This window comes from Phalacrocorax carbo, chromosome 8 (genome assembly GCF_963921805.1).
Source record: "Phalacrocorax carbo chromosome 8, bPhaCar2.1, whole genome shotgun sequence".
In the NCBI taxonomy this organism is placed as follows: domain Eukaryota; kingdom Metazoa; phylum Chordata; class Aves; order Suliformes; family Phalacrocoracidae; genus Phalacrocorax; species Phalacrocorax carbo.
In genome coordinates this window covers 23,576,352-23,634,307 of record NC_087520.1, presented here as the reverse complement: position 1 = coordinate 23,634,307, position 57,956 = coordinate 23,576,352, and the positions used below count along the sequence as shown (strand labels likewise).

The following is a 57,956-nucleotide window of genomic DNA, read 5'->3' as shown; positions in this document are numbered from 1 at the left end:
TATTCCAGCCTCAAGGCAGCTCTCAAGGACACTGTGTCCAGCACAAAGTACCCCCAAGAAGCCTGCAGCAAAGACACCATGCTTTGGGTGGAAGCATGGCAGAGACCAGGCACATTCAGCAGCCAGGGAAGACAGCAGGGCTTTAGGCTGGTTACATGTCCCCTGGGACCTTCCTCTGGCACAGAGCAGCCAAAGGCAAGGCAGGCAGACTGCAATAATGCCAGGTTATTTTTTGCAGGGGCCGGCTCCAGGCCAGGGCAGAGACAGTCTCAGTGGAACATTGCAGCTGGGAGAAGGCACATGTACTAATTAACTTTATTTATTAGCAACGTGAAGGCAGGGATGACAGGCTGCCCTGCACACCCAGTGGTGGAGTCCCAAGTAGATCCCTTGCAGACTAGAGAGGGCTGAGCATCCTGGTGCTCCAGGGCACCCGTAGAGTCTCCTGGCACTGTGGGGTACCTTGCAGGGACAGAGCTGTCACCAAGGAATAGCTTTACCTTCCCAGTTGAGCAGGGTCCCATTGTGTTTCTCAGAGAGGATTGGCAGTACAGACAGCAGCCCCCGCACGCTTGTGTCCACCGTCAGGTCAGCCTGCAATGGGCACAAGTGAGAATCAGGACTGAGACCCCACCATCATTTCCAGCCGTCCACCAGCACCTGATCCACTCATGTGCATCAGCAGAAAGGGTGCTTCCGCCCACACTGAGAAGCAAGACACAGGAGGTGGGATGGGTCTATTACATGGGAAGATGGTTGGGTATCTGCATGCTCACTGATGCCTTGGTGGAGGTGGCTTGGGCTGGGAAGCCAGCTACAGGCTTAAACCAATAGGACATGTAAAAGATCCCTGCTGCAATCAGGATGCTATGTGCAGCCTTCTCAAAAATCCAGGGTTGCAGGGACCACCCCAAAACAGGGATCCTGCAGGATGAGTGGAGACCTCATGGACCTGCAGCTTTTTGAGGAAGGAGGCACAGGATGGGATGGTGCTGCTCCTCTCCTCCCTGCTCTGCTGGATTCAGGTTCTCTGCACATCTCCAGGCTGCCCAAAGCCTTTCTCCCCCTGAACAGGCCTCCTGCTCACCATGGAAATGTGCTGATGCTATTTCCTGGGCAGCACCCACGTGTTCTGCAGTGGCCCAGAGCAGATGCAGGCAACTTGCAGCCTGAGAGGCAACTCATTCTCACACGGATCCCTCCTCCCAAGAGCCATCCTGGCCCCCCCAGGCACCTCCTGTGCCACTGCAAGTTTGCAGGCCTGGGTCCCACCCTTGACCTGCTCAGCCAAAACCCACCTCCTGGCTGCCCATGTCGGTTTTCACCCAGCCGGGGTGAAGTGCCACGCAGAGGATCCCAGCTTCCCCATAAGTCAGAGCCTGGCATTTGGTAAGCATGTTGAGGGCAGCCTGGGGGAGGAAGGAAGCATCAGCTGTGGGCACTAGAAAGCTCCATGCACCAGACTCCCCCACCCTAGCTGCCTCATGGCAAGGGAGAAAAAACAATGCCAGGTCTTCAAGAGATAATGTGTGTCCCCCCTAGATGGGCAGCAGCTGGGCATGGAGATGCCCAGGGAGCTCGGGCAGATCCTTAGTCTCCATACCTTGCTGCAGCGGTAGGAGATGACAGGCTTGAAGAAGGACTCAGGAGTTTTCTCAATGGACCCCATGACGGTGGAGATGTTGATGATGGCTGCCTTGTTGCAACTCAGTCCCTTTTCTGTGCTCTCCCGGGCAGCCTTCTTCAACAGGGGAAAGAATGCCTGGGGAGAAGCAACCGTGTGGGACTCCTGTGCCTCGAGCCAGCCCCACTTATGGCAACTGCAACCCAGCCTGCCGACCAGCAGAGAGGATGAGGAGGAACAGCAGGAAGCCAAGAGAGCCCAGGTGTTCTGCTGCAGTGACCCTGCCTGCTCCCAGTTGCGGGGCTACAGAGGGCTTGGGCTGGGAGCAGCCCCAGAAAACCTGGCAAAGCACTCAGAGATCTCTACTGTGACCACAAGCAGCCCGAGCTACCCTCAAGCTGGGCTAAATTGTCGCTCCATGGTGAGATCCATCCCCAGAGCTTCATCCATACCTGGGCCATCAGCATTGGCCCCACCGCATTCGTCTTGTATGTTCTTATCATCTCCTCAGCATCTACCGTCTCCAGCGATGCTGTCGGGGTATAGATGCCAGCATTGTTTATTAGCAGATTCAAGCCCATGCCATTCAGCTTCCCCTCCACGATCTTCGCTGCATCAGTAATAGCTGAGGGATTCGCAACATCTGCAGTGGAAAGGAACAGGGTTTGAGAGCCATGGGGTCCACCCGGGGAGCCTGGGAGAAGAGGGAGGTTAAGATGCTGAGGAACAGCTATACATCTCGACCTGTGTGGCCTTCCATCCGTGGGCACCAGATGGTGCTGTGCAACCAGCTCAGAGCACCCCGGCACCCACAAGCCCCAACCCATCCCAAAACTGCCTCCTCCACTATGCACAGGGTGCCCCACTACCAGAAGCTGAAGCACCCTGCCCTGGGGCAGCCCAAAGCCACTCTGGGGACAGCCCTATGGTGGCAAAGCTGCTGTGACTCTCATGCTGTGTCAGGCACCAGCAGCCACAGCCTCCTGTCAGTGGACAAAGTCTATGGCTGAGCAAGCTCTGGAGAACCCAGGGCAGTCTGGGGGGGGGGCACAGTCCCCATGGGGGCTCTGCTGGGACCTTCTGTGGGATGGTTCTGCAAGGTCCTACACCTCCTGCCCAGGCTCTGGGCCGACTGTACCACATTTCCACAGGAGCTGTCTTCCTCCCGGAGCCCTCCTTATCTCTTGCCTGGGACTTGGGATCAAGGCAGCTCAGCTGCATAGCAGAGCAAGGACACTGTTACACAGCTGTGGGAACTGAAGGCCACCCAGGATGGGTCTCAAGACCCTCCTGGTCCTGCGGCCATGGGGCAAGGAGGTTCCAGGGAATGGGGTACTGTAGCTGAGACAGGTCTGGAGAAGCTGGGCTTTTGGCAGCAGGACTTGAAGCAGCTCTGAAGAACTGGATCCCTATGTAGAGCCTGAAGGCAGGGAGGGAGAGAAGGCGAAACGGAGCAAGTGTGGCCAGCAGCTACAAATTTACCAGCTCAGAGGCAGAGCACACCTACCCAGCTTCACAAGAATGACATTTGGGTGTTTGGATGCCAGATCTCTCAGCTCCTACAAAAAGAGACATGGAAACAATCAGTGCAAGGCAGAGGCAATGCCAAGCATCATCCTGGGGCACCAGCGACGGTCCAACCTGAGGGAAACATCTTCCAGATGTTACTCAGCACTAGCAAATCACCAGACTGGGCACCTGCCTAGGTTCTCAGGCTTCTCCTAGGCTCCACAAAGCTATGTGCATGCGTTCAGAGCATGACACAGCCACAGCTGCAAGATACTATGGCCACTCTCCCAAAGGGTCTACGTGCACAACCCAGCCAGAGCCACCGCAAAGGATGAGTGCAAACTACTAAGGATCAGCTCACCCGGGAAAGAATGCAAACTGTCTGGGGATATGGCCAGAAATGTCTCCCAGAGACTGCTGGCAGTGAGATGGAGGAGGAATGGCTGTCAATGCCAACATCACACTTGACATTTGGGGAAGTCACATCTGGATCCAAACAGACCAATCCCAGGATCCACTCTACTCTGGACAGGATGTCTCACCCACTCAAGCGAAATGAAGCACTTTGCACATTTTTATTGATTATTTTCACCAAATGCAGAGGATTCAGAAGCCAAAAGGAATAAAAGCTACAACTCAACTTTACGGCCCCTAGCAGCTATTTGCCTTGAGCTTTCTTCAACTATAGCAGGTTTTAGATGACAGAAACCAAAACACCATACTCAATGCGTCCAAAACTATTACTTTTATAACTAAAAACCTCTTACAAAGCAGCCCACAGAGAATGCTACAGGGAAAACATGAATTGGTGGCTTCTTGTGAAGGGACACTTCCCCTGGGACTCATCCTACCAACACGGAGCAGGAGAACTGCTGACACTGGCTGTGGTCCACCCTCCGTTACCTCTGGGCTTCCCCACCAGGCCACATGTTCCCACATTCTCCCTGGGCACAGGAAATAATGGAAAACACACCTAAATGGTTTGTGATGGCCAAAAAATGTTTCTCCTCCCCTGTTTTGCCCAGCTGCTAGCCTCTACAGCCTCCCACAATCCCAGCGTTAAGTCCAGCCTCACCCACCCCAATGCCTGATCCAGGCACAAAGGAGCAGGAGGAACGATGTGGCTCCTGCAGTGGCACCAGCCTGATGGAGAATCACTCTGTCCAGTCTCCTGTGGTCAAGGACTTCAGCAACAGCACCATGAAGACACTGCCCTCACCCTACCACAGCTGGACAAGACTTAGAGAAGCATCTTATGTTCGAGAGCGATTTGTGTGGAACACCTGGGGGAAACTGGCTCCAGTCCAGACCTGCAAAAAGTCCTCTGAGCTCATCATTGCCCAAATCCAGCAGGTTGTGAGGGGAAGAACAGGGCAAAACTCAGAGACCTGAGCCAGCTTTGTCTCAGCCAGCAGCTGGGCACTTCAGGGCTAGCACCAGGGTGGATTCTCACTGTGCTGTGATTACTCCTGAACCAGAATAACACTGGCAACAAGTACATAAAGAGCATGTCAAGGACTTCCTAAGGTGCGATCTCTGCACACAGCCAAGCTGCAAGAAGATGCAGCAAATAAATCAGTTGGAGGCAGGATCTATTAGAGAGCAAATATCTCCCCACTGGTATTTCAGTGGGTCACAGTAAGCAGAGGAAAACCAAAGCTTAGCCTAAGGAAAGCTGCGAGCACAGTCACGCTTTGCCCCTGTGATTTCCTGCTGGAGCAGCACATGTGAGTCTCTCCCGTTTTAGTGAAGTGGAAAGCAGGGGAAGGAGAATCCCGCGGCAGCCTTCAGGCTCCACCTGAATGAACGCCCAGATTTTGCGGGGACCAGTAACACATCGCAGAACTGGCCAGAGCACCATCGCTGCAATTCACACCAGCTCAGCCAGCCGCAACCACCCAGTCCAACCCTGCTCAGCCCTCACTCTGTGCAACCTGGCGCCGTGCCCGCAGCGAATGGGCAAAGGTCTGGCATGGGAGGGCCGGCTGGGGCGCAGCCAAGGCAGCCTCAGATAACCCAGCGGCACGGTTTTAGGGGTGGCGCGGCTTATTCTTCACCCGCTGCACAGCGGACCTTCGGAGGACTTTAACGCCAGGCAGGGCACAGCACAAACACGAAGTCCCCCGCGACTGCAGTCGGTGAAGTTAACCCAATGGGGAACCAGTCTCATCTGCCTCCGCCAAAGGGTGCTGCCGACACCCCGCAGCCTCCCGCCCCGCACTGACCTGGGCCCGCGGCCCCTCGGGGTCCCGGCAGGTAGCGAAGATCCAGGCGGGAGGTCGCGGTGCCCCCAGGAGCTGCTTCACCAGCTCCAGCCCGATACCGCGGTTGGAGCCGGTGAGCAGCACCGCCCGCGCCCGCACCGCCGCCATCGCCGCCCGCCCCGCGGGGCGGGACCCGCCCGGTACCGCCTCCCGGCCCGGGCTGCCCGGGCCGAGCCGCTTCAGCCCCCGGGTGTCTCGGCCTGCGTCTCTCGGGCGTGCGCGGTTTTCTTTTTTTTTTTCTTCTTTCTTCTTCCCATCTAATATTCAGTACGAACACACTAACAGCATCCCCATCCCGGGGACCCCAGCATCCCTGGGGGGAGGAGCAACAACAGTGATGCTCTGGGTTGGCAGACACACACACGAGAGGGGACCCCCATTTCTTCCCAAGGCTGGGGTGCAGGGGAGAAAGCTTACAGTATTTCTGGGGTGGTGCCTTCAGCACCTTTGGGACAGCAATGTGAGCTATATATCATATCCCATCCCAGTCTTAACCCCATTTATCACGGAGGTACCAAATCCTTCACAGATGCTCTTTATTTCCTGCGCAGAAATAAATGCACCTGATTTGGCTCTCTCCATGATGATCAGATGTGATAGATTGGGTAAGTAGGCTGCAGTTTGGGGATGGAGGTGGTTGGGGGGATTTTTCCTGTTGTTTTTGTTCATGGATGTTGCGTACCTGATTCAACAGCTGGACCAAAGGTGTGGAAAGGAGTAAAGCAAGGAAAAGGTTTGGTGGTAGCAAGGTATGGGAAAATGGGTCATGAAGGGAAGGGAAACAGAAAGGAGACCGTCAGCATCAGCTGGAGGACTGCGCCTGGAGGGGACCCACAAGTACCAGCTCTGCTGCCAGCCCCGAGATGGGTGCTGATGTTTTATTTTCAATTATATGTGGAAAATCAGATACACAAAGAACATTAAAATCCCATTACGGTGAGCACACAACCAGGAGCTCAACAGTGAAGCAATGACTGAGCAGCTCTGATTTATATAAGCTTCATTATTTCTGTTGTTTATTTTCATCCTTTTTGATAAACAGTAGACAAAAATGCCTCTGATACTGATAAATCAGAAAATAAATAATGATACCATATCAATCTAGTGATAGCATCAGGTGATTTGTGCTAACTTTGTCCTGCTCTACTCCAGCTCAACTACTCGGCTGCACCTCTGCTCTCCAGTTTGCCTTGGTATATAAAAATGCTTTGAGAACTTTTTGGTTTTGAACAGTGATACAGAAATTGGATTTTACTAGGAATAAATCTTTGATTATGCCCATAAATACTAAGAAGCAGAAACCCTCCTTATAGCGTATATTTGAACTAAAGGTTCCATTCTCCTTTTCCTGCCTCATTCTGTGCTCAGGCCATTAATTAGGTGACCTGTCACCAGAAGTGCTGCTCCATCTGCTGCAAAGATTGGCCAATACATAACAAATGAGGACAGAGGGGTACAAACCAACAGTCACAGTGAACCAGACTGAGGAATTGGGTTTTTGGCCACCTATTCCACATGGATCCTGCACACTGCAGGCAAATTAGGTTAACCAACTCTTCTAGGTGCTCGCTTCAAAGAGCCCCAGAAATAGGGATCCACTTCCCTGGGATTCCTGAGATCCCGGGGGATCAACAGTGATATCGGCTGTGTAGAAAACAGTTAATGTTCAGCCACAGCTGAAGTCAGTAGGAGCCTGTTCTGAATGTAAATGTGAACTGTGAAAAAAGGCAAGCTCTAAGCATGTGTAATTGGATACTTCCCAATATGGACATTGCTTGACCTACTTTTATGCTTCAGTTCCCCATGTACAAAACAGGGGATTATAAAGTTTTTTGAAAACCTTGTTAGTCAAATTTTGTGAGTCTTCCAGAAGGTAATAAAGAGAAATGCAACAAAAAACCGAAAAGCTCACCCAGGTGCTTTAGTTTCTCTACAACAAACAGGCCTTGATAACTTCCTGCTGCCTGGTAAAGGCCCATTCTGACATTACCGAATTTTGGAGTGCTTGAGTGTAAAAATACGAGCATTTTCCACTTGTTTGCTGCCTAACCTTGGTGGGCACTGGGGTCCTGCAGACACAGCTTTGGTGTCTCTAAAAACTCCTTGCTGCGCACTGTGAGAGCCACCTTTCCATGCAGCAGCCCCTGGTATGGTCCTCCTGACCCTCTCAGCTAATGTCCCATCCTGCTGAATCCCTTAGAAACAGGACATGAAGCTGAGATGTTCCCTACAGAGGAACAAGTCTTAGGTGCAGCCATATGACTTTTTCCCATATCTCATATTAGTGTGTTCCGCAGGGTGTCTGTCAAATTTCTAGGTCCTACCAGCTGAGAGGCTGGGCTCTCATCACAGAGCAGCAGTTTTAGGAGGAGGGTCATATATTTTGGCTTTAGTAAAAAAGATGGACTTGAAAGAAGTTGTTTTTTTCCCAGCACTGTGTCCACCCATCAGGTGATAAAGTGCTCTTTTTAGCCTTGCCTCCTTCTCTCACTCCAACATGTGGATGTCAAACCAAACCACTCACAAGCTGGTCACTTAGCCTGTGCCTCAGTGTTTATGGGATGAGGCATATATCCATGTCATGCGAGAGCCCATTCTCAGGCATCCCCATTAGCAAATATAATAGCGGGAGAGCAAATTTGTCCTGCATGGTGGTTGTGAGGTGTCTCTTCAGGGCATCGTGACAAAGAAGGAAGGATAACCCAGCCAACTGTCCTCAGAGGGTGGCTGAAAAGAGGCCAGTGGTGATCTGCCATGTCCCTGTGGGCCCTGGCAATGGGGCTCAAGTGAGGTTGCATAGAGAGTTTGTGCATTTTAAATCCTCTTCTGGGAAAGATGTACTTGGAAAAAATCCCCTTTGCTGAGGTCTCTGCGAGGGTTCAAGGCTCTGCAGTTGCAGTGGGCTCTGCTGTTATCCTTGATACCACTCAATCCTGGGTGATAGACCAGATGTCAGTCATGCCCAAGAGCCTTCTCAGGTTGCGTGAGGGCAGTCCAGCAGGGAACATGGTTGTGTGGCATTTGCAAGCCAAGGGCAGAGTAAACAGCACCCAAACCACCCTTGCTTTTATTTCTCCTTCCTTGCAATGAGAAGTCAGTTCCTGTGAAACCAGTGTGCAGTGACCTAGCTGGAGCTTGTTGTACATCTCTCAGCATTAGAGCGATGCTAATAGACAAAGACTATGCAGGGTAGCCTCTGCGTCAGTGTTTTCTCCACGTACCTTTCCTGACAGTCCTAAACCAGGACCCGTACAGTCCAGTACCTTACAGAAATTCCATGGTCATTGAGCCACTGTCTGTCTTTGGGCAACTGAATCAAGCTCGTGGTCTCTGAAACTCAGTCCAAGTCAGTTGTGCTATGTCTATACTTGGACTGTGAAAAGCACATTGGCCAACATTTTTTAAACTGTCAGGTTGGAAGGGGAAGCAAGAGACTTGGTTGTTTTTCCTTCCCTCTCATCCCACTGTCTGATCAGCAGTGTAGTGGGGCCTGAACAGGCTTCCACCACCAGCTTAGCTGTGATGGGGATGGCTGTTCTGGGCAGGGGGCAGCTGTATCTCTCGGCCCTGCCCAAGTCCAGCAGCACTGAAGGAAAATTGGATCCTCTGTGCTCTCTTCCACAAGTAGAGAGTCCCCCCATCCTGTGCCACCCATTTGTTCATGGGTCTGGTGCATGAATGCGGGGAGTGGAGGTATTTTCTGCATTCTCTTGGCATTATGTTTCGCTCCCATCAGCACTAATCATCCAGCCCGCCTTCCATCTAAGCCTCTATGCCTGCTATTTCCAATAGGCTGGTTTAAGGCCTTCAGAAATGCTTTGCTTAGAAGAAACCCCTGGCTCAGGGGCCTTGGTGGTGTTGTCTGAAAAGCACATTTGTCGCCGGGTGTGCAATGAGTCAATAATCACACTCAGGAGACACGTTGATTATTTATTTCAGGGTTGCACAAGCCTGGGTGCTCGGTGGTTTCCCACAAATCAAGCTCGCCAGATCAAAATCGCAGCAGATACTTATGCAGTTAAATGTGTTAGTTACATGTAATATTCATGTCCACCAGCTGGTCATTGGGTAGTTTCTTTCTTGCTTCATCTTAAAGGTACAGCTCCTTTTAAATTTACTACTCACACTCAGAGGGCAAGGAGCTTTATTTAAGTAGTGGGCTTTCTTGCCTGTGGTCGTGGGTTTTAGTATTATAGTTCACCCAAAGGGCACTTAGTTCTTACCAAGTTGGCAATGTACATAAGACACCCTGATTAGTCATTCTCCTTAAAGTCTAATTGCCCAAGGATGTCTTTGGTTAAAGGATACTTACTTCACCTGAGGTGGGAGCTTTCCCTTTTGTCAGTCTCTCAGTCCTCCTCCCACAAAACTGAATGTCTGTTCTTCCAATTAAAGATAGTTTAGTGTCTTTTGGTTCTAACACATACAAAGAATATCTTGGCCAAATATAATGTTAGCTAAGTTTCTTCAACAGTGGGATTCTCTGGGATTTGGACCAGAGAACCAAACAACCATAAGCTTGGAAATGAAGGAATGACTTCACTCCCTGTGTGAGGTAGCCACAAGTGGCATATGGTTCCCCATAGGTTCATCTGGATCTTAAGAAACCCAGCAGTTCCTGTAGCTGTCCTTTGCACTGGGCAGAGGCTACTTGGAAACCTACCCCAACCTTGGTTTCTTCTCATGTTCAGACTATGCCAGGGTCCTGAGCACTTCTTTCCCTGGTGCCAGCAGTTTGAGTTCCTGGGCTCAAGGCCAGCTCTGATATAATGCAGGTGTAACCTGGATTGGTCCGTTGGGAAATGACAAAGCTATGAAAAAAGGCCATAAGAAGCCTTGCTGGGGGCATCCTCACTTTGCTTAGGAGCTGCATTTAAGTGCAGGCTCTCACCCTTATTTGCTGCATGATCTCTTCACAATGGGGTGTCACTAGTTTTCTTCAGCCAAGAAGAAAATGAATCAGGGAGGGTGGACATGACCTGCCCAGCTTCAGAGAGTTACAAGGTTGGGTAGGTCTCACCCCACCACTCAATTAGTGGTTCATTTAACACTATTGAGTCTTCAACGAGTTACTAATATGTGATTACATGGCACAAAACAGCTCTGAATACACCATGGAGCAAATAGGCTTGATAAATAGTAACAAGTTTATTCTCACTTACATGGTAGATTAAATGTACTGAAGATAATTGTGCCATGCACCCTTCCCCTGGCTAGCGAAGAAAAGCCTATTTCTCAATACTTCTGTAAGCAACACTGTCATTACCCTTTGTGCAAACATCTAGGTGAATGTGAGGACACCTGAGCTTTCAGCAACTGGTAGTGGAGGCGGTGTGTGACTGCGTCTTGGAAAACTGTCTCTTACTCTTTCTAACTTGGTGAGATGGAAAGCTCTGCAGGATAGTTTTGATGGACTCTCTCTAGCTTGGTGACATGGAAAGCATGTGAAACATGGTTGTCTGAGATTTTATGGGAGAGGGGCGTACAGAAAAACCTTAATGCTCATCTTAAGGTTTAGATCATGCAGAAAATTTCAGAGCGAATGAACCATTTGAATCCCTTCTTGGGAGCTGGTCTGAGGTCCCTTGGGAACAACAGCAGCACTTTTTGAGAGGCTGGGTGGTCAGCCAGGCAAGGCCGGTTGTTTTCTTCACTGCCTCTTCGCACCAGGTTGGACTCTGACTCCTGGAGAAGTGGCACTTGTTTAAACTCTAATGATCGGCAATGCAGCATGGGGCCCCAGAGCAAAGTCAACATTATAAAGTTATTACTCCAAAACAGTGGAAGGCTACAAAAATGTGATGGCTCAGCAAAAGCAGGAGATTTAAAGGTTAATTTTTTGTTTCTGATGCTGTCTGGTTCTGAAGCATTGTGGAGGTTTCTAACAGACTGTGGGTGATGGCCTCATCTTCCACCTAGAAGAAGAAAACCATGGAAGTCTGTTTGGAGGAGCAGAGCTCTCATGCAAATGGCATGTATCGGCAAGTATAGCTGTGGTCTGTGGACATTAAAAAGAGAAAATATAGAAAAGACCTATCAGAGCCAGAAAGCCAGTCCTGCACTCTGGGAGGTGTGCTGAGGTGGGGAGAATTTTCAGGGTCTTCAATGAGAGATCAGTCTGAGACAGCTGGAAGACCCAGGGTTTTGTACCATTGATATGCAGCAAGAATTTGTTAGACAAAACCAGTCTCAGCCCAATGTGGAGAATCAGAAATGCAGAAGAAGGTCTGACTGGCCTCAGGAAAGAAAACGGGGAAAAAGTTTTAAACAAGTGGAGCTTAAGGAGAGACTGAGACTTCATGGGGTTGAGGAAGGGTGAAGAGAGAAGATCTGTGGTCGGCTCCCAAATACAAGCTGCAGATGCATGAGAGGGCAGGAGCTGATTGCTGCTGTCATGTTCTTGCAGAGGAATATCTTACCTAGAAGCTGGACAGCACAGCACTAGATGGTCATCGAAGCAATAACAGTTCATGGAATGCTGGTGCAGAAAGAACCATCAGGCCACAAAAAGAGGCATTGCTATGAAAGAAAAGCTACAGGCCGTAGCAGAGAGAGGGGTAAAACTCCAGTCCAGGTTCTCATGAGGTTGTCTTACTAAGTGAATGAAATGTGTGAGTGCTTAACATGCTGATATTATACCTGCATGCAAAGTCTTATGAATAATAGCAGAGAAACTAAACAAATACATTAGCAGGGAACATTTTCCACAAGGTCCAGAAGGGGAAACACTGGCTATCACTTGCCAACAAAGACTATTTTTTTGTTTCCCATGCCAGAAAGCACAGTATGTTTGTGTGCATTTCTGTCACGTGCTCTGGGCTTTATCTCAGGATTTACACCAAGCAAACAAAATGGTAAATTTTACTCAGAGGATGTGAAAGCAAATGAACATCTTCTGACAAAAGTTGCTACGGAAGGAGAGAAAAGGCTGGGGCTGTCACCACTCTGCAGCTTCCAGGGTACAGGGGGAATTACAAAGCCCCTTAGAGCTGGAGAGAGACGTGCATGCCAGGCCCAGCTGGCAGAGCAGGCATATCAAAGGGATCAAAGATCTCACACTAAGATGCTGTGGTGGGATGTGCAAAATTCAATTCTCTCTCATACAGATGTATGGTGATGATATTTCAATGCTAGGAACCTAGCAAAAACAAATCAGAGAATTTTTCCCCTGTGATTTGTGGCATGCCTCTACTTGCAGAAAATCTCCTTGAAACACTGCCATTTGGTAAACAGGCTTTGGAAAAGGAGCGTGCTTTATATGCATGCAATTAATTTTTAACATATCTGGTAAAGAACTGATTGCTATTGATAAGAATACTCGAAAGTGTGATGTCCAGGTCTAGATGTGGTCTGTGCTGTTTTGATAAAAACCACTCACCTGTCTTGTGCTGGATTAATGTGTACTGTGACTGCCCGAGCCAGTGCCTGGGGGAGAGAAGGCAGGCTAGGGATGGAAGACTTGACCATGCCACCTCAGCCACAGAAGAGGCATGGTGGACACCGCCACCATAATGGGGCTTCATCCCTACTTTGGGTGGGGCTGGTGGCAGCATCCTCCCCTCCCCGTTGCACCTAGAGGGACCTGTGGGTCAGGCCCCTGATAGAGCCCTCGAGTCAGCTGCCCAAATATGAGATGGGGAGGTGAGTGAGGGCAGGACTGCCTGTTTTGGTGGCACCATAGTGACCATGCGACTAGCCTGAGGTGCAGAGGGTTCCCTGGGACCATACTTTGACACATCCATACTTTAAAGGAGTTTTGTTTGGGGGGAAGGTGAATGCAGCAGCAATAGGTGGGTGAGGATGCTGCAGACTCAGAGCAGGACCGAGTCAGAAACAAGTGTAGGACTGAGGATGCAGAGCTGGACCAGCAAATGGGCATCTTTACCCCAGGCTGCATTTCCCCTGGCTGGGTTTGAGGGGGGTGCCCTGGGCAGGATCGTCCCAGGGCTGCGGGGAGGACCTGTCTGCCCCACAGCATCTGCCAGCTGAGCCCCAGAAAGCAGACAGGAGTGGGGAGGAGGAAATCAGCTGCTGCTGGTGTACGAGGGTTCACTTGGCACTGCAACTGGGAGGAAGTGGCTCTGGTTAACGCTACTGCAAAGACATCCCAGGGGAGAAGGTGACATGTCAGCAGTGTCACTGTCTCCGTTGCTGACCAGCAGCCCATGCAATGGCTCTGGGACCCAGCACTTGAAAGCAAGGGGGTTACCAAGAGGTTTCTGGGGATGTCTTCATTTGCAGTGGAGTGGGAACACATGACGTGCACACGCACCTGTCACAACTCTGCAAATCTGTAATGCTTCACTTGAGGTACTGGGCAGCACTGGGCTTCACTGGTGCTAGTGCAGGACTGTCCATCACCTATGGCTGATGTGGACCATGAGGCTTTGACCAAGGCATTTCTCTTTGCAGGAGAATGTCCCAGGCACCTGAGTCATCCGTGCCTTCTGGGCAGAGTGACCACTCAACTTAGGACTGCACTCAGGTGTAACTGAGCTGTGGGGCATCCCACACCCCTCCCGCATGCTGATCCCTCCCTCCTCACCCACAACAGCTTCTCCTGGCCAGGCTGGCCAGAGCTTCTGGATTATGGGGTCAGGTTTCCCAAGGTCAGCTGAGTTTATCTGAAAAAGCGAAGTGATTTTTGCCCACTGGTAGCGAGGGCTGGTTCCCAGCCAGGAACTGTGTCCCAGAGAGTTCAATGAGCTGGAGAGGTTGTACCTGGAGCCAAGGGTGTGCGCAAACCCTGAGTGGGTGGGGTGGCTGTGGAACAGGCTGTATAGAAGCATTAGGGAGCTGAGCAAACAATGTAAGCTGGAGCAGAGGGAGGAGAAGTGATATGGGAAAGCTTCATGTCCGCTCCGTTCTGGTGACTGGGGCCAACCGGGGAATCGACATGGGGCTTGTCCAGCAGTTTCTGGGGATGCCAAATCCACTGAAGTGGGTCTTTGCAGTTTGTTGGGATCCCAAGGGACAGCGAGCACAGGTTAGGCTGGGATGGGACCTAATGGTTTTTGCTGGGGGATGGGAGCACTCGGTGCCAGGGCAGCAGGTTGGTGTAGGGAGAAGGTTTGCAAAGGGCTCAAGCTGCAGCTGAGCACCCATGGCGCAGGGCAGCTGGGTTGAGATGGCTGTGGGACCAGATGTCTGTGGGATGTGCCAGAGGGGACAGGGCTTCTTGGGGACAAAAGTGGCATCTTGCTGCTCCCCATCTCCTCAAGGGCTTGATGCAAAGTGCTTGTGTCTGCTACAGCAGGGTGGGGCATGAAGCAGTGGCATGTGGTGCGTGCGGGAGGCATGGAGCCACACTGATGGGAGCAGGGCAGTCAGAGCAGGATGCTGGCCGAGAGGTGCTGCAGGTACAGAGCCAGAGCAACATGGGCTTTGCCTGGGAAAGACAGAGTCTTTGCACAGCCTCTCTTGCCTCTCTGTGTCCACGCTGTCCCCTTTCTTGCAGGGGTTTGTCCCTGGGTACAGAGGGGCTCATCCCACAGCTCTCCTTCTGAATGTCCGCACAACTTTCTCATGCATCAATCGCTCCTCCCAATGAGGCGCCCCTGGTTTGTAAGTACGAGGTCCAGCAGAGCACTGCTCCTTGTTGGATCTTCAATCACATATGTTCTCAGGGTGTCCAACTGTTAGGAATCAGGACATTCTATGTTCTTAAAGACTACGTGTGCACTGTGAACAGCAAGGTTTCAATTGTTCGGAGACCCATGTTTCATACATCCAAGGTGGTTGCAGATGAATGCAACCTAAGCTATGCTGAAGAAGGTGTTCCTGGTAAGAAGGTGGATTAAAACCTTTGCACCACCCTTGAGGCATATGATAACCAATGTTAAGGCATGACTGGATGCCTAAAGATGTCAGGCTGAACAAGCCACAAAGGATCATTTCCTCAGAAAGGCCCCTTGGGTGTCCTTGTTTAATGATAGACCTTCAGCTAGAGGATTTCTTCTGTAATTGCTCTTGCATTTGGCTCCATACCGTTCACGATTATGCAATGTTAGGACTACTGCTTTTGGACTGTAATTATTGAAGCTGCTTTTTCTAGTGAAACTGAGTTAAAGCTAATACTCCACCTTCATGGCTCTCCCCACCTACCCATAAGGGCAAAGGCCAGAGTTCCTGCTGACCCTTACAGGCTCTTTCTAAAGCAAAGTGAGTACAAGTCACTTGTAGACATACCAGAACCAAAGATGAGGACAAGAGTTTGTGAAGGACTCATGGATGACCAGGTCTGCCATGATTTCTGGTCAGTGCAGCTGCAGTGTGATATTAATGATGCTGTGGGGCAGGAAGATCTTGTGCCTGTGTTTGGAGGGGTTCTTCCCTTTCACATAACCCCATCTTCCATGTGATTGAAACATCAGGTGTGTTTGTGAGGACACTTGCTGGGTGTGAAGGGCAGGGGGACAGAAGGATGCTATAGGCTCATATACACTCCTTTTGATTTTTGCTCCTTCATTGCTTCTGTGTGAGCCTGGTGTAGACTTAGCTGCAGCACACTGGGTGGGGCATGCTTGTGGCTGAGTACCATGGACCTTGTTGTGGGATCTGCACCCATGTCCCCTGCCCTCCCACACAGTGGTCATCCCCCAGGCACTCTTAGGAGCTGTTAGGATGGGATTCAACAGACTGCGCTGGAGCAACGTCCTGCCTAAATCTGCTGACATCTTCTTGGAGCCTATGCTGTCCTGCCGCAGAGTTGACTTTGTTCCTTTTTTTCTGTTCTTTAGCTGATGTAACAGTTGTCCCTCTGAGGTGTGAGGAGCTCTCTGTGTGTGCCCAACTACCTTTTACAACAGTGCAATGTTGTGTATATGAGGCTGTGACATCATTTTTTCGGGCCGCCTCTAAAAGACAGGACACAGACTTTGTCATCAAGGCCATTGGCATTCTTTCCATACGAAACAGGGAAGTCATTATGAGATTTTTTTATGACTTTCTCCTCACTGTGGATGGCACTGGAAAGCTGCTGGAAGCCCTTCTCAGTGTAAATTGATCCCTTCCCTGTGCTATACCTTGTCTTTCTGGGCACCTGTTAAAGGATGACTGAACTAATTTCTAGGGGCCTGTCAGAACCCCCATGGCCACTGGGGTGGCCATGTTCTACCACAATACCAACTCTGTACTGGCCCATGCTCCTACACAGTGGTCTAGTTGACACAGGAGAGTCCAGGAAGAGTCACCTGGAGTTAGATCAAGGTACTACCTAGCCCAGCATCCCACTCTCTGTCCTAGAAATTATAATGGTGGAGCTTTGATGGATTTAAAAGCAGACATGGTCAAGGGAAAGAGTCCAAGACATGGAGACATGCCCATTCCATGTCCCATCCTACCTCACATGTCACAGAAAGCCAAGGTTTAGTTCCTCTGTGTGTTAACAGCCATGGGGTGATCTTACGGCTTTTGAATCAACTTCTTGGACCACGTTTGGGGTGCTGGGGCAACAGGCACAGCAGCTTCAGTTCCCCATATTCCTGTAGTGAGCCTGAAAGATGGCAGTTTGCATAGGGCCATACATGGCAGTATTAGTGCTCCTTGTCAACTCTGAGTTATGCAGCTTCTTCCTGAAAATCTGAGGGTCTTGTATTAGCCAAAGAAAACTTTGTTTTAGGATGTCTGAGTGGCCATGTCTTCTCTGAACAAGGGAAAGACAAGGTAAACAATGTAAAAATGTTCCTGGAATGCTCTCAGATATCTCTGTCTCTGTTTCAGACCCCAGGCAGGAGACATCTGGTGGTACCAGGCACAGAACATCCTGATTTTCACATAGGTCCTGGAGGTGTCTTTGTGTTGCCACAGTGCGTTTGCTTCTCATTGGTTGAGGAACTCAGGCAATGTTTTCCATAAAGATTCCCATGATTCATCTCTTTCTCCTGGATGCAGTTTCAAATTGGAAAGATCCCAGAATTTCATGCAAATGGATTGTTCAGTGTCCCTGAGTAGGTACCAGATTCATATAAGTCCTGTGTTTGTGACATAGCCATGCCTTTGATGAGACTTGAGGGCCCCAAGTGCCCCGAAATGCCTGCTTCCCAAGTCCCTTGGGGACAGGAGGAGTGATTTCCCCTCCTGTGCTTGAGTGGGGTTCCTCAGAGCTCTGACCTGTGCTGGGGCTACTCAGTAGTGGCCTTAATGGCCATGGGGATGGTGGTTATGCATTACAAATCCCCCGACGTGAGCCTGAGCAGGTCTGCAAGAGAGCTGCAGGGCAGGGCTAGAATTTAAACCAACCTTGGCCATTTGGGTAAAGAGAGATTAGTCTGTTCTCCATGTCTATGAACAGGAAGAGGAGATGAGAGATGGTCTTCAGTGAGGGAGTCAACTTTTTCAGAGTTAGGACTGGCAAGCCCCAGACCAGACTGATGGGACCTCTCATGTGCTCCCAGGCCGAGGAGGCCTTGTGTCACTCCATTTCCTAACAAAACTCTCAAGGATGTTGCACATGGTGCTTTGGAAAGCAGCAGCCTTGAAAGACCTTCTCAAGCCTCTCTCTGACTGCACTGTTAATGGAAAACACAAAGACAATGTGGTGGCCCTTTCTTCAATCTGGTGTCCTCTCATTTCCAGGTTTGATTTTATACTTCCCCATGAGAAAGAAGCCATGGAATGCCCCTCTGTAGGACCTCTGAAAGCCACAGAAGACAGGGAGGAGGAGGAGGAGGAAGAGAAGGAGGAGAAGGAGGAGGAAGAGGGTCATAAGCAAATTGAGACTGATGGTAATGTCACATCTGGCTTGTGAGAGAGTAAGGGGTGTGTGTGGGCATGGATGCTTGTGTGTGGGTGTTCCTCTAGTCCTCAGCAGTAGGTGGTTGAAGACAAGGACAAGATGTGATGCCCTGGGAGGGAAGACTGCATCTCTTGTGTCTTGCTGCACACAACAAATCTCAGGTCACCTGCTATGGAAGAAGACCTCACGGCAGCCCAACACTGACAAATGCAGCTGGTACTGCTGAGGGACACTTTCCCCAAGGCTCTGTGCCCTGGTGTATAGTGCAGGCTGCTCCTTCATTTCAGTATGGAGCTTGAGCTGCCAAGTGAGGAGGGGTCTACTTCTCCCACAGATCCTGTGGGTGAATCACAAGGAATGTGGGGAGAAAAATTGCCCAGAGGTTACAGTTAAAAGGGTGGTAAGCTGTGGCAAAGACTTCCTAGAAAGCAAGAACTCTTTGAGATGATGGCATCAAGGGAATTGGATTGTTCTATTAGATGCTGGAGCAGATATGCCTGTCATTCTTGTTAAGTAGCCACAAAGATGCTTTCTGAAGAGTCTTTCCCTTGTATAGTTCCAGAGAGTCCTCCTACTGAACGTCTCCTTTCTCAAGGAAGGCAGGAAAGAAGCACAAAGGCAAAGGGTCACCTGGCAGGTAAGCCTCATGGAGAAATGGATGAGGATGCCCCTGTGCTCTTGGATTTCTTGAATAAGTTGTTCCCTTTGTACGCAGTGTAGGTATTGTCTCTGAAGAATTTTTCAGATTTGTCATGGTGACTGATGTTTGTGTGAAGAATTACTCCAGGAGCTGATGAAATCTTTCACCTTCCTTTTTGACATCTATGAACCTCCTCTGATTTCAGTCTAAATGATGCTGCTTTTCAAAGAAAAATGAAAATTCAGAACATCCCCCCCAGCAAGACAAAAGTGTCTCTCTTCACTGTTTTCTACCTTAGATTTAGTCAACTGGAAGACTCTGATTTAATTCCAAATCTGGTGTTCAGGGGAGGTTGTCTGGCACAGGAAAAGTGCCAGAGAGAGCTAATTGCCAGCATTGCTCTCCCTCAAACACTTCCTCCTTCTCCTGCACTGGGTGCCCCCAAAACACAGCCTTTATTGTGTGGCTGCCACAGTGCAGTTCACAGAGTGGGGGTCATGGTCCCTCCAGGCTCTGGTTATTGCAGAAGTCACTGTTGTTCTCTTTGTTCCCTCAAGACAGGGACCACATGCGGGTGTTATGGCCCATGAGAGTGCTACAACTCAAGGTTTACTTCCTCTGCTATTGACATGAAACCAAGTAGCCAAATACACCTAAATCTCCAGCAGAACTGCTGTCTGCTGCACAGGCTGGCACTAGACTATTCATGAGCACAAGGTGGAGAACAGCCTCATCCCATACTCATACCATATTTTCAGCTTCCTGCCACGAATTCAGGAGAGCTTCTTGGTGGTGAAGAAAGATGGCAAGCACAAGCAAACTCTCAGTGTCAGACCTCAGACCGCACTTCCCATTTTCAGAAACAAAAAGAGGACATCCCCGTCATGCTGGGAAACCAGTCCACAGGTCAGTGTCTGGATCAGTTCTGGCAGGGGCTGAAAAGGGATGTGGGTGGAGGTGCCAGGGGACACTGGACAGGTTCACTGAGTGCTCTTGGTGCCCTCAGGGCCTCCAGTTCCTCCAACCAAGCCATCTTTGTGGTCTGGTGACGTGCTCTGACCTGCTGGAGGGTTTAATCTCATGGTCTTGCTCTGAAAAATGGCCATTCTCTACCCTCATTTACCTCATTACAAGTGATGTCAGCATGAGAGTGGGGGGCCAGTGGGAAAATAATGTCACCCTGGTTCCTCTGCTATGGCTACAGGCCCCTGCCCAGGGCAGTTCATCTTGTAGGGGTTTCTGAGGATGGAGCAGAAAGTGCTGGAGGGCTGCACAGACCCTGTAGCTGCTGGCATCTCCACTGCTGAATATTTGAAGCACCTGAGGGAGGTGAGAAGCTGCCTAAAAATCATCCTCTGGTGCCAACGCAGGCTAGGTGGTCTCACAAAACATTGATGGAGATTTGGCCATGCTCACCACTGCCACCAGTTGGGAAAGAGGAGAGGACTGCTCCCTTGGTGCATAGAGCCTTGGTGAAGAGGAAGCTGGAAAGTCCACAGGGGCTACGCAAACCGAATGCATTCACCAACCTCAGCCCAGGAAACTTGAGCAGCAGTGGCTGTCCGAGGCATGAAGGACTCCAACTCCTGAGTTCTAGGGCTGAGTACGGCATCCTCCCCTTTACCATGACCTGGCTTAGACCCTGATGCCAGGCAGCTCCAAGCTGCCTCCAAGTTGAAGGCAAGGGGGAGGCAGGAGGGTCTCAGCCAGAAGGCGAGAGAGGCTTTTCCCTTGATGTTGCAGCCAGCTTTCCATGCGAGCAAACTACACTTTGCAGCTCTTGGAGAGTTACCACATGCATCAGGAAGACTGGAGCAGAAGACTAAAGCTGAACTGGCAGAGGAATTATGAAGAGAATAAGTTATTGTGGTAAATCTCTCCACCTATGCATGGTGTCTCCCCATCCCTTGCAGTGCCCTTGCCTCCACAACCAGGAGGACTGAGGGGAAGAGGGTTTCTTGCCGGTACCCTTCGTGGGAGGTCAGCCAGCTGGGGAGGTTGTCACCTGGGATGAGGCACCCTGCCATCCAAGGGCCAGCTGTTGGGCACTCCAGTAGGATTTCTAGGTGGGACCAGAAAGTTGTGGGTGGTCAAAGAGACGAGGATTCCTCCAGTGTTTTCTTACTAGACACTGAGATGCCTTACTCTGTGGGTTGATGCCTATTTGGTCCAAAGTCTCATCCATTGCCTGACCCACCCCCAGGCTGACTAAGCACATAGCATTTCTTTGCCTTCCTCCCTGCACAATAAAACCAAACTGTTCCTCCTTAATGCACAGCATTGGGCAGCAGAAGACTCTCAGAAATCCAAGGGAAAGGTATCTGGGCTTCTGGCAGAACAGAGGACACATGAATATGATGGGGAAGTCTGTAAACGTGGTCCTGAGCCCTCCCAGGGACGGGAGGCAGCCTCATGTCTGTCTCTTCTATATTCCAATTAAATCCTGCCTCCACCTCTCTTCTGGGTGGCTGTGCTCCCACTTCTGAGCTGGTGTGCGGAGCCAGGATGTGCTCTTGGTGCTGTGTACATTTCTGTGGGGCACATGTGACTTTAGGGGCTCCAAGCTGATCAGAGGTGCCCACAGGGGCTCTGGGACTCAGCAAGGGGCTGATGGAGTTGGGTGAGGGACCTGATGGGCACATGGGCTCCCTGGGGCCCATGCAGGGCTTGGGTGCGCCAGGGCTCACCTACTGCATATCCTGTGGTGTATAGAGGGATGGGGAGGGGGAAGGTGGTGGGATGGTACTCAGGGGCCTGTGGGCTGCCTGGGACATGAAGCAGGGACGTCTCACCCCACCGTGTCCTTCCTTCTCCACCAGTGCTGAGCCCAACCTGTGCCAGGGCCAGAAACAGCAAAAGCATCTCTGAATTCACCAGGGCACCCTCTCAAAGGTGTAAAACTGGGAGTAATGTGGAGGTGTTCCTTTCATTAGTAATGAATATAAAGGTTGTGTTTTAACATAGGGATGAAGAACACAGGACCCTCATCCATCCCCCACACCTTGGCAGGGTGGGATGTACACAGGCTGGTCCCAACACAGGGCACATAGGGCAATTTTTATGTCCCTGTTTGGGCACCTGGGGTGTTTTGGGGGCCTGCAAGCGTCAGCAGGGGAGAGAAAGACAGGGGCAGGATGGCTCTGGGAGAACAAACTCCTGGCCCTCCCCATCCTTACCAGATGTGAATCCATTTCGGCATGCCCAAGGGAAGAGAAAGCCCCAATGGGGAGGAAGGAAGAGGGGGTCAGGCTAGCATTGGATATATCTCTTTTGGCCAATCTCTACCCAGGGCCATCTTGTACCACCTGTTCATGCAATTGTGTCACAGACCCAGTCATAAAGGGGCTAAAAGCACAGAAAATTAAGTTTCCTCTCTGAACCAGGCAGGAGCAAAAAGCCAAGAGGAGGAAAGGGTAGGCAGCACAGACCAACACACCCCATTAACTGGGCCACCAGAGGGCAAAAATGGGATGGAGGGAGGATAAAAAGTGTCACAGAAGCAGTTGGAGGGGTGGTTTTGGGAGAAAACCAAGGGCTGAAAGGCAGACCTCAGTGTCAGCACAAACTCTGGAGACATGATCTTGGAGGGCAAGACTTCAAACCAAGGAACGCCTGCAAGACTGAGCCCAACCAAGAGGCTCAGCCCAGCCACACTGCCTGCCCTGGGCTTCCCTGTGCCTGGGTGATCCTGCCAGGGAAGGATTTCTCTGCAGGGACCAGGCAGCGAGGTGGCAGTGGGGACCTGGGAATGTCGGATATTGGATGAGGGACCCTGGGGATATCCCAGTTACCTGGACCAACCTGTCCAGGGCCTTCCTACAGCATCACTCAGATCTCCATGAAGATCATCGTGCCTTTTGTTGTATTTTAAAGTGAATTGCCACAAACTTGTGTCACACACTTACGATGCTATAAAGTTATTAATTAAGCACCTCTTGTATAACTTAGACTTAGCTGAAACTATTATAACTCTAAATTTGCTGTATTATAACGTGATGTCCCCACTGCATGATGCCCCCATGGCACGATACCCTCTCAACAGCACTGTCCTTTGCAGCCAGCCCAGTCCCCAGGTGCCATGCCAGCATCGCCAGCTTTTTGCACAGTTTAGGGTGCCATTCCAGATTGCTGAGACTCCAAGCAGAAGCATCCAAGTCCCTTTGTAACAGCTTTAATAAAACAGTGTGGTTTTGTTCACTGGGCTGTGCCAGGGGAGGGGACGGTGCAGGTGCTCTCCTCCCCGTGGTCCCAGCGTGTGGCAGGATTTCTGCTGTGATCGTATAGTGGTCAGTACTCTGCGTTGTGGCCGCAGCAACCTCGGTTCGAATCCGAGTCACAGCAATGGTTTTGCAGATTGCCTACTGCACAAAAAGGCCAGTTTGAAGATGCAAGGGAGGCATCTGGGAGGAGGTTAATTTGCAAAGATGCAAAGAAGCTGCAGTGACAGCTTCCCCATGTTCTGCAAAAGCACTCCAGCTTCTCCATTTTCCAAGCAAAGCTTGAGAATTTAGAGGAGATCATCCAGTTTTCCACTGTTCCCTCACCAGTTCTACAAAAAGGGGACCAGAAGATGTTGTGGCCACCCCGCAGAGCCAGAGGAGGTAGAAGGCAGCACTTTGCTGCCCCAGGCTCAGCTCCAGAAAGCCAAGAGAGCTCCCTCCTGACCTCCAAGGTAGGAAGGCTCTGCCACAGTGACCACCTGAAGAAGAAGGAATATCAAGCTGCTAAAGACCTGCTGCTGGCAATCCCATCTCCTGGGGAGTGGGATTTTGGCTGCAGCACCTCCAGGGATGCTTTCATGGCAGAGGCAAACCCAGCCAGTGCTGAGAGATGACTTTAACACACTGAGAGTCTGGGAACCAGAGGTCTCATGAGCACCAAGAGGGAGATGGAGATCTCTGGGGTGCACCAGAAGGTGCTTCAGCTTGAGGAAGTGTTTTAAACTGTTGCCTTTACTCTTCAGAAGCCTTCAGGCCATGAAGACACTCTGCTTGGTCTTGGTGCCCTCTCCTGACAGCTGTGCAGAACTCACTCCGGACAGCAGCTTTCAAAAATGAAATTACGACTGCCTGCATAAGGAATTGCACAGGTTGCACTCGGGGCTCAGCTGGTGAAGAACACTACCCAAACAGTGGGTCTCAATTTATTTGCCACTGCAGGGGTAACTGAAAGTAGCATATTGACTGAGGTGTCTGCAGGACTTGTGCATAGGAAGGAGTGAGGGAGGCTTTTTTATTGCATAAAATAGATTCTTTTTCTTTCATACCTCATCCATAGCAAGAAATGGAGAGCAAAATTCATTATGCATTTACCTCTAGGATTTGCAGTTTATATGGCACTACTTGCACAACTTCACACTCCTCCAACTTTCATTTATTCTTTTACTGTAAACACATATTTCTTTAGTCAGAGAAAGCTCAAAAAGTGTTTTCCCTTCTAAAGAAGGGAAGAGAAGACAAACATCTAGAGAAGTTGTCCTTTAGCAGCAGCAGTACCTGTCCCACTTCTACACAGCTGAGAAGCAGAAACACAAAGAATTACACAATTTCTTCACCCCTCCTTTGTTTTTGCCCCTGAAAGTCAGTTTTGGGGATAAGGCCATTAAGCTTATCTGAAGAATAATGTACTGTGCTTGAATACCTGACGTATGTTCAGGTTGAAAATGTCAAAATCCCAAAGAGGATGTTTTCATCTGAAATTACTTAACTTTCTGCTACAAGAGTTTCTGTTTTGCCAAAATAACCTGAAGCATATACACACGTATACAGTGCAGCTCAGGGCTTGGCTGAGGCAGTGTTGTGGCCCCATGGGTTGCTGCAGCCTCTGCATTCATATGAACCATCTTCCCTTAAACCGACGCAGGGCTCTGCTTTGGTGGAGTGAATTTAGGATGACAGGCAACAGAATGACAGGATGGTTGAGGTTTGAAGGGACCTCCATCATCTGGTCCAACCTGCTCAAGCAGGACTACCCAGAGCCAGCTGCCCAGGCCTGTGTCCAGACAGCTTCAGAACACCTCCACAGATGAACTCCACAACCTCCCTCAGCAACTCGTTCTAGTGCTTGATCACACTCACAGTGAAAAAGGGTATCCTGGTATTCAGACAGAACCTCCTGTGTTCCAGTTTGTGCCCATTGCCTCTGATCCTGGCACTGGGCACCACTGAGAAGAGCCTGGCTGCCCTCCTGGGAGGGATAGCCCAGTCCCTCTGACATCTTTGTGGAAGCCATCATGCAGAAAAAGGAGATGTCAGCAGGAACGCAACGCAACCTCTGAGGAAGCTGCTTGAAGGTGGTCAGTTTGCATACCTGAACACCTTTCAGTGAGCAAGGGAACAGGGGAGAGAGTCCCCCCCCAAGCTTCATTCCTATTGCAGCTGTCCCAGCAGGAAGCAGTGCTGCTTCTGCCCATGGGCATAAGCCTTCGCCTGAACAGGGGCTTGAACCCTGGACCCTCAGATTAAAAGTCTGATGCTCTCCCAACTGAGCTATCCAGGCTCCTGTTGGGGGTTTTGGGGGATGCTCAAGACAGGCAGCGAGGACCCCACTTCATGGCATCACTGGAGGGACAACGTGAGGGCTCACTTTGACCTCTTCCAGCCCTGCAGCGCCCCAGCGAGGCTGCCTGTGCATGCCGGGCTCAGCACCCGGCTTCTGGGCACGGGATGGACCCGCTTCCCGCCGGGGGACTGATCCTGATGTGGGGACACACCCCGGGAAAATGCCAGTGCTGAAGGGATGCGCCCGCGGGGAGGGCGAGCAGGGTGCTGTGGGGGCGGCTGTAAAACCCCCGCTGCCCCCCAGCGCTCAGTGAGGGAGGCCGGGGGCTCCGGCCGGAGGAGAGGAGCGGCGGTGCGGGGCTCAGTGGCTGTGATCGTATAGTGGTCAGTACTCTGCGTTGTGGCCGCAGCAACCTCGGTTCGAATCCGAGTCACAGCAAGGCTTTTGCCAACAGCCGCGTGCTCCGAAAGGCCGGGCTGAAGGTGCGAGGGAGGTCTCGGCTGCCAGGAGGGTGGTTTGCAGAGAGGCCGTGCCCTAGGAGGGGCTCCCAAAGGCCACCCTTCCTTTTCTCTCGCCCTTCCTCCCAGTTCTGCAGGAAGGGGCCCCTCTGCTCCACAGGGAACCACCCCCCGCCAGCCCAGCCCACCCACCAGTGCCCTCCAGCCCCACATAGACCCAACACAACTCACTCTTCCCTGGGAAGAAGACATCTCCCCTTTAATAGTATGATTTTTCTGAAGCCAGCCCACTCTGCTGTACCTCTTTATTCCCATCCTGGCCAAGGTGGATGGAAAGCCTCTCTGGAGCGGCTGCATGCCTTTCTCCCTTCCTTGCAGAGCAAGAGGAGGTGGAAGGCAGAAGATTTCTGCTCCAGAGCTCAGCTCCAGAGAAGATGCTAAGTAGGAAGCTTTTGCATCCAGTGAATCAAAAGGCCATGCTCCAGGTGAGCTTGAACTCCCCCCATAGCATCCCTCTGCTCTGCACTGCTGTGCACTGGCCCATTGCCCCACTGGAACACACTGTGGGGGAAGGTCCAGCTGGACATATGGCCACGCCATCCTGCTGACTTTCTGCTAACACATTTCAAAAATGAGAAAACCCCTTATTTCCCCCATCCCACAGCCCCTCCCTGGATGCACAGCCTTGCACACAACCCTCGAGGCAGACTGGAGCAGGGAGAACATCTCCTCTGCCCACAGTCCTGGCCCCACGCAGGCAGCACAACCAGGCTCAACATGCCAGGCTGGAAGCTAAGAGCAGTGATTTTAAGGAGAAAAGTTAAATCATGCTATAATAAGCCCTGGGGTAAGTAGACACCCCCCAAAGTGAGGGGCTGCCCAGTGAAGGGCTGCAGGGCAGAAAGCCTGACAAAGGCAGAGGATGGGGCAGGACTCTGGGTGAGCAGAGATTTCTTATTGCTCCTGGGGTGTCCCTAAGTTTCTGTCCACCAAGCAGAGCATGATGGAGATGCATCCCCAAATCCTTCTTCCCCTGAGCCCTGCATGCACATCTGGTCCAACCAAGCTCGGCCCAAGGGTGACACTGACCCCTGAGATGGGATGGGAAGCCCACGCACCCTGGATTAGACCTCCTCATCAAAACAGTCAGTTTGCTCAGCCCTCACCAGCCAGGCTAGTAAGGCCTTCCTTGAGCAGAGCAAGGCTTGGACACACAAGGAGACTGGCTGTGGCAGGGGAATGGAGCCTCCCAAGGGAGTAGGTGAGGGTTGTGTGGACATCCCTCTGCATCCTCACATAGATTTGTAACCCCTTCCTTCTGAAACACAGCACAGACGTGACTTCAGAGCAGGCACTGTGGCTGTACATTGCAAAAACAACAGGAAAAGCACACCCTTTTTCTTCCTCCCCCTGGGGACCTGCCAGCAGCTGCCTATTAGAGCCCAAGGCAGGGCTGAGCAGGGGGGATGCTGCATCCCCCTGGGACCAAGTGCCTGTCAGGGGGACGCTGCATGGGGCAACATGGGCAGGGGGACACTGGGCAGGGGGACACAGGGCAGGGGCAGCGGCTGGGGTGGCACTGGGGGACGTTCTGCTGCCATGTGGCACGAGGGGCTGCCCAGATGTGTCCTTGCTTGTGCTGGCCCCAATGTCTCCCAGAGATTTGAGGTCTGCCTGGCCATATCGACAGCACCAGCCCCCGCTGCCCCCCCCCCCAAGGGCAGGAGGAGAAGAAAGGTGCTGCATTCACGCAGACAGGAAGCGGGCAGGGAGCGGGCAGGGAGCGGGCAGGGAGCAGGCAGCCTTGGGCAGACCCGTGGGGTTACCCTGGGAGCATGGTGCAGGGGGAAATGGCGTGGCAGCCACAACCCCAGCACACAGTGGATGGACGCCAAGGCACCGAGAAGCTGCTAAAATTATGTGCCTGCTCCACTGGCCCCCTGAGCAGGATTCTTGGGGCACAGAGAGCCCCTCGGCACTGCTGGACTGCCTTGGCAGGACATGGCATGTCCGCAAGGCCAGTCCTTCGGCCCTCCCCGTCCCTCCTCCCCATCACGGCCAGCCCCTTGCAGCTCTCCCCTCCCCTGCAGCCCGGGTGCCTCTTGGCTGGACCTGCGTAAAAAATATAAAAGGCTGTTTTGCTTGGAGACGTCCAGAGGATCCCGCTGAGCTTGCCATGGGGACCAGCGGCGCCAGGGTTGTGCTGCTGACGCTGTCACTGCTCCTGCAGCCCACATCCCAGTTCTGGCTCTTCAACGTCCTCTTTCCACCCACCACGACCCCAGAAGCTCCCCCAACCAACAGCACGCCGCCTGTGGTACTCGGTAAGGTCACATCAGCACGGGCCCTACACAGGATATGGGTGGGCACCCCAGGGCTGCGCAGCCCCCTGGAACCAACGGTGAGATTGGGGTGCTGTGCTGCCGGCACCTTGGCAGCTTTTGGCTGCAGTGGCCCTCTGCAGTCTAGAGCTGGAGCCACCAAAGCGGGGTGACACATGGCTCCCAGGTGCCCTGCCATCTGCCAGGCAGGGGATCCAGGGCTAGCCATGCCTTGCTTCAGCTGCCTGGAGCTGCAGGGGGGCAGGCTGGGCACCTCAGAAAGCAAATGGGACTCTAAAATCTCACAGCTGGCCCAGAGGGTGTTTTAGGGCTTGCTCAGTTCTGGGGGGAGCTCTGCTGGCAGAGGGACAGGGGTTGCAGCACACCCTCATCTGCTGCTTCCCACAGCTGCTGCTGCCAGTGCAGGGGACCAGCATCCACCACCCCTTGGTCCCCCAAAGCCCACCCCATCCTGTGTCTTCTGCCAGTCCCTGGCAATTGTTAGGTCATCCTCTGCTGCTGCAGAAGGGCGTACATCTCGCATCCCACTTAACGTCCACCCTACCTGGAGGAGGGCATAGAGGAGAGCAAGCCTTTGTCAGAGGTGCTCAGGGAGGTGAAAGGAGAGGTTGGGGCATCACCTCGGGGAGGTGGAGGTAGGAGCAGCAGCCACCAGCTGGTACCTCCATCCTGCACTGCTCTGCCTTCCTTCGCCCCCATGCCATCACTGGGGTCTTGAGCTAGGGTTTTGCCATGAAACTTCTGCTAGGCAGAATTGGTTTTTTTTCTCCTTTTGCTTGAATCAAGATGAGTTTCCCCTTTAAAAAGAGAAGAGAGAAAGCAGAACATCCCTGCTGCAATGCCAAGGGCTGACCCCGCAAACTCCCTTCCCAGAGGCATCAGAGAGCAGCAGACAGTGTCTGGAGCCTCAGTGCCCTGGTGCAAGTTCTGCTTGGCCATGCAGGTGGCCAGGAAACGCGGGTGGCCATCACTGGGTCGCTCTTCTCAGGATGGCTTATGATGGTCGGAGCATCTCCCCGTACCCCCAGTACGAGCCTCAGTCCCTGTGTCCCACACCCAGCTGGGTCCAGCTGCCCCACGTGCCATTCAGCACCCGTGTGTAGCCCATCCCCCTGGGCCGGGCGTCCTGGAAACCCCCAGTGCCCTTGGGACCGCCGATAACCCCTCTGCCCCCACAGGAACTCCCTTAATAATTACCTAATATCCTCTGGAAGGGGAGGTAGAGCTCAGGGCTTCATGCCCAGGGTGGGTGTGCTGGCTGTGCACCCTCAGAAGCCATCACAGCCACTTGTGGTCCTGGTCTTCTTGCTGGTCAGGGAGGTCCTCTGCTCATTCCCTGCCTGGGCTCTCCTATGCCAGGGCCCACTGGGTGGCCTGATCCCAGGTGCTTTGAAGACAGGATTAGACCTTCCCTGTATCCCTGGGGAGATGCCACAGAGGTGAAGGAGCTGTGAAGCAGGTTGAGGGAGGCAACCACTATATCCCCTTCACCTTTTGCATAGGATGATGCTTTTGGAAGCTGCAGCTGTGCCCCTGCGCCCCTGCTACGCTGCAGGAGCTGGTGCCATGGTAGGTGGGATGGGGCTAGAGCATCTCCAGGCCAGGCTGCCCTCACACCCTGTGACAGGGACAGCACTGCAGCTCCCCAAAACACCTGCATCCATGGACCCCGAGGATGCAGGGACACCTGAGGCTGGTGGGGACCAGGGAAATGGGGGATATCTTTCTCAGGTCAAAGATGCTTCTTATCTGTATCCTTCAGCCCCCACACCAGGCAGTGTGGCTCCCAGCCTGCCATGCTTGTGGGGTCCTGCAACCACAACACAGCCCAGGTCCAGGTCCCAGACCATTGCAGAGCAGGCATCTATAGGGACTTTAGGCTACAAAGCAGCTCGTGATGTCCTTGGGGGAAGCAACTTACAGGGTGTACATAGCAGACAGTGCCTGCAACAGCATTGAAGGTCCATGCTGTCTCCAGCTGTGCATTGCAGGCCAGTCCACTGGTGCTGTGGGATTCGTCATCCAGTGCTTCCATCCCACCAGGCTCACAGCCACTGTCCCCTGCAGTCCCTTCACCCCTTGCCCTTGCCCCTGGGGTCAGTGCTGGCACCAGGAGCTGGCATTCAGGTCTTGCACGCCAGCTGGGAATGCTCTCCACAGCATGTGCCCATGGCACAGGCACACATACCAGGGTGACACTGGGATGGGTGTCCCATCCCTGCCAGGAATCTCAGAGGCAGACCAGGTGCCCCAGTGACGGTCACCCTTCATTAAGGGAGCCCAGGCTGCACATATCAGACTGTGAACTTGCTTAAAACCACGCTGTGTTTACTGCACATGCTATTTGCACTGAATTCCCACAGGGTATGGTTCTGCTCAGCACAGAACCATTTCAGAGACCTTGCTCAGCCTATGTGGAGGGTTTAGAGTTCAGGAAAACAGTGCATGGGCCTTGGGTGCCAGCACCAGGATGACTTTCACCTCCCTGTGGACTCTGTGCATCCCCAAGCTGCCAGGGGATGCGGTAGGGCAGGGCAGCCCCAAGTAGCACCAACTCCTTCCCCCAGGCTGCAGCGAGTAGAGAAGGATGGAAACCCAGCCAGGCAGGGGGGAATAATCCAGGATGCTTTGTGCTGGTAGGGATTGGCAGGTTTGGGCTGAGGGTGGCAGCTCTGGGGGTCACCCCATTAAAAAGGCAGCTCAGGGGGGTTCCTGAGGATGCATTTTTAGTGCCACTTCCATGCTCACCCACATCTTGGCTCTGAGCATCCTCGTTCTTGCGTGGAGCAGGCTTTTCTCCAGGGATGTGGCTCCAGCAGGTCCCCAGGTGTCCCTAGCTGAGGCAGCCCCAGGGGAGCCCTCCTTGGGGGGGCTGGAGAAAGCACTGGGCTGGGAGCCCCACAGAGCCAGTGGCACGGGGTCTGTAGCTCCTTCTGCTCTCCCTCTGCGGTGCCACCAGTGCCTGGGTGGCTCGGGAACCAGCTGGAAGCAAAGTTGGACAAGCCAGATGTGGTGAACTGGATGTGCTACCGCAAAACAGAGGACTACTTCACCATCTGGCTCAACCTCAACACCTTTCTGCCAGTGGGAGTTGACTGCTGGATCGATAACACCAGGTACCACTCACCCCCACCCCAGGGGCTCCCCGGGTAAATGACCTACCAGGGATCTCCCTGCCCTCTCCTCCCCCCAGCCACGACCTAGCACACATGGAAAACCACAGGACAACCACGGGACTGTTTGGGAACACAGCTGGCTGGCTCCCACTCCGAGTGCCTGTCCCTTTCCCATGTCCCTGTCATGTGCTTGTGTCATCCAGACTGTCCTCAGCACCCACTGGAGATGCTGCTGCCCTGTCTGGGGCCGCAGGGTGAGGGGGCTGCCACAGCCTGCTCCATCAGAGCCTCCTGCCCCAAGATGCCAGGGGATTGGCATGGATACTAGCTTGGCACCAGTCCACCTCCCCATCCACACAAGACTTAGAAACAGCCACCCAGGCCCAAGCTGTGACCCAGTGATCTCCACCCCATCCCTTGGGGACATGGTTCCTCTGCTACTTTCTGTCCTGTCCCCACAGGGTGGTGTACAACCGAACCTCTCGGAAAATGTCCAATGCCCCAGGGGTGCACATCCGAGTGCCTGGCTTCGGCAAGACCTATTCTGTGGAATACTTGGATAAGAGCAAGCTGGCAGGTGAGAGAAGGAAAATTGTGGGGTGTCCAGTATTCCCACATGCTCCGTGCAAGTGGAGAAGGGACTCTGTGTCTCCAGGACACACAGCCTCCAGGAGGGACTGGTTTTGCAGAGAGCCCAGGTCACCTGGAAGTGAGGGACATTGGCCTTGGGGATCCAGTGCCAGCAGGGACTACCCATCCTTGACCCCAGTGCACATGGGACGCATAGAGCCACTACTTCTGGATGAGCCACCGAGCCACAGGGCTTACCAGAGGACATTGTGGCTGTGACCAGGACCAGAGTGGAAAAAGATCGACAGGAGAAGACCACAGACCTAATTCCCACCTGTTCTCTCTGCCCATAGGTTACCTGCACACCCTGGTGCAGAACCTGGTGAACAATGGCTACGTGAGGGACCAGACAGTTCGGGCAGCCCCCTATGACTGGAGGGTCGGGCCCCGTAAGTATGGGGTTTGTGGCCAGGCCACCCATGCAGGGAGGAAAGAGGATGGCTCTCATGGGCTGGGTGAGCCAGCTGATGTGGAGGAGCCCCCGCACAGGGATGGCTACCCAAGGTGGTGGGCACTTGGCCATTCACGGTGCTCTTGTGTGAATGCACAGTGGCACTTGTGGCCCCTGTGCCCACACCTCTCTCTGGTTGGGGCTCCTAGAGTCAGCCCTAGAGCACTGTGACCATGAGTGAGGTGGCCAAGAGCTGGTGTCCCTCTTGTCTGCAGAGGAGCAGCCCGAATACTTCCAGAAACTGAAGGCACTGGTCGAGGAGATGCACGATGAGTACCAGCGACGCGTCTTCCTCATCGCCCACAGCATGGGCAACCTGAACGTCCTCTACTTCTTGCTACAGCAGACTCAAGCCTGGAAAGATCAGTACATTGCGGGCTTCATCTCCCTGGGTGCCCCCTGGGGAGGGTCCGTCAAGCCCCTGCGTGTCCTGGCATCTGGTGGGTGACTCCTTGTGTACAGCCACCTCTTTGCTTTCTTTGCCTCCTGCACAAATGGAACGGGGGTGGTGGGCAGGGAAAGGACACAGTGGTGTAAGAGGTAGGGGACAGATGGCTGAGTGGGCTGTGAAGGCCCCACTCGTGGTCTGGTGCTGATGCTGCTGCATTCTGCTGCATCCTGTAGTGCAGAAAGCACCATGGAGTTTTCTGCCACAGCCCCAACAGCAGGAGAGTGGCCCAGGGTATGACCTGGAGCTTGCTCTGGTTTCCATGATTGGGGCTAGTGGGTTTGTGTGTATGGAAAACTGCTTTCAGAAGGGTCCACTTGCAGCCATCCCACTTCCTCCGCACCAGCTCTCGCTAGACAGGCTGCAGCACACCCTGCACCATGCCCAGGGTTGACTCCTGGGCTAGGGGTGCTCCTTGAAAGCCGAAACACCCATCCTGGGCAAGAAAAGTGCTCAGCCAAAAATCTTGGGGCCAGGGAAGCAGTTTGGGGCATGCTCACGCCCTTCTTACTGCCTCCTCAGACATTTGCGCCACCTCCATCTATGCGGGTGGCTGGACTCAGCCCTTCTGTAGCAGAGGACATGGAGGCCACCCAAGGGACACTCATGCTCTACTCCACCACTTGCTTGGATCTCCCCACAAAGCCCATCCCCCATAAGCTTTGCTGTCTGCAGGCTTTCATCTCCCTTCACCTAGTTCCTCTTTAGCTTCTCTTCAGCCCAGAAAGCCACAATCACTTGCCTAATGCTGACAGCCCAGAATATCTACAAGTCACAAGCTGAGCCTTCAAAAATGCATGGTATTAAAATCACGTGCTTTAAGATTTTAACATCTGGCCCCTTGCATCACCCTTAAGTCACCTCCTCATATTTTCCTCTGTTGCTACAAGGGCCAGAGCCACTCTTAAGGTAATCTGAGATCATTGCATGGTCTTAGGGTTTCAGACATGCAAAAATGCCGAGGCTTGCAGGATGCATGCCGGTTGGCCACTCGTTATCAGCACCCTCATTGGGCTCAGCTCACTCCTGTCCCTGCAGGCAGGTGTGGAGGTGCCAGGGTTGCAGCTAGAGATGTTGTATTGGATAGAAGGGTTTGGAAGGTTGATCTGGATATCTGCAGCCAGAGGGGCGAGGAGGGGATGTACAGCTGTGGGCAGGGCAGGGGTAAGCAGGGGAAGATCTGAGGTAGAATCACACCCCAGCCAAGAGGCAGCTGTGAGTCACTGCTGGACGGGCTGATCCCAGCACTGTCGACCAAGGGACACATTTACGAGTGTACGTTTTGGTGTTGTTTCTCATAAGCGCCTGTGTGTCCTGCAGGTGACAATCAGGGCATCCCACTCATGTCCAACATCAAGCTGCGTGAAGAACAACGCATGACCACCACCAGCCCCTGGATGTTCCCAACAAGCCTAGCCTGGCCCGAGACACACATTTTCATCTCCACACCCTCCTACAATTACACCTACCGGGACTACCAACGCTTCTTCATTGATGTCAACTTGGAGGATGGCTGGTACATGTGGGAGGACATGAAGGACTTGTTGAAGGGCTTACCCCCTCCTGGGGTGGACACATATTGCCTCTATGGCACAGGCTACCCCACCGTGGAGACATACATATATGATGAGCGTTTCCCTTACGAGGACCCTGTGGACATGATTTATGGTGACGGGGATGACACTGTCAGCACGCGCAGTTTGGAGTTGTGCAAGCGATGGCACAACCAGCAAAAGCAGAAGGTGCACATCCAGGAGCTGCGAGGCGTTGACCACCTCAATATGGTCTTCAGCAACCTGACGCTCAGTTCCATCAATGAAATCCTGCTGGGGAGCCCACGGGAGCAGGGAGAGCCAGGGCAGGTGAGACCCAGCCCAGAGGCAGGGAAGGGGGGGAAGGTCCTACCTGGACAGAAGGTCCTTAAGGAGCCCAAAAAGAACTGAAAGGAATGAGGGCCAGCTTCCTTCCATGCTGGTAGCCACCACAGCTGCCAATCAGAGGAGCAAAGGACTCAGAGCTGAGTTTGGAAGGAAAAGGAGCAAGACCAACAGCTCAGGTGGATGGGCTGGCACCCACTTCCACACTGATTGGTTTTTCTTTTGGGAACGGTGATTAATTATACTTCAGAGGCTTGTCACTTCCCACTAGCGGGTGGATAATTAACTGCACTGCCAGCTCATTAACACCACACTTGCAAATTATGGTGTATGCACAAGCCCTCATCGCTAGCAAGCCATGTTTAGGCACTTTAGAAGCTGTGGAGCCCGTGGTGAGCCTCTGCTCACTCGGGACAGAGCAACTCATATAACGAGTGCAGGCTCTGACTTACTGGGGTGGTCACGAGGGTGTCATAGGAGTGGCACGGCAGGTACAGCTTGCAAGAGCACCTCTGCCAGCCACCAGCGCTCAGGCAGTGAGCTAGACTCCCCAAGCAAGGCTGACTTGAAATCAGCAGATTTACAAAATAATAAACACACTTCGCTTCTGAGCACTGAGCCTGCCTTGTCCTTGTACAGCGGGATAGTAAAGCCAGACGTAACTGAAAACGGAGGTGCTCACTGCCTGGCAGCACACCAGGAGCTGAGGCTTAGGGAAGAGCCACATGCTTGGCAATGCAACCAGGGTTGGCGATGCAAGGTGGGCTGGGTGACATGACTGGGGCTGGCAATGTGACCGGGGTGACAGTGCAACCGGGCCTGGCGATACAACCAAGGCTGGCGATGTGATCAGGGCTGGTGATGCAACCGGGGTTGGCAATGCAACCAGGACTGGCAATGTGCCCAGGGGTGGTGACACCACTGGGATGACAACACAACCAGGGCTGGCTCTGTGACCAGGGCTGGTGATGCGACTGGGGCTGGCAACGCAGCCACTTGGCGATGCAACTGGGAATGGCGACACAACCAGGGCTGGCAACACAGTTGGGGATGAAGATGCAACTGAGATGGGCAACGCAACCAGGGTAATGACGCAAACAGGGCTGGTGGTGCAGCCAGAGCTGGTGGTGCAAATGGGATTGGCAATGCAACTGGGATTGGTGACACAGCTGGGGCTGGGGATGCAAGCAGGGCTGGCAACGCAACTGGGCTTGGTGACATGACTGGGGCTGGCAATGTGACTGAGGTGACAATGGGACCAGGGCCGGTGATGTGACCAGGACTGGTGATGTGATCGGGGCTGGCGATGCAACTGCGACTGGCAAAGTGGCCAGCGCTGGCAATGTAACAGGGGTGATAATGTAACTAGGACTGGCCGCGCAACCAGGGCTGGTGACACAAGCAGCGTTGGCAATGCAACCAGGGCTGGCAATGCAACTGGGGCTAGCAAAGCAACTGGGACTGCCGACACAACCAGGGTTGGCAACACAGCCGGCGATGGCGGCGCAACCGTGACTGGTGACACAACAGGGGCAGCGAAGCAAACAGGGCTGGAGGTGCAGCCGGGCTGGTGATGCAAACGGGGTTGCCGATGCAACTGGGGCGGGGATGCGATGCCACTGGGACTGGTGACACAGGCGGGGTTGGCGATGCAGCCGGGGCTGGCGAGGCGACGGGCGGCACACCGACCGCTCCGCCACGGGGCGCGGGGCTCTGGCACTCCCCGCCGGGGCCGCGGGACGGGGCTGGGCGGGGCTCTCCCTCAGCTCTCCGCTGCCATTGGCTCCGGCGCGCCGGGCGCAGCGCCGATTGGCGGGTGGCGGCGCGTGCCCGGGGCGGCAGGGCGGGGCCCGGCGCGACGCAGCCCACGTGCCGCCGCCGCCGCCGCCGCCGCGCTGGAGGCCATGGTGCTGGACCCGGGAGCGGCGGCGGCCGGCAAGCTGGGCGCCAGCGCCGCCCCACGCCTGCCCCACCGCCATGGCCCGCCGCTCTGCCCCTGCCCGTGTCCCCCGCCGCCGCCACCGGGACCCGCCGCCCGCTACCCGCGGGGAACCCGGCGTCTATCGGAAACCGGCGCCGGGATGCGGCCGCACGAAAGCGCGGGGGGGCGCGGGGGGATGCGCGCCGCCGCCTCCCTGCCCCACATCGCGCGGGGGCGAGGGGAGGAGGGCGGCGGGCGGCGGAGCCCCTGCCTGCTCGTGGCGCTGCGGCCCCGCAACGTGGAGGCGGAACGGGAGCGGTTCTTCCGCGCCAGTTTCGCCTACGACCCGCAGTTCGAGTACGCCGAGCCGGTCCCCGCCGCCGTGTTGGATAAATACGGGGCCGCCTCCGATCGTTTCGTCGTTCAGGTGAGGCGGGGCCGGCGGGTCACGCGCTGCCTGCGCGTGGGTGTGACCGCCAGCCTGCGCGGGGCGGGGGCATCGGTGCGGGCAGCTGCCGGAACCCCCCCGCTGCCTGAGCTGCTGCCTCGGGCGGGGGCTGAGCATCGCGGCGGTCCCGGGAGGGACGCTCGGCCTGCGAGGAGGAGGAGGAGGGCAAGCGGTCTCCAACGAGACCTGGGCAGGCTGGAGAGCTGGGCCGAGGGGAACCTGATGAAATCCAACAAGAGCAAGGGCAAGGCCCTGTACCTGGGGCGGAACAGCCCCATGCACCGGTACAGGCTGGGGTTGACCTGCTGGAAAGCGGCTCTGTTGAGAAGGGCCTGGAACTGCTGGTGGACAGCAGGTTGGCCATTGAGCCAGCAATGTGCCCTTGTGGCCAAGAAGGCTAGCGGTATCCTAGGGATGTATAAAAAGGAGTGTGGCCAGCAGATCGAGAGAGGTTATCCTCCCCCTCCACTCTGCCCTAGTGAGGCCACATCTGGAGTGCTGTGTCCTGTTCTGGGGTCCCCAGTTCAAGAAGGACAGGGAACTCCTGGAGAGAATCCAGCGGAGAGCTACCAAGATGATCACGCAGGGGGGCTGGAAGAGATGATCTCCAGAAGCCCCTTCCAACCCCACCATTCTGTGAAGAGGAACCAGGGACCCCGGATTACCTGCTGCCTGCTTTCCTCCCATCCCGTGAGGGTGATAACCCAGTGGGTGTGAAGGTGTGGGTGTCCTCATGTAGGGCAGTGTCACCACCTCAGTGCCAGCAGGATGCATCCTGGTGGGACCCCTCTGCGGTTGGGCCAGCCGGGAGCTGGTCCATGGTCCAGGTGAAACCTCATGGCCTGCTTTCCTTACTGGGAAAGGGAAAGGAAAAGACCCTCTGCTGCTGCCAGGCTGCTGCCTGATCTTGCTCTGCTTGACGCCTTCTCTATCCTGCTGTCAGTGTGCTTGCCCTGCTATTTCTTACACCAGGTTGCTAAAGAAGAGTTTATCTGCAGGAACAGTATGTGCTCCATGCGTGACGTGGGTGACTGTTGCATTGGTGCTGGGCAATGCTGCCAGCCTCAGACTGGCTCTTGCTTGTGGATGCGTGGTGGTGGTTTGAAGCTGGTGCGCTTTCAGGGGCATGTTGCTCTTAATTTTTTGGACTTGTTGCTGTAGAAGTAGCGGACAATGAGCTGGAGCACATGGGAAGTGGTTCTTAGCCTGAATGACCTGGTGGTTAAGTCTGGCTTGTTTTCTGGAAGGCCTAAAGGTTGTCAGGTGTGGCAGCATCCTTAAGGCATCAGCAAGTGTGGTCAGTAATGATAATAGTTGGTTTAGGCTCCGCTTAAGGAGTCTGTATTATTTTGCTTAGTGACTTCTATTGCTCGTATGCTACTGAAATATTCCTGACTTGCTCCCTGCCATAGGTGACAAGAATGTGTGGTTGGCAGGATCAAACAGTGCACAGCCACTTGAAAGGGAGAAGACAGGCAGGAGGAGCGTTCTTTCTTGGTGCTCTGCCTGCAGGCGAGCCTTTCCTGGATGCAGGCAGAGCAAGGCAGGAGTGGAGCTGCAGGCTCTGTCCCTTTGCTCCGTGCTTGGAGCTGGGAGCCTGGCCATGCCCCAAAATCAGCTCACTCCTCGGGCTGGGCATTCCGCCTCTGGCAAGAGCATCCTTTCTGCCACACAGACCCCTTTTTGCTGCATCTGAGGAAGCAGATAAAAAAACTCTTAAAATAAATTGAGGCTTACACACCAGAGGCATTTCTTTACAGCTCTGAGTTGGGAGCTTACACCTGGTGTTTCAAACAACTACTCCTTCATCCATTTCCTTACTGTTTTTTGAATGTTTACTTATTCTTGCATTACTTTCTATATCTCTGCCTGCATTATTATCCAGATGATTCAGGTTCTTTCTGTAAAGAGCTTTCTAAGCAGTTAGTAATTTCCAGTGCCTGCCCGTACCTCTGCCATAGATAAACTGTTGCCAGTGATGCTGTTGCAGGGCAGACACTCTCAGTGCTGTAAAGACCTCACTGGCTTCCCAGCGTTTTCTTCCTGCATTTAAGTGCATTTCATTCTCCAAGTAATGTGGTAAAAAGAGTTGTTCAGGGCTATCTCCCCCCTTGCTTTCTCTTTTGGTACAGCTGACTTACAGTAAAAGATGAAAAATTGAGATTATTTTTCTCTGTGCATTATTTTGAATTAATAAAATTAAGTGTTCGTAACCAGTGTGAATGGTCTCGTCCTGGGTCCTAAAACCCTTTGCAAGAGATTTTAAGTGTTGAGTGTTTCTACCAATGTTTCTCCAAATCCTCCAGTGATGGTGTGATGGGACAGTATTCGTGCCACTGTTCCTTTGCTCGCACCCTGCAGTAACCTCCTTCCAGTCTCTTTTCTCTTGTGAGACTTTTTTCCTTGCCAGCTAACTGTTGGTTATAAACTTCTTTTATTTTAAAACCCTGCATTAATCAGGGACCTTATATAAATGAGACATTTTGCTAAGCCAGCATCCTTGGACAAGAGCAGACAAACCAACACCAGCTCTCTGCTTCCAGCTTGCTGCCCCACCAGCTGCTCTGCACATGCTTGGGGGGTTATTTTATTTTTTAATAGAAAATTTAAATAAATGTGAAGGATTCTTCTAGCCTCATGGAGGCTCATCGCCCCGGAGATCACATCCCTGGTTTGTCCCAGGAACACCAGCAGCACCAGCATGGAGCTGGCGCTGGAGGATTTGTTATACCACTGCATATGGTGGGTACATGATTTTGGCTGCCCAGGGATGCTCATCAGACTCTCAGAAAACTAAAATTGGTATCTTAGGAATTTTGCTCACCAGGACATGGATGGGAGGTCAGCGGGTAGCGTGCCCTTTGGTTATTCTTACTTCTGGGCACCAGCTGTGCTGGGTTTCTCTCGGCTCAGTGCTTTAAGTCCCCTGGGAGGGAGAGAGCAATTGGCTGAGCAGAGGTGGGAGGAAGAAATGGGTCCTTTTTCTGCCTCTGACCGCAGGAGGTACTTTGCGTCGCTGCAAAAATGATCCTGATCGTTCAGTGAACAAAACAAAAAACCCAAACAAAAAAAATATTAAAAAACCAACAACACAAAAAACCCGCACAACTTCTCCTGGAAAGACACAGTAAGTGACTTGAGAATAAAAACCAGCTGTGCAGAGAAGACTGTCCACGGAAGGAAAATCAGGACCTTCTGCTGGGACAGTAGAGGCTGCTGACCAGATGCAGATCACAAAGCCCCTCTTATGGGGTGTTGGGTGGTTTGAGTGCCGGTACTGGTGGTGAGCACCCATCTCCTGATCCTGGGTGACCTTAGGGATGAAGGAGGGGATGGGACCTTTCCAGGGCTCCAGCCACTGCCCAGAGCCTGTGTGAGAACAAAGGGGGTTTGCTCAGCTGGCAAGCACCATTCAGGAGCAGCGCTTGGTCCTGGGCTGGGAAGCCTGGCAGCACTGAGCCAGGTTTACGGATGCAATAAAACTGCCGGAAAAACTCAGGAACTCGTTCAAAGTTGTCATCTGCTTTGAAATATATATTAATAGGCTGGAGAGGGTCATTGCTTGAAAACATCTACAATGCAAACTCACTTTTAGGGAAGGAAACATGCTAATAAATGCTCGTATTTTATAGATGCCCCATAAATGTTAATGTTAATAAAATAGCACATGCTGCTTTTATTAGAAGGCTGATGGTGTGCAGCAGGCTGGTGGTGCTGAGATCCTGGCCAAAGAGGAGGAAGTAGCATTGCTGTAAAGGACAATGCTTGCAATGCCCAGCTTTCTTGCTGGGCTTGCAATTCAGCATGGCAATAAGAAACTTTCAGAGTAAAAAGCAAGCTGATAAGCTAGACCTCTTTGTGCAAGCTCTAGAGTTTGAAAGGAGAACTGAAAGCAGAATAGATGAAAATAATCACGGCTTTAACCTCCAGAGGCAGCGTGCTGTGATAATGCCGTTTTGTTTCTGCAAGGGTGATAAAAAGCAGAAAGAATGTACTGTGGGTCATGCTGGTTGCATTAAGCGTCTGTCCCGGTGGCTACCTCTAGCTGGCTCAGTCTACTTGTTTTTTTAGATATTGCAAAACCATGTCTCACTTTACAGGCGTTTATCAGGGATTATCTCCTCTGGGATTTATTGCATGTGGGATTTTAAGATGTGTTTATAAGCAGGGCAGGTGTTTGCACTGATGTTTCATTTCTGCCTGCGACAGGCGATCAGGATCATTCGTGCCGTCCTGGAGAAGTACGGGACCTATGAGAGCTTTGAAGTTGCCACGGGCGGGAGGCTGCTGAACAAGTGCCAGATCTGGTCTGTGATCCGAAAGTACATGCAGAAGGAAGGCTGCGTGGGAGAGGTAATCCACGTCTGTGCTTTATCTCTTGTAAAATACAGCTGTAAAATATTTACTTTCTGATTAGAAGGACTCAGATTAAGAAATATTGTGGGTACAAAGAAGAAACTTTTCTACTCTGAGCTGTGGTGTTCTTTTATCTCTGGTTTGGCTACCTTCGCGGTACCCTGGCATTAGGATGTGGCTGCTGGTTCCACACAATTTCCCTTGGTTTTTCCAGTGTGTATCTCCCTTTTATGCTTGAGAGAGAGAGAGAGAGAAAGAGAAGCTGCTGCTTGTCTGTGTGGCTGCGCAGGGAGCGTTTTGCTGCATGCATGAGGTATCAATTACTGCTGTTAGCAGTGGTATGGCAGACATCTCCAACAGACGCCTTCGCTCACACGTCCAAAAGCAAAGTCGGGGGGAGGCATTTCCTGCTGTCTGGTGGGATGTGCTGGGTTACGGCACTTTGACACCCTGAGCTTGGGTTTTAAGGCTGGGAAATATGTAGTAGAGATACGATGGTAGCCGTGAGGGATGGAGGGGGGCAAGTTCAGCAACTCTTAGTCTGGCCTCTGTGCCCCAGCAGCATCCAGCATGGGATGTCCCACAGCTTCAGATAAGGGCCTTTTTTTTACCTTTTCTGCCAGCAAGGTGTGGGCAAAACGCTTCCACCATCCTTGATTCAAGCAGTGAGAAGAATTTCTGGACCTGGTTTTGCTTTTTCACTCGTGGGGCTGCTTTCGGCTGTTGGCTGCAGGGCAGAAGGCCATGCAGTGCTGGCTGGCACAGGGGCTTCCTCACCACTGCCTCTTGGCCAGACTATTTTTCCTAGCTATGATTTTTCACCTCCATCTCCAAACAGGGTTATTCACAAGCATTTACCTGAGGCATCAACTTGCTCAGCAGTACCCAGCGCATTTCATGCCTGCAAAAGCGGGAGCGAGCGGTTCCCTGAGGTCCCACCTGGCCAGGTGACGTTCCTCCTCCAGCCCCCTCTGTTTGCTGTGATCCTTCCTGCAGGTGTCCCTGGGATGTGGATTTGGCACCTTGGCCCTCCTAAGCCTTTGCTTAGGACAGAAGGGATCTCTGCAAATCTCTTCCTATAATTCAGCTGCCTTTTAGTACCCAGAACTAGTCCCAAAACCCAGCCTAGCTGGCCAGTCTTACTTACAAACCTACACTTATGACTTGCTAGTTATGGTCTATCTTTTGATTTTATTAATTTATTAAATTCAGCTATTTTGCTCTTCTCTGTTAATCTAAACCCAAATTGAGCTCTGGCCAGGCAGAAAACCATCTTTTTTCTTGCATATTGGTGTACAACTGGCTTTCTTCCAGCCCTGTAATTTTCCCTTTGCTCAAGGGAACGTGGGTTCAGTAATTATCTTTGCATGTCTACGTGTGAGATATGTGGCTCCTTTATCTGGAACTTTTGATAAGTGCTTTTAAAACCTTTAAAGCATTGGTTTGTTTGTTGCTACACATTAGAAATTTTGCTGAATTTCTCTGAGGCAGGGAAGAGGGAAGGGTTTAATCTGCTCTCGATACAGCAATGTTGGCAAAGCTTGCTCCCCATACAGGACAAAAACTTGCTGAAACTTCTGCGTCGCTGATAATGTAACACCCTGCCGGGGAACTGGGTGGTTTCAGATGCGTCTCCCTCCCCTGACTTTCCTGACTTTCACCTGCTGTGCCCTGTCTGTTTTGCCATGCCATTTGCTTCTCTGTTACGTATTCATTGTGAGGGCTTTCTTAAAAAAAAGAAAAAAAAAAAAAAACAAACAAAAAACCGCTAGCACAGGGGGTTGTGCTAGCCAAGAGACTGACCCGCAGATGTGTCGGCTGCCTGTGCTGCCTGCAGGCAGTCCCACAGGCGGTGCGGCCCAGGCTGGTGGCAGTTGCTGCAGGCAGCTGCCCTTTGTCCCCGGTGCCGATGGGTGAAGGGAGGATCCCGCTTTCCAGCACAGCAGGCAGTGCGCTTATGGGTAAGTATTTGCACTATAATTAACTTTGTGTATTCAAAAGCTTCTTTGTCAGGGTCCAACCTGCAGATCCTGAAGCTCTTCTGCTTTTCTTTTGGCTCAGGACTGAGGTGATGCTGCCAGAGCTCAGGGGTCACCGTATGGATTTTGGTGAGGTCCCAGCTTGCAGCAGAGAAACCCCTGGCCCTGTTTGGTAAGTGCTGCATGGCAATCCCTGGGTTTGTGAAATGTCATTAGCCTAAATAGCACTAGCTAGCATCCCCTGGGATCCTGTCGGTGATGCCTCTTCACCCAGGAGCTGCTCGGTGCCAGCGCTTTCTTGGTGTGTGGTGTCCTGAGCAGATGGGCAGGCTGCTGGCAGTACCAGCAAGCTGGAGAGAGGCAGAAGTCTGTGGCCTGGAGCTGCAGGAGCCATCAGCAGTCTTCTCTCTGTTCCTGGGGATAAGCTCTTTCTCCAACATTGCATCCACAAAAGCTGAGCAGGAGCTTTGTGGACCGTGAGGATGCACTGTGGATGCTGCTCAGAATGAGAAAGGTCACAGACCTGGAGAGCTGGGGTTGCTGCTCCAGGAATAGGACTTCAGCTGAAGTTGCAGCCCCTGTTGTAACAGCATCTGCAAAGCTGGAGGGTCCCAAAACAAGGCAAGTGGTGCTGCTCAGTGGGCAGAAAAACTGCTGCAGCAGGAGAAGGGCTGCGGGCAGCATAATGAGAGCATGTGAAGCCGCAGGCTCTGGTGATACTGAGGGTCTCTTCCCATCACTCCGGGCTGGCTGGCTTCACTGTCAAATAAGGGGAAAAAATAAAATAACCCAAACCAATGCCTCTAAAAAGTCATCAGACTGACATCTGAAGAATGACATCATGAGGTTTTGCTCTTCATCTTTCCACCGTGGTGGCCCCTACACACATCCATGTCGTTGGCTCTTGCAGTGGGACTGACCAGCAGCTGCACCCATGGCTTGCAGGCACTCTCAGCCTCTCCGAGCAGCATCTAATCCCATTTCCCAACCACTGGATCTGTCCATTTCCATCCCCCATTCCCCTGCCCAGCTCTGTCCCAGGATCTTTCCATCCTTAGGACAGGGATGGGGAATTTCTCTCAGGGCTACGGCAACCCTGTGTCTTCCCAAGTCAGGGTGTGTTTCTGCCTGCAGAACCTCTGCTGTTAATATGCCTACCTGATCATGAACCCTTGCAATATCATGCAGTTGGTTGCACCATTTGCTGATGCTTCTTCATCCTGAATTGGTTTTCTAATCGCTTCACTTGATTCCATCTAGCTCTTGTACAGGGAAAAATAGTTTCCTCTCCATATAATTGAGTGTTGCTGTTTCTGTGTTGTCATTACCTTTTTTTCACCATGAGAGTGAAAAAGACATTAAAAGTGCTCCTTCTGACTCAAATTCTTCCTCTAAAGGCTCTGGGATGTTTTTGTGTGCAGTTTTCCTTGATTTCCAAAAACACAGACTGGTTGCTTCAACTGTGCCCTTACCTTGGTGCTCAGCCTCCAACAGTGGCTCAGCTTATTGCAAACTGAATTTTTCTGTGCCCTTGGGTCTTTCTCCAGATGCTTCAGAAGCATTCCTAGGGAATGCTTCATTCTGCATTTCAGCTCTTGCTGCCTTGCCAGAAAGGGGTCATGCAAGACCTGGTTTCAGTGCTGAGCATCACATCCTCAGCATCCTTGGCTGCCTCTTATTTTCTAGCTGTTTGCTACATTTCTCTTTGCTCAGCCTGCGCGTGTGAAACAGAGTAGAAAAAGAAAAAGGAAAAAATTTGGTTTTGGACTGTTAAGTCTGCCGCCTGTTCAGGCACGATAGTGAAGACTGAGGGACAGCACTTGCCTTTCCACAACTTGGCTGGCTCATTTGGTGCTCATGTTGCATTGTGTGAACAGTTCATTGATGCTGTGGTTTTAACCATCTCAGGAGGGGAATGCCAATCCTGGTGACCATTGACTTGTCCCATAGCATAAAGCCCCCCCAGAATAATACGAAAATCAACTCTTTTAAAGACAGAGCACTCTGTTGCAAATGTTGCTTAGTGCTTATTAAAGCAGGGTCTCAGCTTTAGGGAAGCTCAGCCCTGGAAGCATGCTCGGGTACTAGCCTGGCTAACAGCAGGGAAGATGCAGCATAGGATGTGGGACATGGTGTTCCCAGTGCAGCAGAGGAAAAAGCCATGGACAGATATTTGGGTTATAATAAAAGAGTGGTGGGAATTAAGGTGCCAGTGCAGATGGGAAGGGAGGGCTGGAGGTCACCAGAATGGCAGAGATGAACCGTGGAGCATTTATCCATGTAACAGTCAATATAGTTAAACTCCTGGGTTTATACAATACTTCACTTGAGTGGTGCTCTGAGTGTTGTTTTCAGAAATGGCTTTTGAAATTGCACGAGGGAAACTTGAACAATTTGGAGGATGCCAGGCAAGTAGCCTCCTCCCAAAACCCACCGACTGAGCTGACCCCACTGGAGTGGGTCCCGCTGGTATGGGGGACCTGGAGCTGCTGAGTCCATGTTGCCTGGGGATGGTACCTGGAGGAATCCAGTGTAAGGTGGCCAAAGTTGAGCAACTGGAAAATGGAGAAAAGCAGAGAGGAGGAGCTCTGGGAGAGTATTTTGTTAATAGGTTGGGAGAAAGCAGGTTTAAGAATGAGAGCAATTTATACTAGAGCAGAAGTTACTTCTTCTGCATCTAGTTTCTTAAATTCCAACCTCCTTGGGTTATATTTTTTTCATGTAGGGGCAATGAAGCATGATAAGACAGCAAGGTGTGGACTTGGCCTTGTGGAGCACTCCCAGCCAGCCAATCATCCTGTGTCCTGGTAACAAAGTTCCGGCTGACACAGTGCATCATGCTCCCTGTAAGAGCCGCAGGTCGGGCAGCAAAGACCTGGGGACCAGGGACTGTCACAGGGTCCAGGCATCAATTCTGTCCTGCAGCGTCTTCGAGGGAGCAGGAAAAGTGCTGCGATGATGAAATGTATTCCTCATCTTTCTTTTGGATTAAACTCTGTCCCCTGGCTTTTCCCTTTCTCTCCTGCATCCCAGGATTTCAGCCTCCAGTAGTCGCATTTGGGATTGCCGTGTCGGATGTCCAGGCTGTATTCCCATCACGCAGAGCTGACCTAAGAGATGGGATTTGGTTAAAATCATACCAAAACCTGGCTCATTTCTACCTCCTCATTTCTGCTTGCAGTGAACCTTCCCTGCCCATCATAGTTCTGGACAGCGCTGTTAGCAGAAGCTGGCACTGCTGCCAAAAGCCTTCTCCCCACCAAGAGCCCCCCATGGGAGCTCATGTGGCCAGGGTTGACGATCTTGCTAGAGGCTAACCTAGAGCATAAAGCCAGTTTTAGTCTGGAGCAGTTCCCTGCCTCAGTTTGTCCCAGGTCACCAAGGTCCATGGCTGGATGTGGTGGAGGGCAGAAAAACTGCAACCCTTATTTGTTTTGACTTGCTTACTGGAGCAGAAATAAGCTCAAGGAGATACACACAAGTCAGATCTGGACCAGCAAGTCTCTTCTCGGAGCTGGAGGGATTTTCTTTCATGCTGGTATATGTTAATCCAGGTAAGCAATTGCACTGTTAAGTATTTTATGGTGTTTGTTTGCCCAGTGGTAGACTCTGCTCTGTTACATTGCACTTTTGGCTTTCATGAGCAGCTTTGCACAATAATAAATCTGGATTAAAGCAAACCTGTTCAGTCTCCTCTCCTTTTTTAAATAAGAGAAAAATTGCTGCATTATGTGTGTGTGTGCACATTTTCATCCTGAAAAGTGTCAGCAGTTGAAATAATAGATGGTTTTTAAAGTCAATATGGATGTGACAGAAGGATTTTGAGATTAAATTGGTATGCGCCCAAAGGTCCTCAGCACTGCCACTGCTGAACCTTGGATGCAAGAGCTCCTAGGGACGTGGCAGAGCCACATGTCCCCTCCGGTGATGCTTTGGCTTCAAGTCACTGCAGGTCTGAAGTTGGATGGCTGGAAAATGCTGCTTGGCTGGCACGTTAACTCATGTTAATGTAGAGCAGCTGTCTTGGCTCCAGCACTTGTGATAGCCAGGTTTCCTGAAATAGATGTTTTTTCCTGTATAAAGCTGTTCTCCAGTCCTGCACATGCGTTGCCCATCCCTGCTGTGAATCATGGCCCAGCACGTGCCATCCCTGCTGCAAGGGTGGGCTGGCATGGATCCGTCCTCACTGCTCTTGGCTGGGAGCCTTGAAAGGGAGAATCCACAGGAGAGTCCATGAAAAAGGAGCCAGAGCCTCGGTTCCCTCGTGGGATGTTTGGGGGGGGGCAGTGTCTAGAGGTTGGACCCATAATGAAGCAGGCGCTATTGGTTATTTAGAGTGGAGTTGATTTGATGACTGAATTTACTGTGCTGTCACTTGCTAATGAGGATGCAGGAGCGGGATGAGGCAGGTCTCCAGAGGGTGCCCATCATGTGTGGCCATAAAATTGTGGGGAGCCCATGGGAAAAAGCTGGGGGAGAGGGGGGGAGGTGCTGGAGCCAGAGGGATGCTGGAGCCAGGCTGCCTGGGAGCTACCCACTCCCCCCATGATACCTGCTCAGGTTTGCTACTTTGTAAAAAGGTTAAAGAAGTTATTTCATCCCTTGTGGGGATCATCCCTTTCCTCTCAGCACCTGCTCAGCACTGGCAGTTCCCTCCCTGCTTGCTCCTGCTCTCTGTGGTTTCACTGGGGAGCTGCAGCACAAGTCAATGATGGTGCAGCAGCACCAGGCAGTGCCACCTGCAGCATCAGTGGCTTTTTCTGACCATCCGCCACCATCTCAGCCTCTGCTTAGAGCCAGGACCTGGCTGAGTGTCTCCTCCTGTGGCAGTGCTGATGCCCCTTGCCTCCTTCTTCTTCTGCAGGTGGTGGTGCAGCTCACCGATGACCTCCTGTCCCAGGCAGTGATGATGGTGGAGGACAGCCGGCCAACGCTGGCCATCAACCTGGCCGGAGCCCGGCAGCACTGGCTGGAGGGGATGCTGCGCCATGAGATAGGTCGGCAGGGCTGATGGCGGGGCAGGGCAGGGGGATGCTGTGAGCATCCTCAGATTGGCACTGCGGTAATGGCCTGGGGGCTGCGGGGACCACAGGGCGAGGGGCTGCCCACTGGGTCCTGCAAGGAGGCATCCTGGAGGGGTGCTCCTGGGGAGGTTTCAGAAGGGGCTGAGGCCACCTGGGTCCCTCTCTATGTGCATTCGTGTGCCTGCCCCACCCCACCCTGGGCACCAGAGCAAACCGATGTCCCGTGGCAGGATCTCCAGCCAAGAATGGAGCTGGCACCCATGGGTGCTTGGTCTCAGCCCCAACCCCAGTGACTCAGGGGGTGGGGAATTGTGCTTTTTGGAGGCTGTGGCTGACAGTGCTTGCTCCTATTCACGCCCACACCCCCCCCCGCAGGCACCCACTACATCCGGGGAGTGAACAACACCCACCAGCCCTGGCACAGCTCCGAGGGCCGCAAGCAGTACAGCCTGAAGCCTGCCAACCCCACGGAGGAAGGCTTGGCCAGTCTGCACAGTGTCCTCTTCCGCAAGCAGCCCTTCCTGTGGCGGGCAGCCCTGCTCTACTACACCATCGAGCGGGCCAGCCGCCTCTCCTTCTCCGCCCTCTTCCAGGACCTGGAGCAGTACGTCCAGGATGCCGGTGTCCGGTGGGAGTACTGTGTGCGGGCAAAGCGGGGCCAGACCGACACCTCGCAGCCAGGTACTGCTTGGGGGGTGAAAAGCCTTTGGGTTTTGGAAGGGATTTTTTTTTTTAAAAGAAAAGTGGAGATGGGTATGCTTTGCTGCTGGGTGGGGTGAGCATCACTGACCCCATTGCCACAGCAGCCTTTGAAATGGTGGCTCTGCCCCACCACCACCACCCTACATCTCTCCCCATCCCGGCACTGCTCCTCTGTAGTTTACACTTGTCTTTATAGCAGTGATCCTTTACTTGGCACATCAGCTCTTGGCTGCTCAGGGTCAGGTAGGGATGGATGGGTCCCCCCCCGGCCCCAGGGAGACCCAGAAGGTGAATGCGGTGTGACAAGCTCCTGGAGAGGCAGCAGCCAAAGGAGAGGAAAATATTAGCATTTCTGGGGCTGCATTTAGATTCCTGCAGTGGTTTAACATTAGATGATTGATTGATTGATTGATTGATTGATAGATAGATAGATAGATAGATAGATAGATAGATAGATAGATAGACAGATAGATAATCTCCATTGGGAGGAAGGGCGAAAGCATCCCAGTGAGAGGTTTGTTACCCACCCCTGCCCTCGGACTCACTGCACCCAGCTGCCTCTACAGTTCCCAGCACTTCGGCTGCTCATCCTTTGGGATGCTGCAGTCCTGGCCATTGCACCAGCAATGCCTGAGCCCTGGCACACTTATGCCACCCCAGTTCAACGCCATCACTCTGATTGATTATTACGGGCAGCTGACAATCAAGTGAGCAGAGGGCAGGGGAGAGCCAGGATCTTTCTCCCTGACCTCTCCTCTCCAGGCTGTTTCAGTAAGGACCAGGTCTACCTGGATGGGATTCTCCGCATCCTGCGCCATCGGCAGACCATTGACTTCCCACTGCTGGCTGCGCTTGGAAAGGTAACAGCTAGGGGTGGGAGCAGCTGACCCCAGAGCCCCATTCCCATCCCAAAGCCACGTGGGCTCCCACGGTCCCATGTTTTCCTGAAAACAGCCTCTTGGCTGGAAGCCCTTCAGGTTTTTTTCTTCCTCTGCCTATGGATTTTGGTGGAGCAGGGGAAGGCCGTGCTGGGTAGGACACAAGGAAGGCCAGAGAATCCATCCTCTTCCACGCAACACCCTTGGGGCGAGGTTTAACCCAGCAGGATAAGCTGTGCCGGCCACAGTGCTGGCCCACTGCCTTGGCCACACCAGTCCTGCTGTCACCTGCCCCTGCAGCAACAGAGAACAACCAAAACCACTAATCCTTGCAAATGCCTCCCCAAGTGGCTCTGCCAATGCCTCCCCGCAGGCAGGAGGGGTGTTTGGGCAGAGGGTGGGTGACCCAGGTGAGCTGCAGGGGGCGAGACCCCACTCCTTGCATAAGAGTGTTTAGAGTGCTGACCCTGTCTTCCTGCTTCCATCAGGTCTCCTATGAAGATGTGAATCGGCTGAAGAAATTTGGGGTGCTGGAGAAGGCCCGCATCCCCCATTTCATGCAGGACCTGGAGCGGTACATGAAGCAGCTAGACCACATCGTCACCACCAACGGCCTGAATGAGGAGGAGCTGGAGCAGCTGCTGCCCAACTGAGGGGCATTTCCCTCTCCGAAACCAGTGCCCCAAGGGTGTAACTGGTGCCATTTATTGGGTATTTTCTGGGGCTGGAGCCTGGAGGAGAGGGCAGAGCCTGGGCCTCCTCCCCTGCGCCCAGGCAGCTGCTGTGCATGTACCGCTGTGTAGGATAGTGCAGCTGAGAGGGCCAGTGTGGTTAGTGTTGATGTATTCCCCCATCCCAGCACCGTCCACCCAAAATAGCATTTTGGGGACAGCTGCACAGCGCCGCATGGCTTTGGGGAGCTGGAGAAGAGGGTTCAGAGGGAGCAAGGGCAGAGCTGGGGAGATGTACTGGTCCCCCAGAGGTACAGGAGGCTGTGCTGGGGTAGTTGTAATGGCAGGGGATGCCCTTGGTGTGCTCCCAGCACCATGGAGACACTACCTCCGGGCCAGTAGATAGGTCTGGGGGCTCTGGGCTGTGCCTGGCAGGGAGTAAGGGCAGGCCTGCATCCACTGCTTGCCCTGTGTATGCATTTCCTGCTCCCTACCCCTTCCCTCATGCCCCTTACCAGCAGCAGGAAGGACTTTAATCCCCCAAATACCAATCTCTGCTCTCCCCACTTCTCATAGATACTTGCCCACAATTAAAACATTGGCCTGCAGCCCAACTACAGCCACTCTGCCTGGCTCTGAGGCACAGGAGGACTCAAGGTGGGGATTGGGCTTGATGTAAGGAAAAAGCGTGTAATAAAAATGATGTAACGGAAACAACATGTGGGCTGAAGGTTGTGGATGGCATCAAAAGCCAGGCTGGCACTGCTGTGAACACTGTCAGTGCATCTCACTCGCACAGGAAAAGCTGTGTGGTGGCTCCAAGCTGATGCATCAGGAGCAGGAAGGGGTCACTGGAGTGCGTAAAACAACATACTGGGCAGGGACATTAATAAATCAAAGTAGGCAAAAGCAGAAGTTGCCCTGAGCTGTTCCTGGTCTCTTAACACAGTCTCCACAGCAGTCATGGCACCCCAGCTGTGCCACCCCTGGAAGAGTTGATTTAAAAGAAAAGAAAAAAATCCAAAACAATACAGATTTAGTTTTGGCTTCTTTTAGCTGTAGCCTTTCATCCCACTGAGCTCCTGTGAAGGTAGCACAGGCCAATTTATGGCTCCAGAGAACCCAGGCTCAGATCCAAAAGCTCCCAGGTTTGGCTGCAAGCCCCATTCACAGCACCCCCAGCCGCCCCATGCTCCCGATCTTGCAGGGCAGCTGCCACCCTTATGCAGGGTGTAGATACTCCGGCAGGCAGGGCAGTACAGAGCAAGCTTGGGAAGGGAGGAGACCACTTGTCTGGGGGATTTTGCTTCCCTCTGTTGCAGGTCTTCAAGAATACACTGGCATTTTTAACAGCTCCCCTCTGCGAGCATCCCTGTACGAACACACTGCCAGCACAGTCAGTTAAGACTCTGCTCTTTAATGTACTATTTCTTCCAACGTTGCAATTCCCAACCTCGAGCATGATACAGTGCTGCTTCAAAAAGGTATTTACACACATCACAGCATCACCCCCCTTGTCATCCCAAGGAGCAAGGCCTCAACTGGTGCTAAGAACAACCAAGGGAAGTCTCTTGCGGCCTCTCTAGCGGAATGGCAGCAATGACACAGGGCAACACAGCTACTGCGATGGTTTTGGATTGGTTTTGGTTGCATCCCTGATGAAATAACAACATGGAGATGAGAGATGGCATTAAGCTATCTCCCCAGCCAGGGCTAGAAGCGCTTCATCTGGCGGCGTTCTTGTCGGCGTTGCTTCTTCTCATTTGGTTCCTGACTGGTGGGCAAAGAGTCAGCTGTAAACCAGGGCCCCAGGATGTTCACCCACAGGAGGTAGAGAGCACGTCCTGGAGCCTGCAAAACACACGTGGCACAAACTCGGTCACTCTGGGGACAGCTCTGGCAGGTGCGGTGCTACGGTCAGGAGGGCTGGTCCTCCTGAGGGAGCCAGAGAAGCTGGAATATCTCTGCAGGCTGGATCAGGGGCATCACAGGATGCACAGAAATTAAAGCCAGTAGTGGCAGGCATCCAAAATAAATGGCCTGATTTCATATGGTTTAGGAACTTGCATACATATACAGCACTCAGGCTTCATATATGGAAATCCCAGTATCAGGTCTGAATTACCCAGAAAAAAAATCCAACTGCCCAGACATCCTGCCTCTCCCTCCTTCAGAAAACACCCACGTTTCTCTGAAGTGAAACAAATAAGTGATCCCAATGGTTTCCAGGGGATAGTCAGAGTCTAGGCTGCCCTCTGCCCGGCCAGCTAGAAAGGATCGTGTGAGTGAGGACTGAAATGAGGTAGCTTTCTATGCTCCCAAGATTGCCTTTTATATCTTTGTGGGACACACTCAAGGCAACTGTGGGATTTTTTAAACTAACAGGAGATTGTTTTATCCTTCTGCAAAAGTGGTTTTAGCTGGAGGCACATGACAAATGTTTCAGGAGTAGAAAGAGTCTGGTGTGTTAAGGGGAAATCAAAGCCAACAGTGTTTGATCTACCAAGCAGCGCAGTGTCCAGCAGTTTCCAGCCTCAGTCCATGCTAGTGAATGACTGAGAAAACCAAACAAGAAGCACAGTCTGTTTGCCAGAGTCACAAGAAGGCGCTACACACAAAGATGGCTTTCATCTGCCTCATGTTTCTTGTTGCCCTTTCACAGGACCAGAGAAAAAGGCCAAGGCCAGCCTAGTTTTTGCATGGTTGACTTGAAGGGATTGGAACTTCTTTCCCTTGTACGGCCCCATTTTTAAGATGATTTGACTGGGAGATTAAACCATTTATCAGAAAATAGTCTTGTCCTGAAACAGGACACTGAAATGAAATGGATAAATAATACCCTTGGTCTGAAGACAGGGAAAAACATGGACAATGTAGAGCAACAGGGAAAACCGCAGGGGCTTACCAAGAGCCAGAAGTACCAGACGTAGAGTGAGAAGCAGCTCAGCACCTGGACCATGGCTGTCAGCAGGATCACATCCTTGAGGTGCCTGAGGAAGAAAAGCAGAACATTAACGTTCCTCTGCCAAACACACCAGCTCCTCTGCCAGCATGGGCCCCCTGCACCGCCACTGGAGACTGATCCTGCCTGGCCCAACCAAAGGACTGTCCCTGCAGCTGTGCTTTGCAACACAAGGTAATCTAGAAGAATCAGAGTGGTAAACAAAAACAAAATAAGTAAGTCTGAGGAGTTAAAGAGCAAGGTTTCCTCTGAAAAGGGACCCTGAGAAAGCTGAGGAATGCAAGGGGGTAGAAATCAGCAGCAAAGCCACCACCCTCTCAGCCTGCAACAGCAGCCAGCACCTGCTGATTTGACAGATATCATGGCATAGAGTACGGTCGCTCAGGGCTGGCTGCACCATGGGAAGTGTAGATCTTCCCTCTGCCTTCACACAGGCTGGCAAACATACTCAGGGTCACCATAGGGCTGGGTGCCACAAGGACAAGCACACCATCACCCGCAAGCCGAGCTACGGCAACAGAAAGCTCCCGCTCCTTCCTGCTTATCTTCCACACCAGCCTCAGGCAGAGCTGAGAGCAGCTACAGACAGGGACAAGCTGCCCACCCTCAAACACTACCCTCGGTGGGATCTGAGAGAAACAGGTCTTGGGTTTCCAACACAATCCACACGGAGTGCCATGACAGGTTAGAAAAACATTAGCTCCTTCAATCCCATTAAATCATCATCCGCTGGAGTAAGAAACACTCAAGTCGCAGCCAAAAATGGAGTTGAAAAACAAAGGCAGAGGTAATGGTAATGAACTAGCTTGTCTCATTCTGGGCAGCACAGTGCAAAACAAAGTGCAGGAACAACTGGTTTAGGTTGGGACACCATGATCAACTTAAGCCACTGCAGAGTCCATCAACAGCTCTAATATTAGACACTGAGGTTCAGAGATCTCGTGGACCACGGGCAGCCCCAGAGGGGTGACGGTAAAGCTCCCACCAAACCCAGCTCTACCAGAAACCAGCAAGATCAGTCTTCCTCAACCCTAAAGCAATACACAGCATTTGATTCAGGTACAGACAGTAGGAGGGAAACATCATCATATCTGCAGCCTTGCAGCAGCAGCTCCAAAAGAGCACACTCAGCTGAGAGGCAGGAAAACATCACTGCTTTCTGAAAGGAACCGCTAGCCTGGAGCAGTTCCCCAATCCCCAAAGTGGTAATTTAGAGTGCTTCACCTGACAGACACAGCCACCGGAAGGAGGACCGAGTGTTCGTCAGCACTTTGTGTTCACATACCAACAGGGTTAAATGAATGACTTGCACTCTCACACAGAGGGCTCCGCACAGGCTCAGGTACAAAGGCACAGGGTAAGGACGGGAACTTCAGCTGTGCAGGTTTTGCCTTTACAGCTCCCCTGCTGTGCTGCGTTTTACACAGCCCGTGCCTCGGATAAACATCAGTTCATTTTAATGGGTCATAAAACTCACCCAGTGGTGTATTGCTCAGGCAGAAAAACCTTGGAGCCCCAGCACCCAGGGAAATACTACATCTGCAGCCAGGGCTGCACTGGTGCTACAACCATGCTTACCACCTTTTGACAGCAGGTAACGGGATCTCTGCACAAACACCTCTCAGTCAGCTCCCCTGACAGGGCCATCACACATGTGCATGGGGCAGTTATTGAGGCATGCACTCCACTTCGGTGCCTTACACATTTCGCAGGAGCACCACTCACAGCTAGGATGATACCCCAGACAACAAACTTCTTTGTTGCCCTTGCTTGACTGTCCCATGTTGTCTTTCACAAAAAAGGCAGCCAAAATACTTTATGCTTCTCCTCTGGAGCACCAAAGCAGTGTAAAACAAGACAAAAATGATCAGCTGCCCATCAGGAAAAAAAAATCACTATAGGATGAAGAGTGTGCAAAGCACCCGGCTCACAAATCACACTAGGAATAACTCCCTCTCATCCTGGCCACCTCATCCCTTGGCTGAGTCTCTCACACTGGATATCTGAGTCACTCTGCCTGCACAGAGATAACATATACTCCACTAACAAACACATAAGATGCGAGCTCATCCTGGGCAGAGGCAGCAGGTTCTGTATCATGCAAGTCAGTCTGCCTGCTGGTAAATCCCTGGGCACCTGCTGGCCACAGAAATAAAACTTCTGTTAATAAAAATATATAAATCAATTCATGGCCCTTCCAGCACAAGAACACTTAACGTGATGCAGAGGGCTCTGCCGCAAACGAGGCCCCACTGTGTTTCTTCAAAAGCCTGGCAGCAAGTGAAAGACAGAGGTAAACCTTAAATTGTAGAACAAGACGATGGGAGGGAAGGGGAAAAGCACCCCAGGTACCTTGCTGAGCATGTGCTGAAGATCCCTGGCAAAAGCTGGGCCAACAGACAGAGGCTGAGGGCAGGAAGGACACAACAAAGCCTGACATGTCCGTGACTGCCTGGCAGTTTTCTGTAACTAGTTTGAGGGTCACTGTTGGAAAACAAGTAAATCTGTAGGATACTTCTGTTGTTTTAGTACTGTTGTCTCCTTATTTTACTTAACAGCACTTTACAGGAAATTACTGTTGTGTGTTCCTTGACTGAGGAAAAGAACACCATTACAGCACCACCAAGAACACCAGACAGACAAATACTCAGTGCTGTCTGCAGATAGACACAGGGGACGCACAAGCACAGGGGGCAGAAAAGGCTAAGGAGGTGAGAGGAGCTGGCTAAGGCAGGAGGGGGGTTTATTAGTGCATATAACAGTTCAAGACACGGCCAGTTTGCAGCCAAGATGGGTAACTGGCAGCACGCACCCTTCCACTGTGTCAAGCGTTACCTGCAGTCTTGATTTAAAAAGAAAATATAAATCTCACATGTGCTGGAGAAGCATGCCCGGTGTCAGTGCTTTCTCTTCACTGAAAGGCGGCTGTAAGCTGCTCCAGCTGAACTGTTTGGGATCTCCTACCTGTGCACCCCAGCCCTCAGGACAGTGACCGTTCCAGGCTGACACACCCATGTGGTGGCTCATGACAAGCACATGCTGGGCCAAGCATTCCGGTAACATAAACAGTTTAGGTACATTCTTGGTAAGAACGGCTACAGGCTTCCAGCTCCCCTCACGCCTGCACTGGTGGGCAAACTGAAGTGGGAGCTGAGGCCTGGCCTTCTCATCCAGGGCTCTGCGTGCACGCTCAGGCAGCAGGTCCTGCTCACCTGGACTCGTGCGAGTGTGGACACTCACTCTGCCATCCCCTGCTCCATATTCAGGTCAATTCCCCCGTCAGCAAGGCTGCCATCGTCTGTGAAAGACGGCTTTGCCATGGTGTTCATGGACCGGTAGCTCGTACCGTAGACCACGGAGCTGAAGATGAATGCTAGCTGCAAGGAGGAAAGAGCCGTCAGCCGGGAAAGCCGCAACCCCACGGCAGAGCGGCAGGGGCCTGCTGGCCTTGTCTGTCCCAGAAACCGGGAAAGGCCCGGGGAAGGCCAAGCCCAGGCCCACTCGGCGGGGCGGCAGACAGGGCTCTGCCCGCGGCAGGCCGCGTGCTTACCCATGTCCAGGTAGAGGCGGCGGGATAGAAGATCACTAGGTTCACTACGGCGTAAACGGCCTGCGGAGAGAGCACAGCGCAGCGCAGCGCGGCTGTCGGCCAGGTCTGGGACCCACCGGGGCCGGGACCGGGAGCGGGGACCGGGACCGGGAGCGGGGACCGGCCCCTCCCGCCGCACTCACCGAAGCCCCCAGGATGATGCGGAGATAGAAACGCAACGTCTCCCGGTTCTCCTCAAAGATCTGCCTCTTGCCCTTGGTGCCCGCCTTCCCCTTGGGCTGCGGAGCCAAGAGAGGCGGTGGGTCAGCGCCCGCCGTGGGTCAGCGTCAACACCCTCACCCCCCCCCGCCGCACCGCCACTCACCGCCATGGCTGCCCCAGCGCCGCCATCCGCTTCCGGCCCCCCGCGCCGGAAGTGGCGGGGCCGGAAGGGCGGGGCGGGCCTACATCAGGCCGCAGCAGCGGGGATACTCTCAGTCACCCAAGCCTCCCCTGGGCGGTTCCGCCACCCCCAGCCCCAGGGGATCCTGAGGTCCTTCCCCTGGCCAGCTGCGTAGCCCGGGGTGCCTGTGCCCGCCCCTCCCTTCCCATCTGTCCCCCTACCCCGTAGAGGCCCTGGGCTGCTCCTGCCTGTTCCCTCCCCTTGGTTATATTTTTCTGGGATTAAATGGAACAGCGTGGGGGTTGTTAGTAGTTAGGAAAGGATCATAGTTAGCAGAGGAAACACCTGAGAATTTTAGAATATTCAAGGCAGTAAATCATAGAATCACAGAATGTCCTGAGCTGGAAGGGACACACAAGGATCATTGAGTCCAACTCCCTTCCCTGCACAGGATAACCCCAGATTCACACCATGTCCCTGAGGGCCT

At 52.7% G+C, this 57,956-nt stretch overlaps 4 protein-coding genes, 1 long non-coding RNA gene and 3 other non-coding genes across 9 annotated transcripts; 5 read left to right on the top strand and 3 right to left on the bottom strand.

The window, feature by feature from the left end:
- Window positions 1-301: 301 nt before the first annotated feature.
- On the bottom strand, window positions 302-5,541 carry LOC104044564 (C-signal). 2 transcript variants are annotated; one of them, XM_064459163.1, is made up of 6 exons: window positions 5,359-5,537; window positions 3,132-3,183; window positions 2,077-2,267; window positions 1,604-1,762; window positions 1,299-1,409; window positions 302-594 (listed from the first exon to the last, which is right to left on the bottom strand). In XM_064459163.1, the coding sequence occupies exons 1-6, from the start codon at window positions 5,503-5,505 to the stop codon at window positions 481-483; spliced, it is 774 nt and encodes a 257-aa protein (XP_064315233.1). In that variant the 5' UTR covers window positions 5,506-5,537; the 3' UTR covers window positions 302-480. The 2 variants fall into 2 exon arrangements, with proteins under 2 accessions (XP_064315233.1, XP_064315234.1); XM_064459164.1 differs by lacking the exon at window positions 1,604-1,762 and having other exon boundaries at window positions 5,359-5,541.
- Window positions 5,542-5,556: 15 nt separating this feature from the next.
- Window positions 5,557-6,357, top strand: LOC135314752 (uncharacterized). The gene is made up of 3 exons (XR_010374230.1): window positions 5,557-5,857; window positions 5,949-6,002; window positions 6,092-6,357. It is a non-coding gene; the product is annotated as an uncharacterized LOC135314752 (long non-coding RNA).
- Window positions 6,358-23,042: 16,685 nt separating this feature from the next.
- Window positions 23,043-23,114, top strand: TRNAH-GUG (transfer RNA histidin (anticodon GUG)). Its single transcript has one exon. It is a non-coding gene; the product is annotated as a tRNA-His (tRNA).
- Window positions 23,115-25,198: 2,084 nt separating this feature from the next.
- Window positions 25,199-25,271, bottom strand: TRNAK-UUU (transfer RNA lysine (anticodon UUU)). Its single transcript has one exon. It is a non-coding gene; the product is annotated as a tRNA-Lys (tRNA).
- Window positions 25,272-25,640: 369 nt separating this feature from the next.
- On the top strand, window positions 25,641-25,712 carry TRNAH-GUG (transfer RNA histidin (anticodon GUG)). Its single transcript has one exon. It is a non-coding gene; the product is annotated as a tRNA-His (tRNA).
- A 2,110-nt stretch (window positions 25,713-27,822) lies between these two features.
- LCAT (lecithin-cholesterol acyltransferase) lies at window positions 27,823-35,207 on the top strand. The gene is made up of 6 exons (XM_064459151.1): window positions 27,823-28,056; window positions 31,034-31,190; window positions 31,652-31,767; window positions 32,114-32,209; window positions 32,487-32,711; window positions 34,040-35,207. The coding sequence occupies exons 1-6, from the start codon at window positions 27,909-27,911 to the stop codon at window positions 34,660-34,662; spliced, it is 1,365 nt and encodes a 454-aa protein (XP_064315221.1). The 5' UTR covers window positions 27,823-27,908; the 3' UTR covers window positions 34,663-35,207.
- Window positions 35,208-36,444: 1,237 nt separating this feature from the next.
- MATCAP1 (microtubule associated tyrosine carboxypeptidase 1) lies at window positions 36,445-51,502 on the top strand. The gene is made up of 6 exons (XM_064459149.1): window positions 36,445-36,944; window positions 41,175-41,318; window positions 48,165-48,297; window positions 48,700-49,005; window positions 49,789-49,886; window positions 50,393-51,502. The coding sequence occupies exons 1-6, from the start codon at window positions 36,501-36,503 to the stop codon at window positions 50,555-50,557; spliced, it is 1,290 nt and encodes a 429-aa protein (XP_064315219.1). The 5' UTR covers window positions 36,445-36,500; the 3' UTR covers window positions 50,558-51,502.
- Window positions 51,503-51,976: 474 nt separating this feature from the next.
- Window positions 51,977-57,575, bottom strand: TMEM208 (transmembrane protein 208). Its single transcript, XM_064459150.1, has 6 exons — window positions 57,452-57,575; window positions 57,270-57,365; window positions 57,088-57,147; window positions 56,778-56,914; window positions 53,481-53,565; window positions 51,977-52,426 (listed from the first exon to the last, which is right to left on the bottom strand). The coding sequence occupies exons 1-6, from the start codon at window positions 57,455-57,457 to the stop codon at window positions 52,289-52,291; spliced, it is 522 nt and encodes a 173-aa protein (XP_064315220.1). The 5' UTR covers window positions 57,458-57,575; the 3' UTR covers window positions 51,977-52,288.
- Between the last annotated feature and the right edge of the window lie 381 nt (window positions 57,576-57,956).

Bases quoted from the DNA above. Each gene is read 5' to 3' on its own strand.
- LOC104044564 (XM_064459163.1), bottom strand. From the start codon at position 5,505: ATGGCGGCGGTGCGGGCGCGGGCGGTGCTGCTCACCGGCTCCAACCGC. The intron at 3,184-5,358 runs GTCAGTGCGGGG...CTCTTTTTGTAG, and splicing joins CCGAGGGGCCGCGGGCCCAG to GAGCTGAGAGATCTGGCATC. The intron at 1,410-1,603 runs GTATGGAGACTA...TTCCTCCCCCAG, and splicing joins TCTCCTACCGCTGCAGCAAG to GCTGCCCTCAACATGCTTAC.
- LCAT (XM_064459151.1), top strand. From the start codon at position 27,909: ATGGGGACCAGCGGCGCCAGGGTTGTGCTGCTGACGCTGTCACTGCTC. The intron at 32,210-32,486 runs GTAAGTATGGGG...TCTTGTCTGCAG, and splicing joins TGACTGGAGGGTCGGGCCCC to AGGAGCAGCCCGAATACTTC. The intron at 32,712-34,039 runs GTGGGTGACTCC...TGTGTCCTGCAG, and splicing joins CCTGCGTGTCCTGGCATCTG to GTGACAATCAGGGCATCCCA.
- MATCAP1 (XM_064459149.1), top strand. From the start codon at position 36,501: ATGGTGCTGGACCCGGGAGCGGCGGCGGCCGGCAAGCTGGGCGCCAGC. The intron at 48,298-48,699 runs GTCGGCAGGGCT...CCCCCCCCGCAG, and splicing joins GATGCTGCGCCATGAGATAG to GCACCCACTACATCCGGGGA. The intron at 49,887-50,392 runs GTAACAGCTAGG...TGCTTCCATCAG, and splicing joins TGCTGGCTGCGCTTGGAAAG to GTCTCCTATGAAGATGTGAA.
- TMEM208 (XM_064459150.1), bottom strand. The intron at 53,566-56,777 runs GTGAGTGTCCAC...TTTCTTCCTCAG, and splicing joins ATGGAGCAGGGGATGGCAGA to GCACCTCAAGGATGTGATCC. The intron at 52,427-53,480 runs GTAAGCCCCTGC...TGTGTTTTGCAG, and splicing joins TCTGGTACTTCTGGCTCTTG to GCTCCAGGACGTGCTCTCTA.